Genomic DNA, 62,143 nt, shown 5'->3' with positions numbered 1-62,143 from the left:
TGTAGATAGGGTTATCGGAAAAGATGACATCCAATATGGTGTCAGCTAATGTCTAACATGGCCAAAACAGTGGCCATCTTGAAAATCTTGTTATTGCTAATCCTTCTGCATGGAAAAGTCATTATGACATGGGGTTTCATGAGAAAGGGTTAATATAATGTCTAGTTGGTTCTAAATAAAAATTCTGCCACTTGCACTTCCAGGATGACTGCCACAGTGGCCATCTTGAGAATCTTTTTTATAGGTTTTCCTCAATATAGGATTTTACAAAAAGACTAAAGTCATTACAAGAAGTATTATGATGAAAAGTACATATTGAAATACTTGTAATGACTTGTTGGTCTTAAATAAAAATTGCTGCTGATCTGATGTACAGTATGGTCATCTTTGTGGCCATATTGAAAGTCTAGTTGTTGGTATGCCTCTTAAATGGAAAGTTATTTTGACAGGGTTTTCATAAGAAGAGTTCTTATGGTGTCGAGTTGGTCCTTAAAGAAAATGATGCAAACTTCACCTTCAATATGGCCACCATGGGGGCCATCATGAATTTTTTTAAATCTCAACTCCTCCCAGATGGAGGTATGTATTAACACTGGGTTTTACCCAATAGACTTCTTATGTTACCTTGATGGTCCTGAATGAAAATTGTGCCAGTCATACCTCCAATATAGCTGTCATAATGGCTGTCTTGAAAATCTTGCTGTCACTACTCCCACTGAATGGATGGTCATATTGACATCTTGGGTAGGTCAGTTGGTAGAGCATCTGGCATGTAATCCATGTTGCAGGTCCCATACCTGTCTGGGCCATCCTGGTTCTGCTATCTTATTGTGTCTTTGGAAAAGGCTGTTAGCTCGGATTTTTGTGGTGTGCTATAATAGCCAATAATGTGTTAAAAGTGCCATTACCCCAATCATATTGACATAGGGTTTTCACCAAATGACTTCTCATGTTTACTTGGTCCTAAACAAATATTTGTTGTACAACAGCAACTAATTTGAAAATCTTGTCAGCACTGAAGAATATATATCAGAGATGTTTTTAAAATTCAGCAGCTAAAAGGAAGGAATGGTCTTTTCTTAAATTCCTCAAATTTCTTTTAGCCCAGTAAAATTTCCTTGTCGCCAGGGCACAACTCACCTGGCCCAGTAGAATGTCAGTCCCTTCAAAGGGCTTTTGTTAAAAAATGACAGTGGGTAGTTGAATTCATGGATTGGAGAAAATTCATGGATTGGAGAATTGGTACTATTGTTTCCACAGAAGGTATCAGCTTCAAGAGTTTTTAAATTTGTGGTTTGCAGCAACCATTGATTTACCAAAGTTGGTACTTTGAAAAGTAGTAAAACTGCAGAAATATTGTGACTCAGCTGGTCATTTATTACTGTCTCCATGATTTTATCAAATTTGCAATGGTCTTTTCATGGAATTTATAATTTGAATATATATGGAAAGTTAAATTTTTCTCCTCATTTGGAGTCTAAAAAGTGGTTCCATGGCCTGATCCCAGATGTTGTGTTCCTAAGGTTAGAGGGGGAGGAGGATACAAACAATTCAAACGTGATTAAAGAATTTACTCCATGATTGCTAGATGAGTACAGAAAACTGACTGAGAAAAAAATTGAAGCTATTCCTTGAAAGAGAAAATATGTCATGATTCACAAAAAAAGGAAATTTCTTAATTATAAAAACAATAGGCACATACATGAAAAATGATAACATACCCGCCATAACCCATGTCACTCAAAAAACAGTTTAATTTTTACTTTAACCACTCCCCCAAGATATAATTTTCAGTAATCTTAGCAACAAAATAAAAACAAAACAGAAAAACTTTCTTTACCACTACAGTTAAGTCTTTAATCTATATCCTGTATGAACATGACACATTGTTGCTTTGTCTTCCTTTAAAATTAATTTTGGAACCGTTTTCACATTTGATTGTGATAGAGGAAATTAAAATATGAACAACCACCATTAACACATATTACCTAAATGGATGACAGTTAATAAGGTGACGTCATGTTTAATACTCTGAGCACTGTTGTGGGAGATTCCATTAGGCAAATTTGCATTGGTAAACTAATTGGAATTACCTAATTTATTTGAAGTAATGTTTATCAAAGAGATGCACAAATGTTATTACACATCATTGTCTTGAGAAAGAATGTTTATGCCATCCTTATTAACGATTATTGGCAAGTTTGTGACCACTGACGTGTGTCAATATTTCTTTAAAATTGGATATTACACCATCTATCAACTGCAAAACATGATTATTTTGGTAGTCAGAATAGCATGATTCATATTTCAGGGCAAAATGTTGAAATGCAGCTGTGATTTAGAGAAATACGATCCATATGGTAAGTGTGGAGCGCCCAGCAAGCTAAATTTCAGAACTCCTGGTTGCCAGAGTTTGACTTTGTGAAGAAATACGATCCATCTGTTTTGTGTGGAGAGACCAGCAAGATAAATTTCAAAACTCTTGGTTGACAGAGTTTGACTTCATGAAGAAATATGATCCATCTGTTGTGGAGAGCCCAGCAAGCTAAATTTCATAACTCCTGGTTGACAGAGTCTGACTTTGTGAAGAAATATGATCTATCTGTTGTGGAGAGCCCAGCAGCTAAATTTCAAAACTCTTGGTTGACAGAATGCTTCAAAGAAAATGTTTTTTCATTAAAATTTTGAATTTCTTGTCAATTCCTCTAGTTTTATATGAGTAAATAACTTATTATTCTCAATTGTATGACATTGCCTTTTTTTATAGGTTGGCAGGTATGTGATTTTCATGAAGTTAACCTAATACAGGATTTAATCTACTTATTGGCACACACACACAAAAATTATGGGTGGTCCAATCAAATGTGTAAGAGCATCCACATAGTGTAAATTTCATGCTCCAGCACCCATAATGGGATCAGTGAGTTTAAATGAAAGTTTGAAAATAAAAATACAAAAAAGTATCAAAAACATTTGGAAGCTGCTACGAGTTTCAAACTTGCAACCTCTTGTTTGGCAAGTGTTCCAAACAAAGGAAGCCAAATGTTTATATGTAAGATAGGTAGATACACATGAAGTGCTTTTCATTTGATGATGTTGGCTTTCTATAATGAATTCAGACTGCTAGTCAGACTGCTAGTCAAAATAATAGAGAGTAATGACTGCAGCTTACTGGATGGCTCTAGATTAAAGCACCCGCAATAAACTTTAATTCAGTATAACACTTATGATTTATAGCTATTTTTCCCAGGCAATATATTCAAATCCTTTAATGTTCCAGTAAATTAAATAATAAATAAATTCTTTCAGTGAATTTGCAAATTTGTGAAAATAAAAATTAAGAAAACTTTAATTGCTTGTTCTATTGGCAGATGAATAACTATTAATAACTATCTTTAGTTAAAACAATGTAATATAAGTACTTATCACTTAGAATTAATTACACTGTATACTTTTTTCTGTGCTCATGGAAGTCATATGGCCAAATATACATGTTGTAATGACCAAAGAGGGCACAGAGACCTTTAATTGGGATATCATGGCTGTTTGAAAATAAATAATAGAAGCAAACATAGATGGAGCATTACTGTCTCATTTCATCACCTTTATGCCCAATTAGCAGGTGATTTTTTTAATTATATATTCTTTCTCTTTGACCTCATACATATGTGTGTGTGTGTGTGTGTGTGTGTGTGTGTGTTGACATACACATATACACATGCAAAGAAACCTCCCAAAGCTGCTAATCTGGATACTGTCAATGAGAGAGAGAGAGGGACACTATTATAACTGTTTTTACTGTAATGATTTTATTCAAAGTGACCATCAGCAAAACTCATTACTGTAATTGGATTTCTGTCTAATTATATACCCATCTTACATTGCATGTAATTTTTAGTGTTGTATTACCAATTGTTTGCCTCGCCCATAACTTTTTAAAAGAGACTGTCATGAAATTTTGATGGAGTATATGTCATGAATAGATGGAGAGTTACTTACCCTGTGAAGGTCAAGGTCAAGGGAAATTAAAATTTAATTTTGTGACTTGTGTCCTTGTCTAGATTATGATGTTGAATCACTGAAGATATTTTAATGAAACTTTAGATCATGTGTAGATGGTGTTTTACTTAAAATGGCCTTGCCATTAGGGCATAGGTGAATGTCAAAGCAATGGCAATTATATCCTTATCGCCTGTGTTAACATTTGAACTGTAAAAGCTATTTTAATGAAACTTTTATCAGTTATATATACTGAATAGACAAAATGTAATGTAACATAGTCATGCCCATTGTCTCAAAATTAAGGGAAAATATAAATCCGTGTCTTCAATCTGTACACAATGTCTGAACCACTGAAGATATTTTAATGAAATGCTAGCTTTTAATATATCTTGACTTGACAGTGTTTTACATATTCAGTCATACCCCTGCCTCAAGGCCAAGTTAAATACAAGGATGATGTTGTCATCTTTTAACTACCACATATTTTGATGGAACATTTTCCAGGTCTGCACCTTGTCATTCTATGTTGATGTACCTAGCTCAGAGGCCAAGATCATCAGTACAAGATAGGTCATGAACCATGCATGTCATGTACAGTTTAATTCACTTTCTGCTATTTATGTCCAGTTCTCATGCTTTATGCTGAACTTTGAAACAATTTTACCATATCTGTCCAGTAACATTGCAGCACTCTAGTAAGAGTTGATCACTGTATATAACCTCACCATGGTAGGATGGGAATAAAAAGTCATTATTGCATTTCCTTGTTTTAAAGAAAAGTTGATTTTTGATGTCGTTTTGCTGATTTTCCATTTTTTGTTATGAATTACATGTACATCAAATAATCTTGCAGTATATTTTTCTAATCATATTATAGTGTTACAGTTATTAGAGTTCCAGTTTGATTTGAAAGTTTTTAGCTGTGGTATAACTGGTTGAACATGTCACAAATTTGCCATACTGCTGCATTGTGTTCTGGCTTGATCTGAAGGGATTTGGAGAGAACCTGCAGAGCTACTTTTAGTTCTCCTTCCTGCCTAAGACAATATGCAAGCAGATTCAGACATGTGTCACGAATTGTTTTTGTGACTTGAGTTCCTGACCAGGACAGGTTTTTTAGGGCTGTTAATCTGTTGCTTTCCATCCCTAGTGCAAAGTAAGTGTGATATTGAAGGTAGTAGAGGTAGGGTCTGGCATCCACCACTGCCCAGTCATACCAGTAGTGTTCCTCAGGATCTCTGAGTGCAGGATCAAAACCTATTGACCGGAACATCTCATAACAAAGGGGAGGCAAAGCAATATGAATCTCTGATGGTAGATATGTAACAGATGTAGCTATGCATGTTTTAAATATCTGGCTGGTTGTTAAATTTTCTGACAGAATTTTCTCCATGGTTGTTTCCTTAAGATCGCCAGAAGGCATATTAGGATCAAGAATCATGTAAGCTGAAACCTCAGATACATGGTCCACTAATTCATGCTCTACAGCACTTAGCACCGCCTCGGCTTGAACTGGATATCCAAACTTGAGATAGAACCCAGCAAGCTTGAGTCTCCCTGATGTTACATCAGATTCTGTTCCAAGAAGGAGGAAATTGTGCGCTTCATCCATACGTTGAGGATGAAAGTTCTGTGATGCAAAACATAATGATGCCATTTGGCAACCAATGTGACTGGACAGAAATGCCATCAGTACAGTCAATATATCCTTTAGAGGCCTGCTCTCTGTTTGGAATCCATGCTTTAGTGTGAACATAAGATCCTGTGATACAGTTTGGCCAGACAGTTTCAGGAGCTTTAAGTAACCAAATTTCAAGACAGTGTACACTTCTTGAAGAAGAATACTTTCAGTGTTGAACACAGAAGAGTTATACTCTATCCCTTTCACCATATGTCCAATATCACTTACTTTCTTCTGCAAAGTACACAGTCTACTACATGCTTTGGATAGTGCTTGGCCAAGTTGATCACATTCAATCTGCATCAGATATCTAAATTCCATATCAATTAGAGTGACCAATGTCTGGTATAGCTGTTGCCTCACAGGTCCTGTCATTTTCCCCAGAAACATATTCTCCTCAGGAGTGAAATAGTTTGGGCAAAAGCCTTCCTTAATCCACAAAGAAATTGTTTTCAAAAGTAACCTTAAACAAAACAGCAGATTGTTTGGTGTCCAAATGTTCTTTGCTGTATTATCTATCAAGTAGAACAATGCAGTCTTGCAGTGATAACTACTAAGACATTCCCCAACGGTAGGTGTAATAAAACGTTTGGTGATGATTTTCATCAAAATGCAACAGACCATTTGTGTGTTGTTTAGTCTCCACATCAGCTTTCTTTCAACTTCAGTAAATGAGATTCTCCATTCAAGTTCTCTATCATCGCTAAATGAATGTCCAACAGGAACTAGGAATGCCTCTTTCTTCAGAAAATTCTCCAAATCATCAGGTGAGATCCAGCTACATTTTCTGTGCAGTTTCAACCATGGTATAGCTTCCTGTAGCCAACTGTTTACTTTGATGCCCCAAATTCTGTCACAGTTTGCTGGGCCAAGTGTTAAAGTCACTGCTGGCCCATGCCTGTCACCTTCCTGCGATAGAACCCATTTTGTTGCTTTCAGTACTATGCGCCCTTTACAGTCAATAGCACGTGCTTGACCTAGTTCCATATCTCCTTCACGCAAAGGTTGAAAACCATTCACAGTTGGTTTAAGCCCCTGTAGCTTAAAATACCCAGGAAATGTATGCTCATCATATGTCATAAGGTAATTTCCCATTCCATTGACAGCATTTTGTATATTCTTTACAGCACAAATATATGTATTGAAATAGACGACATCAACATCTGATTGTAGGCCTGGTGTGGTTGACCCTTCAATCTGACTGCCAAACACCTTACAGTAAAATCCTGTAAGCATGTTACCTCTAAAATTTATGTCAATGAATGACTGCAGTCTTTCAAACTGTTTAAATGTGTTCTTCCTTCTATGGCGGATCTTTTCATTGACCCCAAGTTGATGAAATATTTCCATAAGAATCAGGGAGATCTGGGAGAAGGTATCCTCTGTGCATTTGTCTGCCATGGAATCTGAAATGGTAGATCATTTGATAATTACAATAATGCTGATTATAGAGACATGTACACAAAACATCACCAGAATATAAACATATACTGGTACCAATAAGTCATGCTGCCATTGATTACACCTCTACATACATTCAGGAGTGTATAGCTGTGGGGATGTGGGAACGGCATTCCCTTAATTGTTTGGCACACTTGCTTATATTTGTTGCACTTGTCGTTATCCCCCCTCCCTTGCACCTCTCCTTCACTTCTTTATTGCATTCTCTCACTTCTGTATGAGTGGTAATTTTCCAGAAATACTGAAATGTGCAAAGATTACACCTATCTTTAAGAAAGAAGAAAAGGAGGATCCAGGGAATTACAGACCAATATCAATTCTACCTGTATTGTCAAAATATTTTGAAAAGCATGTACCAATTCAGGTCTATAATTTTTTAAAAATATTCTCTCTATTTCATAAAGCGCAATCAGGATTTTGAAAGTACCACTAATGCCAAAGAGAACTTACCAAATTAATTGATCTTTGGCTGAAGGAAATGGATAATGGACAATTGACTGGGATTGTTTTCCTTGACTTCAAGAAAGTCTTTATCTTGTTAATTATGAAATTCTCTGCAAAAGTTGAACTGTTACAGGTTCGACAATCCTTCTTTAAACTGGTTTAGATCATACCTAAACAAAAGGTCTCAACAAGTAAGCATTGGCAATATTAGCTCTCAAACTCACACTATTCATTCAGGAGTCCCTCAAGGCTCAGTTTTGGGCCCTCTCCTCTTCCTTATCTATATCAATGATCTACCATTAAATAATGAATCCACAAATCCAAATTTGTTTGCAGATGATGTAACCTTGTATTATAGTTCTAATACTGAAGTTATCCATACAAGATTAAACTAAGACCTTTTTAGAGTCCAAAACTGGACACAACAAAATAGGATGGTAATTAATGAAGGTAAAACAAAATGTATGATTTAGGGGACATCACAAAAGCTACGCAAGTCAGGAACCCAGAACTATCTCTTGCAATAACTAATCATCCACTAGAAAATGTCAAACTTGAAAAGCTTGTAGGTGTGTCTGTAGATAATAATTTATTATGGAATGACCATATTGATAAGCTTTGTAAAACACTGTCGTCCAAAATTGCCCTTCTCAGCAGAATCAAGAAATATTTACCAAGGGAAACTCGCAATCTATACTACAAGTCATATATTCTTCCAACAATGGATTAATGTTCAAATGTATGGGGAAACTGTGCTAAATCTGAGCATGACAGGATTTATAAACTTCAGAAACGAGCAGCATGCGTAAGTTTAGATGCATCTATTGATCATCCCTCAAAAGCATTGTTTACAGAACTCAAATGGTTTGCAATATATGACAGAATAGATTTTCACAAGGCAGTTCTTTTATATAAATGTCTACATGGAACTGCACCAGAGTATCTTCAGGACTTATTCATTGGCCTTTTTCAACACAATACCAGTTGAGATCAATATCACATGGAAACCTTCTAGCACCAAAACCAAGAACAGAACAATTTAAAAAGAGCTTCCAATACTCTGGTACAGTTCTGTGTTACAAGCTTCCACTACATGTAAAATCTGCTGAAAATATTAGAGTATTTAAGAAGAGATATCATGAGCATGTATGTGTTTCTAATAGATAATGGAATTTAGTATTTTAATACTAAACATGCTAAAATAAACAGTAATTATTGCTATCTTCATATAATGTGCATTGTTATACATTGTTATACTCTCCTTACGAGGGGCCTCAAGGGAGAATAGTCCTTGACTAATGAGTCACCCTTTATAATTAAGCTTTATTATTATTATTATTATTAGCACTTCAACACTGCATATATTAAATGTAACCATATCATGCCTACATCAGGTGTCCATTTTATGGAGGTGTCAGTTAAAATAGGTTGAAATCTACCTTGAGGATGACTTGCTGACTCCAATACATGATGTACACAGACATTCACACTTTGAGGAGGTGTCCTTTATATGTAGATGTCAAATAAGACAGGCTGTAATCTATCTTGAGGGCTCTTGTTAACACCTGAGGTCATTGCATAAATGTACATTGACAACAGTTGTCTTTTTATGGAGGTGTTTACTAAGAAAGTTTGTATTCTACCAAGAGGTTTATCTAGTGCATAGATGTACATTCACATCTACACATGTGTAATAAACATTAATAGCAAATAAATAGATGCTGGCACTGGTATTCATGTCGCCATGGAATTTTGACTGGGTTTCAAAGCATTTTTAACTTATCAACTGATGATTTATGTTAATCTGTCTGTTTGCTTATCCATTTTTGGTGTGAGTACTCACTTTAATCAAAGTGTGTTTATAGGTTATTTCTCTAGAACAATTGGTTATAAAGTCACATAAGTTGGTATGTTGATGTGTCATGTAGGTTCAACAACTTTCATTGAAAATTTGGACACTGTGACCTATTTTTCATGGCCTAGTGATTTGGTTAACCTTTATAATCTTATTAATAATAATAGTAATAATAATAATAATATAATGACTTTATTTAAAGAAGCTCATTTAGTCAACTGACCAACTTTCAATGAGGCTTTCTACAATGACATAAATATATATAATGCACAATTTTTACAAGAAGTGTCTTTAGACAACAAATGTTAAAAACTAGACAACTAATGCTATAATAAAATATGTACAAGGCTTCAAGGATAATTACATACAAGATTCATTCAAATAGTAGCAGTAAACATGTGTAGAACATTATTGGTGAGTACATGATAGGAATGTAACAGGTAGTAGTAGTGAATTAAACAAACTCATACAAATGATCATTTCTGAAGATGATCACTAAGAAGCTTTTTAAAGCTTGGCATGAGTCAGCTGACTTTATATAAGATGGCATGGAATTCCAAAGTTTGTCTAAAGAGAAAGCGAAAACTCTTCTTATAAAACTCTGAATTTGGTTTAGATAAATACATATACCTTGTTAGAGACAGATCTTAGTTCATACATATCTACATTTGTAACAAATATAAAGTTACAGTTAAGAGTCTGGAGTCAAATGATGTAAGGATTGATAGACTAGTAAACCCTTCTAAAACTGAGATCTATGCTGAAATTGAAGCCACTTTATGGTTTTAAAAAGATTTGTTGATGGTGTATCTCAATCAGCATGAAGAATAACTTGAGCTCCTCTTTTTTGAAATTTCAGTAATCTTTCCTGATTTTCTATACCACTATTACCCCAGATAGAACAACAATATTATAGGTGTGGCATGATATATGCATTATAGAAAATCTTTATCTGTTCATGAGTGAGATATGATTTTATTCTGTTCAAGAGATATAGCAGGGAGGTAACTTTTTAATGACCATATCAACTTGTATTTTCCAGTACAAGATATTGTCTATCATGATGCCAAGTAGTTTTTCATTTTCACACTGTTGTATATCCATTCAATTTATCATTACTTTGAAAAAATTTTTCTCAGCTTCTATTCTTGCTTGACTACCTATGATCATGGCTTTTGATTTGGCTGCATTTATCTTCATACCATTGTGTTCACACCAGTTATTTATTTTTACCAAATCTTTATTTAACTTAGTGCTAATCTCATGGCCTGTTGATCCAATGTCATATAATGTCATATCTTCTGCAGACATGTTGATGGTGGATAGCTCAGTGTGATATGATAAATCATTGATGTACAGCAGAAAGAGTAATGGTCCAAGAACTGATCCTTGTAGAACACCTGACTTGATCAGTTTCTGATCTGAAAGTTTTTTTAAAATAGAAACATATTGTTGTCTGCCTTTAGGATAGGATTGAAACCAAGTTAAGCATTCATGGCTAACTTGATATATGCTGAGCTTTTCCGGCAGGATTTTGTGATTTACAAGGTCAAAAGTCTTTGAAAGGTCAAGAAACATAAAAGGTTACATTGATCTGTTACTGTTAACCAATCATCCATCAAAGTGTAGTCTGGCATGAATGTCCTTCACAGAAGCCTGATTGTCATGAATGTACTAGCAAATTAAATGATTCAAGGTAGTTTCTAAATTCATTACAAACACGTCTTTCTAATATCTTTGAAAGTGATGATAAAACTGATATAGGTCTATAGTTATTCATATCAGAAATCCTTTCTTATGTATTGGGGCTACTTTTGCCAGTTTTAGCCTGTTTGGAAAAATACCTGTGAAAATACTTAAATTGAAGATATACATGAGTGAAGGTGCAATCAATTGAGATGAGAATTTTAGGAATTTTGCACTGATATTATCTAGACCTATTAGTGTTGTGACATCAAGTTGGTCTCATTCATTTAAAATGAATTCCAAGCTTATTTTGGGTATTTTGAAGCACTCTTCTTTGTTACATTTTGAAGAAATATGTTCATTTAATTCATCACTGGAGAATATTTTATGAGTTGTGAGATCCACAAGTTTTTAGATTATATTCACAAAGAAATCACTGAGTACATTTGCAATTTCATGAGGTTCTTGTTTAATATCAATATGTTTGTCACTAATAAATGTAAATGTAAATGGTAGGTTATTGACAGATTTGCCTCTCAAGTCTGAATGAAGGGTTTTCAGTTTTCTAGGATTCATTTTTGTAATACTATCTGATACTTTAGTGGAATAATAAGTTTTGTTTGCCTTTTCAATCAATGACTCAGTTTCTCCATAATCTGTACTGGTAATTGTCAGTATCTTTTAATTTATTAAATATATCACTTATTTTAATAGCATTCAGTATATCACCTGTAATCCAATTTGGTTGATTTTGTTGCTTGACTCTCTTGAAATTAATAGGAGCATGATCAATTGAGTGTTCAGGGTATCAGTAAACATATCTATCCAGATCTCAAGAACATCTGATGGGTCATTACAACATTATATTACTGACTTAGGGATATCTTTCAGTTCTTTAAGGAATATTTGTGACTTGAATCTTTTCATTATTTGATACTGGATATATTTGTGATGGTAAGTTTGACTTTTTTGACTTAATTTTCATGTATGGCATATTGGATAATGATCACTTACGGAAATTGGGGAACTGCAACTTCTATAATATTGTCAGCATTGTTAGTGTAAATATGATCAATTAGTGTTTCAGATACCTCTGTTATCCTAGTGGGTACATGAACTAGCTGTTGATAATTCGGGGAATTCATGGTTTTAATCCAGCTTTGATTGGTTTTATAAAGCAAAGTGTAACTGAAGTCACCCACTAAACAGTCTTCTTTGTTTTCTATATATAGAGTTTCAAGCTTATTTTGAAATATAGTATACCAAGTATTGTCAGTGTTCGGTGGTCTATATACACAGCCGAATACAATAGTTTAAGATCATTATGTCTCATTTCTAGCCAGATTATTTCCATACTAGTTTACTCAAAATTATATCAACGTTTGAAAGAAATGCCATCCTTAAAGTAAATGAGAAGTTCACCAAACTTTTGGAAAAGTTGGTCTTTTCTTTGTTGTTGTTGTGGGGTTTAATGCCATTTTTCAGCACATGATAGGCTATAATACATGGCGGCCAGTATTAGTGGTGGAGGAAGAACCCGGGAAAACCCTGGAAAGAACCACCAACCCACAAGAAGCTACTTTTTCATGGATGATGGCTTGCTTTGCATGGCAATTTTCACTTTCTGAACTGAAGAGGTAAATTTAAAAATTAAACAGCAAAGGAAGCTGAAATTTTTTAAAGATTTTATTTCCCCTAGCCAAGTGAACTTGTGGCCTTTTGTCCACCATTTGTCTTGTGTCATCTGTCATTCATAATCCATCTATTGACAATTGCTTGTGAACACTAGATGCCTCATTTCTAATGAAATTTCAATCTGAATTGGCATGTATATCATCAAGACATCATTTATGAGCAATATTCAGCAAATTAATAAAGTGATCTTACAATCTGATTGACTGAGCTTGTGAACACTGTTGAGGCTATATTTCTGTTCAAATTTTGATTATATATGGCATTAAACTTCTAATTCAAGCACATTTAACCAAATTTTCTTGAGGTAAAATGTTGTGTATGTATTGTAGATTATTTCCTTTGACTTGTATTGATATTATCATAAGCTTTTCTACATTGTGTAACTTTTTGGACTAAAAGATTTTTGTTCTGCAGAATCAATTTTTTATAAACACATACACTCAACTCTCCCCTAAATGTTATCTTTTTGTAGTGGTCACCTAGTTACAATGGCTAATCCCATTTCCTCCTCCCCTACATGAAATTTCGTCTATTAAATTCATGTATTTCAACAGACACCCTTTGCTTTCTCCCGTGGTGAAGGACCAGCTATTTCCTAGCCAAGCAGTGGTCACTAAAGCATATTGATGCTGCAAAAGAAGCATTTGTTTTCTCAAGTAAAGTACTTTTTTAAATAAAGACATGTCATCTGAATTGATGAGCAGGCATACCTTATCTTTGAAAAACACAAAAGCCTAACAATTTTATTGATAGGGAAAATACTCAAGGTAAAAACATGAATATTATAACCGCCACTTTTGAGAGTGGGTGGGTGAAATGAACTCATGATAATACCAAATGCATTCATCAGGTAAGGAACAATCAAGAGCAAATTTTACCCTGAGTTTAATTTAGCTGATCTAATTAGACTTTTTCAGTAATTTTTTAGTGTTTTCACTGCATAATAGATTTGGAACAAGATCTGGGTATGAAGCTGTTCCTATGTATTGTTTGCAATGTGTAAAATCAAAACTCACCTTTCAAACACTGCTCATTTCTGGTATATACCCGAGTCATTATCATATAAGTAAAATGAGAAAAACTCAAAACAGACAAAGTATTATAACAGCATGGAAAAACTGCATTCACCCTTATGTACAAAATGGCTTGTGGTTAGAGAAAAGAAACTGATAGTCGCAATGTACATAACAGATCTTTTAAGATGACGCTGTTAACAGTCATTTAATAATAAATTACTCATCTTAAGATAATAATAAATGTTTAACAAAGACTAAAGTTACTTTTGCATATAAGATTTTCTGCTGGTTGAAATTTTCAAAGAATTGCTGTGCTAAATTCTGCAATTACACAGTACTGAGGATGAAATCTCATGCAAAAACAATACTTCAACTTAAAAGGTATATCAAGTCCTTTAACAAAGGTATTCCATCAATCAATGAATTGACACTTTATATATTTGGCTTAGATCTGTTACTTATGAGACCAGGGCCATGGAGAGGATTTGTGGGCCCTAGGAAAAATTATCCAGTAAGCCACTATGAATTGCAAAAAGAATGAAGCTTTCTCTTTGGTGGTGGGCCCCCTGACTGTTGTGGGCCCCTGAAAATTTGTCCTCGTTGTCCTACCCTGTCCACAGCCCTGTATGAGACATCTCATTCCAAATGCTATGTATAGGCAGATGATCTAGCTACATGTGTATGAGACATCTCATTCCAAATGCTATGTATAGGCAGATGATCTAGCTACATGTGTACTTCCCTGTGCATGTAGCAGAAATTAAAATGGGTACAGTCATTGATACATGTTTGCCTTGCCAGCATATTGTTTTCTCTTTCCCCCATTGATAAGCCATCAAAATGCATTGTGATTAATTAATGGCATCCTACTGAGATTAAATCTAAACTTTAAGAAATGACTGGACTGTAACCCAGGCTGAACGAAAATTTACTATATTAAAAAGACTTAATTGCAGCTTGAATAAATCCATGAATAAAACCAATTTCTACCATAATTTATGAAAGATACATTTAGAAATTTTTGAACTGGGAATTATGCCATTTGCTCAAAATACTATTACTTCTGCTAACAACAACAAAAATAACACCAGTAATGACAACACCACCAATAATAATAACAATAACAATAATGGTATTAGTGCAAGGTATTTGCTGCAATCAAGGGTCACCAGTAGACAAAGGCAGATTTGTTCTTTTCCCATCAGTGGCATCTTTGCTAGCCAAGGTTCTGATGTGTTAATCCTATACTACAGAGTAAAGATGTATTGGTGGCTACTTAAGACAAGTTGACTCTATCTTATTTTTGGTGGGGCTTGATGTCCAATATTCTGTATTCAATTAGTCTTTATGCATTATGAATTGGTGCCTTGATGTCCAAGATTTGATATACAATTGGTCTTTATGCATTGTTAAGTGGTGAGAAGGATTTCTTAGCATAGGAAGACTCGATCCTTCCACCTAATTACAGTATGGCCAGAATGGGTTCTCTTATACATAATTACAGTGTGGTCATTTATCCACTTAATTACAGTATCGCCATTATGGTCATCCTTGTACACAATTACAGTATGGTCATTCTTATACATAATTACAGTATGGTCATCCTTATACATAATTACAGTATGGTCAGTATGGTTATTCTTATACATAATTACAGTGTGGTCATTCTTATACATAATTACAGTATGGTCATTCTTATACATAATTACAGCATGGCCAGTATGGTCATCCTTGTAAATAATTACAGTATGGTCATTCTTACACATAATTACAGTATGGTCATTCTTATACATAATTACAGTATGGTCATCCTTATACATAATTACAATATGGTCATCCTTATACATAATTACGGGGCCCCGAGTGGCCGAGTGGTCTAAAGCGCTCACCGTTCCGGATCACTGCCATCTCACCTCTGTCTGCGTATGTTCGAGTCCAAGGCTCGGCTAACGTGGGTACGTGGGAAAGCCTGCCAGTAGCTTCTCGTGGGTCGGTGGTTCTTTCCTGGGTTTTCCAGGGTTCTTCCTCCACCAGTTATACTGGCCGCCATATATGGCCTATCTTGTGCTGAAAAATGGCGTTAAACCCTAGAACAACAACAACAACAATACATAATTACAATATGGTCATCCTTATACATAATTACAATATGGTCATCCTTATACATAATTATAGCATGGCCAGTATGGTCATCCTTGTACATAACTATAGTATGGTCATTCTTATACATAATTACAGTATGGTCATTCTTATACATAATTACAGTATGGTCAGTATGGTCATCCTTATACATAATGACAGCATGGCCAGTATGGTCATCCTTGTACATAATTGCAGTATGGTCATTCTTATACATAATTACAATATGGTCGTCCTTATATATAATTAAAGATGGTCATCTTAATACATAATTACAGTATGGTCAGTATGGTACATTCTTATATGTAATTACAGTATGGCAGCATGGTCATTCTTATACATAATTACAGTATGGCCAGAATGGTTATTCTTATACATAATTACTGTATGACCAGTATGGTCATTCTTATACATAATTACAATATGGCCAGTATAGTCATTCATGCACCTAATTACAGTATGGACAGTATGGTCATCCTTGTATATGATTACAGTGAGGTCATCATTGTTCATAATTACAGCATGGTCATTCTATATACAAATACAGTATGGTCAAATGGGTATTTTCCTACCTAATTACAGTATGGTCATCCTTGTATATGATTAATATAATAAGTTGATGCTACCATCCAAGGTGTAGAGAGGTGCACTTCTGATGTGAAATGATGGATGACATGTAACAAGCTGCAGATGAATGATGATAAAACTGAGGCCATTCTGATCACAACACAAAGACTTTCTCATTCACATCCTTTACCTCAAACAATAAATATCAGCAACGCCAACATTAAATTCACACAATCAGTATGAAACGTAGTTGTTACTCTGGACAGTACTCTCACATTGCACCAACATGTCATGAACATATGCAAGGCTGCATATCTTGAGCTGAGACGCATCAGCTCAGTTCACAAATATCTTTCAGTTGATGCCACTAAAACACTTGTGTGTTCATTAGTACTTTCAAGACTGGACTACTGTAACTCAATTCTGTCTGGTTCAACTCATAATCTACTCCAGAAACTTCAAAAAGTTAAAAACACAGCTGCTCGGATCATACTTAGAGTACCATGATCAGAGCACACCTCCCCGCTGCTCTGTACCCTATACTGGCTATCCATTCAATCCAGAATCAAACACAAAATTTGTTCACTGTGCTACGTTTCACTGTTGGACTCTAGTCCAACATACCTATCTGATCTCGCCCATGTGTACACACCACCAAGATACTTACGCTCCTCTTCTGACAATCATATACTCATTATTCCCACTATGAAAACAAAGTCATATGGACAGCGTTCTTTTGTATACCAGGGCCCAGCAACATGGAATGAATTGCCCACTGAACTTAGACACAAAGACACAGTGATCACATTCAAGAGGGCTCTCAAAACTCAATTATTTCGACTGCAAGAACAAACTTAAAGACATAATGTTTCCTACCTGAAATATTCTCAGCATGTTTTTTATTTTTTTTAATGTTTTTCTAATTTCATGGTTTTTGTTTTTGTAATAATATTATTATATGTTTATTCATCTTATAAGTGTTGTCTAATGTTGTAAAGTGCTTAGAGCTTCTAAAGATTAGGCGCTATACAAAGTCCTCATTATTATTATTATTATTACAGTGAGGTCATCATTGTTCATAATTACAGCATGGTCATTCTATATATAAATACAGTATGGTCAAATGGGTATTTTCCCACCTAATTACAGTATGGTCATCCTTATACTTAATTACAGCATGGCCAGTATGGTCATTCTTATACATAATTACAGTATGGTCATTCTTATACATAATTACAATATGGTCATCCTTCTACATAATTACAATATGGTCATCCTTCTACATAATTACAATATGGTCATCATAATACATAATTACAGTATGGTCAGTATGGCACATTCTTATATGCAATTACAGTATGGCCAGCATGGTCATTCTTATACATAATTACAGTATGGCCAGAATGGTCATTCTTATACATAATTACAGTATGGCCAGTATGGTCATTCTTATACATAATGACAATATGGCCAGTATAGTCATTCATGCACCTAATTACAGTATGGACAGTATGGTCATCCTTGTATATGATTACAGTGAGGTCATCATTGTTCATAATTACAGCATGGTCATTCTATATATAAATACAGTATGGTCAAATGGGTATTTTCCCACCTAATTACAATATGGTCATCCTCATACATAATTACAGTAGGGTCATTCTTAAACATAGTTACAGTTTGGTCATTTTCACACCTAATTACAGTGTGGCCAGTATGGTCATTCTTATACATAATTACAGTATGGTGAGTATGGTCATTCTTATACATAATTACAATATGGTCAGTATGGTCATTCATGCACCTAATTACAGTATGGCCAGTAAGGTCATCATTGTTCATAATTACAGCATGGTCATTCTATATATAAATACAGTATGATCAAATGGGCATTTTCCAACCTAATTATAGTATGTTCATCCTTATACATAATTACAGTAGGGTCATTCTTAAACATAATTACAGTTTGGTCATTTTCCCACCTAATTACAGTGTGGCCAGTATGGTTATTCTTTTACATAATTACAGTATGGTCATTCTTAGACATAATTACAGTAGGGTCATTCTTAAACATAATTACAGTTTGGTCATTTTCCCACCTAATTACAGTGTGGCCAGTATGGTCATTCTTTACATACTTACAGTATGGTCATTCTTAGACATAATTACAGTAGGGTCATTCTTATGCATAATTACAGCTTGGTCATTTTCCCACCTAATTACATTACGTAAATATGGTCATTCTTATACATAATTACAGTATGGCCAGTATGGTCATTCTTATACATAATTACAGTATCGCCAGTATGGTCATTTCTATACATAATTACAGTATGGTCATTCTTATACATAATTACAGTTTGGCCAGTATGGTCATTCATATACATAATTACAGTATGGTCATGATGAAACTACAGTGTGATTGAACATGGTACTCTGTGTATTAAGGAACTGAGAAAAGATCATCTTCCACCAAATATTCTTGTATCCTCAAGTCATAATTACAATATCAAAAACAAAAGGATTAAGATTTAACATCAATATCATGCCCTATAAACCTTATTTTTGATTTGGTTGTCAGCTATTGTAGTGTATTTTTTTCTGTAGATCAAGAAGTTTTGAAGAAGGGATTAATATTCAAAGGTCAGTGTGGTGTTTGCTGAGCAAAAATGCTGTAATAACAAATGCTGTAATAAAATCATCTGGCTGTAAGCATAGATTTCTCACATTGTAATACTGTTTCATAACGTAATACATGTAATAAAATACAGATTCTGATCTGGTACATATATATATATATATATATATATATATATATATATATATATATATATATATATGTTAAAGAATCTATTATAAAACCTGGCATACAAGCATTAGTGTCACATTTCAGATGTTTTTTATATATGGAATTTTTGTAGTATTCAGTAATTAATTAATTAATTATTTAATTAATTGGGATGTTTTCATTTTTGTGCTGTGTTTTTTATTTGTCTTTTTAGTTGCCAATTTAGATACTGAGTTGGTTCTCAATTTAGATAGAAAGATATATCAGCAGATCCATGATTTGAACTGCCTATTTCTTGATTTAGAAATACCATGTTTAAACTGAGATAAATTCAGTTGCTAACACTGTGATTTCAACTATAAATTAATATACAAAGTACATGTACAGTAATGCCTTCAGCCAGGAATGCCATTGGTATTCCATTATTAATTCCTGGCAGCCTTTGATGTAGTACCTGCAGTTCACAATCTTTAATAGTATTAATATTGTTAACATAACAGTATAGATATAATATGATAAAGTTGTTATTAGAATAGTTAATAAAAACAATGGCTTAATTTATTGTTGCATTCAAGTTTGTTATTGTCTCTTATGAAACAGATGTTACATTGCAGTAATGTATATTTTATGTTCTGTTATAAAGACACTTGTAACGATTGTGCTGTATGCATAATTTATTTACTTTCTGCTGGTTTTTGAATGCCAGTGAAACATAGCCAAAGCTGCTGGAACATTTTCTGGTTGTCTGCCATGCATGTTATCTTTTTCTGTTTCCCCTCTAGTCAATGCACACTCAAGACACAACACATCAAAGTACTTGGGTGTATTTTAATAAGCTATACAATTTTAAAAAAATATGATTGGCCCAGGACTGTTGAGGATATATAGAGTAGTTATGAAAATGACAATGTGTGAATTTTAATTCTTCAAATTACTTTATGAATTTTAAAAGTTTTGGGGTGTTAATATACCCCTACTTAAAAGAAATGCAGATTAGAAATTTACAAGGGGACTCAGGGTGTTTTCATATGAAATGGTAATAATAGAAACATATTTTAACTACCGTTATCCTGATACTGTCAGAAAATCATACTACTAAAGTAATTCTGTGACTTTTGTACTTGACCATAATATAACTTGCGAACCACTAAAGATATTTTAATGAAACTTTATCCAATTATATATTATGTAAATACTTTGTATCATATAATATAGCTGTAACTCCTGCCTGATGGTAAATGTCAAAGCATGACAATAACGCAAGGAATGTATCTTTGACTGGAGTATGACTTTTCAAGTACTTTAGATATTTTAATAAAACTTATAGTTATATATCATGATTAGATTGTATGTTGTATATCATAGCCATGCCCCCTGCCTGAAGATGAAGGTCACTAAAAGTTAACATATGCATCTATGACCTTTGTCCATGTACAGGTATAACATTTGAATCAATGAATCCCTTTTAATGAAACATTAGCCTTTTGTATATCTTGGCTGTATTATACATTCACAGCCATATTCCCTGCATTAAGGTGAAGGTCACACCAAGTCAGATCTATGTCCATGTATGGGTATTGTGTTTGAACCAATACTTTATTAATTAATGTCTATATTTATTCAGACAAGAATATCATAACTCTAGCCATAAAATGGTAGTAGAATGAACATACATTACATAGACTAAATAATAAAAACTGTTCCAAGATAAAACATTTTTTTGTTATCTTTCTATCTCTTTGAATTAAGTAAACAAGAAGGCAACTTACATGTATACAAACTTATATCCAGCCTTGATTTCCTTGTCAGACCTATGTATGGTAGTTGAATGCATAGGGGAACATTGCTCATTGTTCTGCCTTTCAAAGATTAAGTTAGTGAATATTATAGTATAGTTCAAGGTCATGCATAAAAACATATGCAATGGTGCAATTTAAGCAACATTAAAAAAATAAATAAATCTGTCTAATCAAGAGTTACCTTGTTTGCTATCACCATTTATCTGTCTTCAATTTAAGACTGGAATATATTATCAGCTTGTTCATATTATGTAATACATGAATAAAAGGTAACCATCTATATGTGCATGTAAAAGTAAATCACAGAAATTACTTACTTTTCCTCCAGAACACATACAATTTAAAACCTAAAGTAAGGTAGGCATAAGCCGATTCAAACACAAAAATATGAAGTTCAAGAACTTTCACTGAATGAAATTGGTGGTACACAAAACCAGGAGAGGTCATCACCGTTAAGCATGGTGAAGCATAATGTTTTAAAATACAACAAGGAAATATTGCATTGCTGACCATAATTATCTTATAAATGGAAAATTGTATAAACTCTCTATATCTGATCACATAAATATTAAGCAATATGCAAAACATTCTACTTAGCATTAAGAAATTAATTACACTTGAACCCAATCTCTTTGTGTGTTAAATATCTCACTAAAAGTCATTCTGAGGTATAATAAAAGGTATTCATTTAGCTTGCTAGCCACAAATAGAATCATAATTGTTCATTGTAAAGTTCATTGAACATGTTTATGTGTAACTACTATATGGTTGTTGTTCTCTATAGGACTCACAGTACTAGTTCAACTCCCATAGTAAGCCTGTGCAAACACCATGATATAAAAAATTCAACAACTTAAAATTTCTGAATGCACTTGATCATATATATATATATATATATATATATATATATATATATATATATATACATATCCTTAATGAGAGCCTCCATGTAGTGAAAGCCATATGATCCATAGCATAGTCTGGATCTACATGTGTTTGAAACAGAAGTGTTTTCAATTCTGCACCAAATAGACAGGTACAAAATTCAGCAATAAGTTTTCCAGCCTCAAGTCTGCAAAGGACTGAAATTCCCTCAGTAAAATATTATCTCTATTTTTCCAGTTACAACTAGAGTAAGTTCTCAAAAGATTCATTAAATAACAATTTTGCTTTCAAGGAGCCTGGAAATAAAACTTCTTTTATGTATGTTATTCTGTACAAATTCTAGTTTTGACTGTAATGTTTATAAAAAGAATATCGTGGGTGTATAGTAATTATACTGTGAAGAGTTTTACCGATTTTGATGAAACAGATCACATGGTCTCGTGACGCAATACTAGCCAGTCCTAGGAATACAAACAAAAACATGGTGAGCGAGACAGACACCAAGCCATACCAATTGGATGACTTCCAGTGTTAACATTGATGATGATGAGAGTCTCAGTCGTAAGGTGTGATCAAGATAATACTGACAGAGTTGGACAAAGAATGGCAAACACCCATTACAGGTGTATTTGAGTGAAAGGTATTTGTGCAAATACGGACCGGCAGTTGCAAACTGCTTAATTAGCAGTCCATTCAAGTTATGCGCTCTCCTTGTCTTGATCATGTTGGGGCAGTGTTCAAATTTTAATAACTTAATTGCCGTTGCATCCAATGAAATTGACAGACCCGAAGCACAGATATATCTGCTCGATATGCCAAGTATAATGGTTATCACATTTAAACCTGGGCTAGCGCACAGGGGCTCGTATCATTCCTTAAAATTGACCTATCATCATGTACTATATAATAACTACATACATGTAGTACACATATGACAGGTTAATTTTAAACAATGATACGAGCCCCTGTGGGCTAACGAAGATTCTCTCGGTAGTCGGGATGCTGGAGTTGTCACAGGCTGATAAGTCAGCCCATCACCCATGATGATATAGATTTTCGTTCATGAACAGGTCACATCAGACCTACACGTTGTCCATCAGTATCAACACAGATTTGTGGGGTTGATTTATCGGACTAGAGTTGCCACTGTGAAAGTCACATTATAAAAGTGACTGAATGGGCACGGAAATTATGCATTCAACTCCCAGAAAGTGTGTCAATAATTAAATTTTGGTGTTGCGACCGGAGAGGATGCTTCAGAAAAAGATTTTTTAAAATACCTACAGTGCTCTAATTATTATTGTATATTTCCATTGATTTCTAGTCTCACTTCATTATCGACCAATCCTTGCCCGTGAAATCCACAGGTGCTCAACGCAAGCTTGATGTTAAAAAAAATCATCGAAAGGAAAAAATCATACAGAGTGACCAAAATACCTTAGATTACCCCCATGACCCGTTTAGGACCCTCTCTATCATAAGATATAAGAGAGTATATTATGATACTGTTTTTTTTTTTTTAACATCATGCTCCCGTCGAACACCTGTGGTAAAATCCATATATACTTTACACCCATTTCTAGACTGGTTCATATTCCTCTATATCATTAGTGTATGCAATTAACTGCTGCAGACACTCTTTGGAAACTGAAGAATTTTAGTGTATCATGTGACTGCTATAATCCTTGAAAGTATTTTTCAAACAAAACCAGATGTATGTTTCAATTCATGTAGTAAATGTTTGTTTCAATTGCTTTGTATTTGTCTGCTTACCTGAAAGCTAAAGATTATTAATTTACGTCCCCTAAAATTGAATATCATATTATGCTGTCCCCCAATCCCTTAAAATGTAAGAAATCCTCATGTTTTACATATTTATTTATTCAATACAGGAAGTTCTATTTACATCTTTAACTGCCCAGTTTTATCTATCTATCTATCTATCTATCTATCTATCTATCTATCTATCTATCTATCTATCCAAGGAGAGACATGAATGACATAGCAGGTGTCACGCAATTGTGGTCCTTTTCATTTCTAATCCAACACATGTATATTTCTGTGGGGAAAATGGCATCATTAATGCTTTGTTTGGTATGCAGAGCATGTGCATTTTTTATATTTTTGTCTGGAGTGGAAAACATGAACAACTGTGAAATGTTAAGTACTTCAGCTGCTGAGTCCTTAAATAGACTGATTTATTATCATGTGTCATCTTCATCCATTCAGCAGGATAGACCGATAAGGCTGATTTTAAATTATTTTATTGTGTCTGATCGATGTGTGATGAACATTTATTACAATGAGAGAACAATAAAAACATCATCTTCTTTCCATATGGGAATTTAAAATAAAATTTTCCTGCAATGGATTTATGCAGTTAACATAACTGACTTTTATATTTTTCAATGTATTATTCCATACTGTAATGATGCATGCTGTATTGAAGTCAATTATCATGATACATATTCTAAGACAACATGGCTGAAATACCTAACTGTAGTCACAAAGACAGGCATACCATGTGCTGTTTGCAGTGATCATGTTAACCATATTGAATGATGCAATTTATCCTTGCTATAATGTTAATTAAATATAAGTATTTATTGACATTATATTGTTAGAAAGGATATTATATTGTCTAGAAAGGATAAAGAAGCATTGGAGGAAGATGATCAGTTACTTCCCTTTACATGATAGGTAGTGCCAACAAAATAATCTCTTCTAACAAGATAAAGATAAAAAATTCTTTTCTTTTTAGTTTAGTTCAATGATTTTATTGCCGATGTTACATCTGTGGTTGGACCGCAGGTTCAAATCAAGAGCAAGAGTAATTTTCATTATAGTAAGAGGGTATTTGATTGCTTTGAAAATTCACTTTTGTATTTAATTCTTTAGGTAATTGCCACAATTCTCCTCAGCATCCAACCTCTCACCTCATCCCACCCCATACTCATCCACGCCCGATTTACTTTGCAACATTGACAACTGTTGTATATGTAATCATCGAAAGGGAATCACTGAGAAATATTTTTTATCGGCGTCGTCATATTTACTGATCTGATAAGCGTAATATTTATGGATATAAATTATAGTGAGATCGTTTATTTTAAATGATTTATCTTGCTCCACTTTTTTAATTCTAAGATCTTAATTTATAATCCAAACAATATAGCTAGCAACCGTCAAGATATATCCACATTCTAAGATTCGTTATATCCAGAATTACTATTCCTTGAAAATTTTTTAACTCTCATCATACAGATATAATCCTTGAACTTGATTTGATAATAATCCCATCCTACTATAATCAGACCTAGCGTCGAGACCTTTGACCATGAAATCAATGTCATCGTGCAATTAAATCATTTACTGAAAAAGAACGATTTACAAAACTCTTTTGTTGAAATTCATTTGCATATATCAAGGTCACTGTATTCATAAACTCAATAAAGTACTAAAAATATAAGCAAAAACTTTTGCGTTGATCCAAAGGCCAGGTAGATCCACATAATTACCATCACAGACACAATTTTAATAAAACATGTCCTAGGAAACATCGAAACTGGCCCTGCCGGTCTAGAGTAGTAAAAAATATTTTTTACAACTGTGGATCAAAAAGACATACCATTTCTAAGGGTGCTGCCCCGGACATAATTTGTTACATCTCGTAGAAAACATTCCTATTCAGTGTATTATTATTGACTCAGCTGTATGGAGAAGCTGAAAAAATCATTTTTATATACTCCTGCCCTCATCATTCGACACATATGAGTTCATTAAATGTGTGATCATTCTTGTTATACAACAGTTCAGTACATACCATGATTGACAGCTGTATCACATGGTAGGCACATCGTACCCCAACTACTGCCTTGCAATGAGTTAAAGCTGTATTCATTATTTAATATTACACAATTTAGATCACTGCGTGGGACGTGTTACCTTTTAAACCATGATGAATATATTTACTGAAATATAGGGAATATATATATTAGCTCAGAACTAACATAAACTGTTATTTTAATTTTTATCATGTTATATATTTTAATTTAAAGCTATATGTCCTTATAATTTCGAGAATTTTGACACAATTGAAAATATTTTACTATGCAAATGAATATGTGTGGAGCTTAGAGCAATTTTTCAAACTATCACTTGCTTCATACTTTAATTAATTAATTAATTAATTAATTAATTAATTAATAAACCTATACTTTTTATATCCCGGATGACATAAGTAGCAACATGCAGAGTGTACCTAATATATTTAATAATATTTATTGGTTTATTGCATCATTTCCTTTTATATATGTTTCAGGATTATTTTTGTTTGTTATGTAACATAACTTAGCACATAAGTTATTAATGTAACGATAGCTTTGTCATTGGAGAGGCAGTGGTGGTTTTGAAAAACATTGATAGTAGTTAATGGGGATCTTATAGGGTCTATGGGATTTATCATTACAGACCCCCTTGGGAACATATAGGGTCTATGTAAATTTAACATGGAGAAAAATCGTGGGAACATATAGGGTCTATGGGAATTAACATGGCCAAAAACCCTGGGACAATATAGGGTCTATGTAAATTTAACATGGAGAAAAATCGTGGGAACATATAGGGTCTATGGGAATTAACATGGCCAAAAACCCTGGGACAATATAGGGTCTATGTAAATTTAACATGGACATAAACCCTTGGGACTGTATAGGGTCTATGTAAAATTGAAACAGGGAGGGTCTCTATTTTTTTTAAAAAAAAATAAAAAAATAAAATAAAAAATAAAATAAAAAAAAGGGGTAGGCAATTCAAAGACTATCTCTTTTCGAGAAATATGGCTGGCCCTGAAAAGGGCCTTTGGGTTTTCTTCTTCTTCTTCTTCTTCTTCTAATTTCTTCTTTTCCTCCACCAAGTTCTTATTTTATCTCCTACACTCTTCTTCTCTTTCTTTTTTTTCTTCTCCTCCTCTTCTTTCTTCTTCTCTTCCTCCTCTTCTTTCTTCCTCTTTTCATTTTCTTCTTCTTTTTCAATCTTTTCGTTCCATTTACTTATTCTTATTCTTTCCTCTTCATCCTCCTTCTCCTCCTTGATCTCTTTCATGACACCACTAATCTTGTCCTTTGCTTTCCTTAAGTTATTAATTTCCATCTTCACACGATGGGGACTATAGGAATAATGGTCTTCAACCAGTCTTAATAGCATCTGTTCCATTATTCCTAAGTTGTCTAAAACGTCTTGCAAGGTTTGAATTTTGTCGATTTGGTTTGACGCCATCTTCTTTTTATTCTTTGCAGAATGGTTTGAACAACGAACACTGTGGGCTATTATAGTGAAAGCGCGGACGTGATGGAAAACATCCCCCTAAAAAACATAAAATGGATCTTACCTAGATCATGACCCAACAACGCGCGGACGTGAAGTAAAACATCCCCTTACTTTCTCATTTCATATAATATAAACCTCAACTATACTCTCTACATACACTAAGAATCAATAAATAAACCAATAATCTACTATTCACACAAACTTACTTCAACATTTACAAACACAAACACACAAACACATACACTTCCACTATTAATAAAGAGTTAGTGTTTATATTCACACTACTCTACCTACACACAATGGCAAATCGATCGTTATTTCTTTTCTAGAGTATTGGGTAGCCCTGAAAAGGGCTGTTTTGTTTGGAACTTCATGGACACCTGGTTAATGGTGGCACCTTCCAGGCCTGGCGCCACATACACATCTTATCCCCCAGTTACTTTTTACCTTTTGGGGGGAGAGAGCAGAGGCAGGATATGTCGCTTCAGAATCCCAATTTTCGCTCTCTGGGATTTTGAAATTTTTTCTTCTCTCCTTTTCCTCCTCCTCTTCTTTATATCTTCTCTCCTCCTCTTTGTATCTTCTTTCCTCTTCTTCTTTATATCTTCTCTCCTCCTCTTCTTTGTTTCTTCTTTCCTCCTCTCTTATCTTTCCCTCCTCGACAATGGCTTCCGCGGCCAGTTCATTTAATATGCGCCTGGCATATTCCAGATGCACATGAAGCTCCAACAGTTTCTCAAGTCTCGTGTTCATTTTTTGGTGTTGATCAATCAACAAGGGTAGCTGGACTGCCGAACGAGTTTCAATTTATACTGAAAGCGCGGACGTGAAGGAAAACATCCCCCTAATAACATAAAATTCATCTTACCTAGATCATGACCAAAAAAAAACAACAACGCGCTGACCTAAAAGAAACACTCACTCACTTTTTATGCTACCCATCACTATTTTAAAATTTTTTTATAAATCACTTCAATAGACTATCCACATACTCAAAGCAATCCAATCTAACTCCAAATATACACCTCTAACAGCCAAACAAACATCATTTTAATCTACTATCCACACCAACTTACTTTAGCTCTTACAAACACAAACACACCAACACATACCCTCACATTTTTAAAAAGAGTTAGTGTTTATTTTCACACTACTCTACCTACACACACATTGGCAAATCGATCGTTATTTCTTTTCTAGAGTATTGGGTAGCCCTGAAAAGGGCTGTTTTTTTGTTTTGCTATGGCATTCTTTTTTAGTTTCTAAGAATGCGATGTCCTCTGAGGATAGACTTTCTGGCGATAGGTCTGCTTCTTCGGAAAGAGAAGAAGAACTCTTTGGTGTCGATACGACAATCGACAAAGCCTCTGTCAGGTTCAGGTTGCTGCTGCTGTTGTTGCTGTTGTTGCTGCTGTTGCTGCTGTCTCTGAAGTCTGTACTTCTCCGTCCATTCTTCTTTTTCCCTGTTCACTTCTTCTCTGAAGAGCTCTTCTATCAGGTCTTCAGTGATTTTTAACATTCTCACATTCTCTATTTCTTCTGGCTTCGGTATCAGACTGTGTCTGACCCTATGCAAATTCACGTAGGCTTCGTTGAGCTTAGCTAGTTTGGAGCACATCTTCGTAGGAGGATGAGTCGACAATGGATGGTTAGACTGGAAACAACCCCGGTTCTTAAAGTGAAAGCGCGGACGTGAAGGAAAACATCCCCCACACGGTTTTCGATTCGCAACGTTCAGTGAGTGTCATGAGAGGGATAGTAAGAAATGAAAGAGCATCAATTCAACATTCTTATAGCTAAACAAAAGACAAAAGCATTTTTTCAAAACACAACATTTTTTATTCAAAAATCACTTAACACTAAACAACAACTCTAACATTTTTAACAATAATCCAACACTATAACATCAAACCATATTTTTTCAAATCACTAACATTTTTTTCTCAATCTACTTTAAACAGGGCTGACAACGTTGTGAATGAAATTGTGATTTCCACTGTTGGAAATCATTAGGCCATTGATGGACACTACGTTTCCTAGCTTGAGACAAAAGATAAGCATAATGGTCACAAAACCATCGATCTACTTTCACATCGTTTCTAGCAGAAGAACGAGGATCGAAATGAGTCACTAAATGTTCTAAGGAATAGCCCAGGCTGCGATGATGCAGAAAATACACGCAGTACTGTCCACACACCAAGGAATCTGTGCCTTGTAATTTCACATTATTGAATCGGGTGGTTTGAGCATTTCTTCTCATAAAGTCGATGATATCGTCTTCCAAAGGGGGCAATCCGTACGAATCGAAATATTCCACACATCCTTCTTGAGGAAAGTAGACGGCTACCCAGTGGGTTCCTGGGAGATGACTGTCGTCCGTGTTGATCACGTAAGCTTGATGGTCTTTAGGTTTGCGATGAGGGAGTTCATCTTTAGCACAGACGACAGGATTCCAAGAAGACGTATACGAACTGTGGTTCAAAAGGTAATAAAGTTCCCAGGTATCCATTGATTTGTGTTTTTTTTCTTCTTCACAGGTAATAATAAGTCATCAATTCGATCCTGACTTTTTGCTTGAAAATGTCTGACGAATAAACGGTGATTCGTTCTGTTTCCTCACTCTGATTTAGGAGAGCTTCGATACGATGGATCTCTTGAGTGGTTAATGGTGGACAAGAATGTTCACGCAAGTCTTTATACCACTGGTGCAACACGTCTTTGTTTGAGATGAGACTCCAAGCTTCGTCCAGATACTCGTCCAATTTTTCTTCTTGACTCAACATCAGGCATTTATCGTGTTGAATTTGACTGGGATGATCGTTTTGACATCCATAGCAATTTTTCTTGATCAATTCCGTCATTTTGTCGACCAAGTGTTTGGCAAAACAGGAGACTAAATGGGCTTCTTGTTCTGGCCATCTCGACTTCATCATGATCACTTCTTCTTTTTCCACACATTCCATCTCCAAAGTTTCTCCACTAGGTAAAGAGGGAGAACAGTCTTCCATGGCTTTCTAGTAATCTAGAATGACTTCTCTCAAACTATTGATTTCTATGGTATTATCAAATTCGGCATACAGGATGACGTTCACCGTTACATCAGGGTCTCGGTTTGCAAACTGAAGTTCCACACGAATTTGACCAGATTTTATAGGGTGGAAATGTCCCTCGTCGCTGCCTTGGTCTGGAGTGAAATCGAAAGCCCACAAAGCATAACCTCCTGCGTAATCCTCGTACGTAATGCCGTGACTGGTGTTGGTTCCTAACTGGCCGGTGGCTTCGTACAGGGACAAGTACGATCTCAAGTAATTCTTCTTCTCAAAGTCAGGTTCGAAAGGTCGGGTACACAAGGTCTTGCCGTCGCGACTGACTTCGATCTTGGACACGCCAAAGTGTTGAAAGTAGAAAGGATTTTTTTCGACAGCTCCGTTGAAGGCTGTATTCTCGACGATACCAACGATCAAACGTTTGGGTAGCTGTCCTTGAAACAGATGATCTTCGATCATGGATCGCTGTCCCTTGGGAATGGTGAACGTTTTCACTTCCACGCGTCGTATGGGATACTTGGCGGTCGTTCTGCTCAACGTCTGACTGATGTCGTTACCCACTTTAGGTAACACTTCCACACGGCGTACGTAGAGTCTGGCTTCCTCGATGACAGTTTTGCAAACAGTAGTACCTATCAAATGGAAAGCGGCACTGCTACGATTCAGTCTCAGGCGAACATTCACCCCGTTTAGCAAATATTTCTCTTGCAACCACATGTCCAGATGTAAACGATCCATCAGTTCTAAACTTTGTCCGTTTTTGATTTTGTCTCTTCGTTCTACAAATCCGTCATTGTTTGGTGTTTTGCTTGCATCAGTTTCGAATCTTTCAAACTGGCCTGCTTCGTCAGCTTCCCATATCACACAGGCATTGAGATGAGTGTTCTTGGCATCTATTCCGTACGTCAAGAGATTTTCCAGGTACGCTCGATAAGGGTAAGTATCCATGCTGCTGCTGACCAGTTTGTTGTTCAAGTACAAGTCCACTCCGCTAAACAAGGAATGCATGAAATTGTTGACGGGAGCTATTACCTCATCGCCATCTAGGGTCGAATTGTCCTCATCGACAACTTTGACTTTCAAGTACAAGTAACTGCTATTCAGATCGATGTAATCTTCGGGCTGTCCTTTGATTTCAAACTCGATGGGAGCTGAGGCTGTCAATGAGGAGACGGGGTGAAATTCCACCCACTGGGATTCTTGCATGGTCATCATGGTGGGGGGCATGGCAAACAGATCCAGTTCCGTCTAGGAACAGGCGCAAGACTCTCGGTGCATCATTTTTTCTATGTTTCAATAATCGAAAACGTCTAAGTCTCGAACGGTTCTTTTTTTCTTGGCCTTTCTCGCTTGAAGTCTGGTGAAAGGGTGTTTTCTGCGTCGTCTCTTTCTGCCTTGTCCTTGCTGAATGCCTGACTCGGTAGCGTGCAGGGCATTTATAGGTGTGTCTCGTCGGCCCAAAATGTCTTTACCCGTTTGCAGCAAGACATTTTTGCCTGCCCTCATGAAGGCTTCTTTAGGGTTTTGTTTGTCGATGATGACATTTTGGAGAAATTCTTTGCCTTGCGTCAGTGCCGCATCTTTCAAAGCGTGCAATCCGCGTGTCACCATCGGTTTCAACACTGGGGCCACCGAACGAAAGGCCGATTTTAACATGTCTCCTAAACCGTGTCCTCGCTGTCGAGCAACCCCTCGGTACACTGGATACATGACTTACTTACGAGTCGTGAGAAAACCGTTTTCGAAAATGGAGTTTCACCGTGACTTTTCCTTTGGTGAATGGAATATTTTGTCCCAAATCTCCTTTTATAGTAATGTTGACTGTGTCCAAATACGACTTGCTGACAGGCAAATAGTGAGGATGGACAAATTCGCGGTGGACGTGGTAAGTGTTTCCACCTTCCTCGTCAGCGTTTGCGGCAGAATCCACTTTGAAAGGAATGACACGCAGTAACGGTACGGAGGTGTGTCCCACCACGTTGTACTCCACCACATCGGAGTACACGAAGATCAAATTCAGTCCTTGGTTCAGTTCTACCGGGGTACGAAAATACTTGGCAAAAGAATCGTTGTCAGAAATGACTGGTAATTCACCTTTTTCTTTTTCTACTTTCTTCCTTAGCTCCATGTCACCGCCCAACATGTCAAACAATTCATGACAAAATAAGAAAGACATGATTTTGGGCCCCTCAGGAAATTTCATCAGGAAGCGACGAGCTGTTTTGTGGTACTCCAGGGTGACACTTTTTTTGACACTTTCCAAAGCTTTCAGAAACACACTATTAAACCTGGTGGCTATGGTGTTGACCAAATGTTGACCACTAAAATAATAGCCTGGGGGAATGAACAAGTGATAGGTGGTCCACTTTGAATTTGGTGTACGGGTTTTCTTGTCATATTTGCTATGGGTATCCATCCACTGTTGCATTTGCTCGTCATGAACTTCCACATCAAATTTATTTTCATTGGGAAGGACATTGAGGACTTGGGTCGGGTGAATCATTTCTACTAAAGCCACTTCCCAATGGGCTTCGTGATCTAAGGGGATGGCCTGAGGTAATTTGGCCGTGTAACAGCACAACGTGTTGTTGGGAAACACCTCCATGGAACTGTCACTGGGTAAGGTCAAGTAAAATTGGTTTTGGTGACTCATAATTCCAGAGTTCTGTGGCTGTCCGAGGGAATATTAGTGGACGTCAGAGGCGTGTCTCCGCCCAAAATGGGGTTCTGGTTGTGGTTGCTGGAGTGGTGACTGGCACTGACACTGGACACAACGTTCCCGTTCGAGGAGAATTTCAGGGAGGGATTGGGAAGCAGGTAACCGATGCAACTGCTCAATAAAATGGTCCACAATTGTTTGTCTCCTTGTTGCAAACTCAAATTGGCGATGGCTGCCCCGATGACACAATACACCACGAAGATTTGGCAGAAAAAGACGATTTGCGTTTTAGGCACACGTTCTCCACACCACACCCACAAGGGTTGTTTTTGTAAATCTTGCACAGAAGAACTAGGGGAAGGAGGAGTGGTCGACGTAGCTGCGTCTGATGTGTGAAAGGGCATGATGGTCACTTCTTTTTATAGTCGATGACTTGCGAAGCGTCGATCCAAGAATCGAAACTGGGTGGATATCCTTTCCAACGTACTTTGACTTCTTTGACACGTCGTTTGCCCACTTTACGGGTTCTGCGTTCGAGAATGCTTTCGATGTCGTACACGTCGTCTTCTTTTTTGGTGACACGTTGTAACTCGGGCAAATAAAACGTTCCTTTGAGTACTTCTCCGTTCATGTCTTCCAATTTATAGACGGCAGGATGACGGCCATGTACTCGTCCAGTGACGCGAAACAATTCGGTTGTCCAGTTAGGTAAGTAACCTTTGTCGAAAGTGCGTTTGGTTTTGCCAATGCGCACCCAATCTCCTACGGTCAACTCTCCACTTTTCTTGGGGACAGCCCTCGTCGGGGACGTACCGAACAGACGCTCAAACACCAACACTTCATTGTCGGGAGTCACGTCTTGCGGGGCACGTCCGATGCTTCGATGGTAAGATTGGTTGTACGCTTGCACCAGGTGCGGTAAGATGTCGATGTACTTCAGAGTGTGGTGATGCGTAAAATATTTCCACATGCGTTCTTTCAAAGTGCGTTGAAAACGCTCCACGATGCTGGCTTTGGTTTCGGGATTCTCGGTGGTAAAAAAATGAATGTCACGTTTCTTTAATTCTTTTTGGAAAGCTTGGTTCAGAAATTCGGTGCCTTTGTCCGTTTGCCATCGAAGAGGGTGACGGCCACTTTGTTTCAACACTCGTTGCAGGGCTCGCACTAACTCGCTGCTGGATTTGGAAGTCAAGGGCACGACCCAGGCAAATTTGGAAAAGACGTCGATGACACAAAACAGATATTTGTAGCCACGATTGTAGCTGGCCAAATGAGAGACATCGGCTAAATCGGCTTGCCATTGATGATCGATGCCTTCCACTCGGGTGCGACTTCTGGCAAACTTGCGTCGAATGGGTTTGTGCAAAGTGTAGGTAGCTTGTTCTTGTAACCATCGTTGCACTTGAGGTAAACGGAGACTTTTCATTCGCGTTTTGGCAGCACGATACAATTTTTGAACTCCTGCGTAACCTGCAGGATGCGAGGGATCGTAGTAAATGCTAGCTAAGACTTTTTCCATTTTTTTGTGTTGATTGGTGTCTTAATAAGGCACCCACTCTTGGAAGAGGCTACTCTTTTTCTCTTGGGGTATTTTCTTGGATTGCAAGGCTTTGCGTGTGCGACCGGCAATAGGTGTCGAAGAGGAGGATGTCTGAGCAGGGGATATCGGTTCTTGTTTCACTTCTGTCTTCACTTTCTTTTTCTCTTGTGAGGAAGAAGGGGTGGCCATCATCTTTTTAATCCATCCAATTCTGGAGGTAGGTGGTGTTGTTAACTTGCGTACTTTTTCTGGTGGAGTTTGAAACCCTTCTTCTTCTTCTTCTTTTCCTTTTTCTGTCTTGACCACTGGTACCGGTACTGGTACTGGTACTGGTGATGGTGCTGGACTTTTCATCAAGGTCTTAAAATCTTTCAAAGTGGGTAGAGCTGTTTCGTCTAAAGCTTTCTGGTGAAAGAGTTGCAGTCGTTGCAAGAGTTGACCGTACTTTTGCGATTTTTCTGTTTCGGACAAATCTTGGCGATCCATCAAGGATTGCAATTCGTGTTGTAACTGGGACATCTCGCTCAAATGGGGATTGGGAGGTAAATGCGGGGTGCGTTGTTCTTGCCACCGATGGTATTCCATCCATCGTTTGTAAGGCACTAAAGCTAGTTTTCGTCCTTCCATGGGGTTGTCAGGGGTCGATTCTGAGATCTTGGGACTTTCGAAGGCCTTTTTATCTTGCTCCCATCAGTCCTCCCAACATGGTTCCCAAGACTCCTTTCAGTATGGGGCCTAACAAGAGAGGCAAAATACCTCCACGTTGAACCAACATCTTCTTTTTTTGACGAATGGGAATTTTCTTTTGAACCATTTGGCGAAGAACGTGACGATGTTTGCCTAAGCATTGTTTCTGGTGTTTGGACAAAGGGATCGTGCCTTTCAAAACGTTCAAACAACATTCGCACACGGTATCGATGACCTCTTTGGAGGCCGTTTGAATGAGTTTTTTTCGTAGGGGTGAAGAAGCTTTGGACAGGACAGATAACAGGTCCCCATGTTTAGCTAAACGTGGTGGCAGTCCTTTCCTTTTCTTTCCTTGGGGTTTTCTGGAGGGTGACATTTTTTGCTTGTGGTTCCGGGACATTCACCGAACAGACACTAACGTCGATGACTTAACGTACACCCTTTTATCTTTTTTTTGGGACTATCGCTTTGTCATAAAGGTGACAATGTTTTTCCCAAAATCGCCAAGGAATCCTCCCCTTTGTTGACGCCTCTTTTTCTTGGAACGACTGTGTCTTTTCTTAGGGTAATGTCGATGCTTGGCTAAGCGCTTTGTCGGATGACGCGTCTGCCTTTGTCTCTTTCTTTTGTGGCTTCTTGGAGGTGACATCTTTTTTACAAGTTCACTGATACCCCGACTTGGTCACAGGCTCTTTTTATACTGGAACGCGTCGCCACTGATTGTCTTTACGTTTTATCAGTTTGAGGACAGGCATGACACGTCGTGCAGGGGTACGCAACGGACTAAATCGAGCCAGTTCTTGCTTGGACAAATCCAGTAAACTTTGTAACATGCCCGATCTTTCTTGGACTTTGATTTTGGGAGAAGGTACTTTGTGAGCAGCAGCCACTGCCACTAAATTGGAGGGTCCTGCCACTGGGGAAGTTCTTTTGGGGGTCATCAACGGAGATGTTCTTGGTGTGATCAACGTCTCCAAGTACTCTTCAGTTCTGGGTGTCATCAACGGAGAAGTGGATGAACGTGAGGATGCCGGAGACGCAGTCACTGCCGTGGCAGGTCGTGGTTTGCGAGTGTAAGGTTGCGTCCTGGCCGAAGTGCCTCTCTTGCGACTAGTTTTCTTCTGTGGACTTTTCTTTTTCTGGGGACTTTTTCTCTGTTTCTTTTTCTGGGGGCTTCTTTTCTTTTTCCGGGGTGGTGGTGTCTGGTAAGAGGAGGGTCCTGCCACTGGAGAAGTTATTCTTCTTGGGGACCTGGTCTTTTTCTTTTTCTTCTTGGGGCTTCGTTGGACTTTTGTCTTGGGGATAACTTTGGGGGCATTAGGATCCCATCTTAAGAGTGAGCGAATGATGACCCCTCCTAGAGTACCGCTCCCTCCAGGTTTCAAAATGATTTGTTTTTTGGTTTGAGTGTCGATGCGGGGATCGGCCAGTTGGACCAAAGCGACTTTGTTTCGATCGAAAAAGCGTTGGGTTTGATGAGGAATCTGAATGATTCCTTGGAGTAATTGACGTGCCGTCACCGTGAACCATCGTAAGACTTCTTTGAGACTAGCTTCTAAGACACGGGCTCGTGTTTGTGGATTTTTTTCTCGACTGATGCCATACAAGGCACGAATCAATTTGACGGGAAGATGCGACTGAAGGGACGTCATGTTCACACTGTGTGAGACAGACGAAAAAGGGTCTGAGGTTTTTATAGATTTTTTGATGGGGAGTGAAATGAAGTCGAGGACGGAGACGTGTACAGGACAGGCCCTCCGTCTTGGCACCAGTGGTGAAACAAGTGGGTACGAAATCGCAAATCCTCGGGAGTCGTAGGTTTCAAATCGACGAGTAAATAGGCGTGTGGCGTTTGAGTGGCATCGTCGTACGCCTGAGTCAGCCAAGGCGTTCCTAACTGTTTGGCTAAGACTTGCACTTGCGATTTATCTCGAGGGCTTTTAAACAAGACCACGTAATGCGCATTGAGACTGATGGTGCGATGGGCTTTACTTTGTTGAAACAAATTTTGGGTGATGTAAATGACACTGGCATTACGGTGATGCCCTTTGCGCGTGAACCACAATTTAATTTCTTCTTCGTCTTCTCCTAACATGTCGTCGAAAATGACCAAATGGGTTTGACGGGAGTCAGAGACGATGCCGTCGTCTTCTTTAGGAATGCCTTCCACAAACACGATGGAATCGCCTTGACTTTCTCGCAAGAGGCTGTACGCCGATTGCCACTCTTTGTAACACCACACGATCCGTTGAGGGGGCCGATCGATCAAATGATGTTTATGTTCGATCAAACGTTTGACGAATTCGGTTTTGCCTGAACCGCTAGGTCCAGCAATGAGCATGTTAAAGGGATGGCGAAGATACAAAGCCTCCCAACTGGCACGATCTAAGTGTTCGTCGATGACTTTGACAGTAGAGGAAGAGGGAGCAGAGACAGCAGAGGTAGCCATGGTGTGAGAAATGTCACTTGTGACACGAAAACGAACAAGACAAGAGTTTATATACTTTTTCAGAACACGTTTATTGAATGTTTTTTTATCAAACATGAATACGAAAGACAAAAATACATAAAAGCCAAAGGCTTAAGTACAAGGATAAAAGGCACATGATAACGATGAACGTGGAATAAACACAAGTGTCTGTACAACAATCACATCTTTTGGGTAATGTTCTAACCAGTTCAACAGGGGGTAAGGTCACACAAGTGTCCTCCCGAAAGGGTCTTTCAGGTCTGTCCACGACAGTCCTGTCCTGGGTGACGGGTTCTTCTGGCACCGTCACTAACACGGGTTGAAAAGTAACTTTTTTCCTTGAACAACTCTCGTGCATACTGGGCCACTTCTTGGGTCCAAGCCTCAAAATCCCATTCTTTCCAGGCACGGACATCTGTCCAATGGGGATGTAAGTCACAAGCTACACACACATCGTCATACACGTCTTGGGTAGCTAAAAGTTGACGAATCTTTTTTTCCCGTAGAGGTCGAGAAGTATCCAGATGAAACCGCAAGGCTTTGAGCAAAAGGAGTTTTTCGTGACCATTTAAGGCCATGGAGGTGGTAAGTACTGATCGTAAAGAGTCCACAAAGAATCGGCTGGTAAACGAAATCCCAGAAAACAAGTCACTAAGACACACACCACTTGTCGTCCCAAATTGAATGGATACAGTTCTTGTAATAATCGATGGTAATGATCCACGGTTTGAATATGGTCATTGAGTTCCTTCCACGGAATCTGTTGGATGACATGTGACATAAGTCGTGGCATGGCAGCCTGTTTTTATAGTCTCTTTGTTTCGGAAACAATACACGTACTTTCTAGCCAGAGATCTTCGTTCTCCAGTAGGGAATCTAAATCTTGCATACTGTAACCGAAACTTCAGAGTTCGTTTAGAAGTTTCCTCTTCCTCTAAGTAGATTCCACGTAAAATATGTTGATAATCCTTTAACTTGTCTTCCTCAATGTATTGCTGTAGGTGAATCTCGAAGTAACCAAAATAATGAACATTTCGATCATTCACTAACTCAAAGTGTTGAACAAGGTCTGACCACTGAAACAATTTCTGACGAATCAGTTCTCTTATACCATTCAGGTACCAGTGGTTAAAGATCTGGTGACGTAACGGATGCAATTGTTCTTTACGTTTGACTTGTATTTTCACCAGCTCTCGGTAAATGCGTTCTCTCAACTCCACAGGCAAAGCACGAATGTTCTCTAGCAAAGTATCCATGAATAGGTCATACTAAATCCTCTTTGGTCTGACACAAGAAATGTACTCTTTGCACAAACATGGTTTCACTTCAGTGTCAAATTTAAATCGTTGAGTCACTAATCTACACATGACAATTCGTTCAGAAGTTTCCTCTTTCACTAAGTTGACATTGTGTTCAAGATGTTGGTAATTCGTTAACTCTTCCTCTGGAATTCGATGCAGTACGTTTACAATGATGTAGGTAGAATCGTCCATACCAAACCAATCCTTTTTAAAACTAGAGGATCGTTGATCAATGTCTGTCCGATGGAACACTTTCAATTGAATCAATCCTTGTATAGCCCTCAGGTACCAGTGGTTCAAACACCGGTGACGTAACGGATGCAATTGTTCTTTACGTTTCACTTGTATTTTGACCAGCTCTCGGTAAATGCGTTCTCTCAACTCCACAGGCAAAGCACGAATGTTCTCTTGTAAAGTATCCATGAACAGATTATTATGGTAAGAAGTTACTTCAATGTCTCGGTCCCACTAAGGGTAAGTAATGACAATTCGGTGACCATCGAGCATGTTCTACGTAGGCCGAATCTTGCGGTTCCCAGTGGTGAAGTGTCACATCGCAACTGAAGCACCTGACTTTATCTCCTTCGCCCAAGTAGAAAAATCCGGCTCTGGCTAATTCTTCGGGGGTCGGTCCTCCCAGATACTTTGGCCATTTTCCTTTGAACGATTGAAGACGATTTTCAAAGTCGCAGTATTCCGACAAACGCACAGGAAACGAATATTCGTTTTTCACAGGTTCGTTTCGATGAGGGTTGAGTGACATGGGTAGGAGTTTGCTCAAGGCTGGATGACATCCGTAGGGGGGTAGACGTGAAGGTGAACATTCCCCTTTAAAACGAAACCCAGTAAAATGTCCAAGAGGACGAGCGGCATCACTTTCGCATCCGACAGGTTTGACACGCACAGCATCACTTTCCATGATAGGGGTAGGGGCACTAAAGTTCCCATGATGCTTTACGGCATCGCTCAGGTCACAACGTACAGCATCGTATCCATCGCAAGGCTCACAATCGCACTCGTCTGCAAACTCCGTGACGCAATTACAATGGTAACCACATGGACAATCGCAGTTTCCTTCCGGACATTTTCCGTCGCAATGCCTGGGTCTTATCCATCCAATATTAGTCACACTAGAGGAAGATACAACTTTTTTACAATCCCCAAACTGGAACGATGTCTCTTTCAAAGTATTCATCTTGTTTGCTCGGTCTTGGTAGTCACAATGAACTATCGATCTTGCCTAGGGTTCCTTTTTATATACAGACCAATACCGACGTGACCGTACGGTAAGGTGAAATGATTGGGAAGTCGAACTCGCTTCTGGTACACGATTTGATAAACTTTTTCCAAAGGTCGACTGACGATGTGGTGAGTGGGTAAACGTACAATCTTGTTCGGTTGGTAAGTGGTCACTTTAAAGTTTCCATCCTCTTTCGATTGCAAGGCTTCTTTCAATACCCCAAAGTTGACCACACGACTGGTACGATGATTCAGAGTCAGTCCTTTCACTTTGCACGTCGTGTGCACTTCTCCTTGTTTGTCCCGGTATTCGTAGCCGTAATTTTTGGGACCGCCACTGACGAAACTTAGAATCTTGTCGTCGGGATGCTCGTCTGTCCAGGCTCCTAAACGGTCTCCTTCGATGTCAGGGTGATGTTGAATCGGGTGATGGATGTAAATGCAACTGTCCGTGTCAAAGTACAGGACGCGTTCTTCTAACAGTTCTAAAGCTTCGTACAATTTTAAGCGAGCATGGGCTGTCACGTAAGCCGCAATGATGACATTTCCAAAGGGGTCGTCTTGTACAAAGTCCAGATCTTCTTCGTAATTGACTAAGATCAAATCCTCGCGAACGACGTCCACGTGTTTCATGAATTTGGTTTTGTCGTGAATCATCTGAAAGTAGCGGGAAGGTTCTGTCAAATATTCCGTCTTGGGTAAACACGGGCGTTGTGCCATTTTACCCCACAAGCAATTTAACATCACTTTGGCAAACGATCGCCTGCCTTCGTTTTTCTCGATGTGGTCTAAAGTGATGCCTTCTTGTTCGTAGTATTTCTCTTTGAATTGTATTTGGTCTTCGGGAGTGTGACACCAGGAAGGATAGCCGCTGGCTTCTTGCTTCAGTTTCAAAAAGGCATCCACGTAGTCTGCAAAAATGCTTTTCGGAGTAGGGTCACCCTTGTGGTATTGTTGTGTCTTGGGAAAGTGGCAAATTTCGTACACTTCTAACAGTTGGTATCCCATGTCCAGAGCTTTGAACAATTCTACGCTGACCCAGGTTCCCGTCAAGGCCCGTTCTTCCTGGCTGTGATGACAAGGCTGGTCTTGGTTGCACGTTTCGGCACAAGTACGGCACAAAGGAAACATCAGTTTGCCTTGACAATGGTGAGGTAAGACGGGATGGTATAGGTTCGTGGGAGGCAAAACTTTACACTTGATCAAGCCTTCGTATTGTCGAATGTTGACCAGGTCGATGTGTTCCGTGAACAATTGCGGGTGCCCTACGGGAAAGCGACAATATTTGCACACGTAGGGATACAGCGAACACACGTCCAAGTATTTGATTTCTTCTCCGTTCTCTTCGTCGGCTTGGTACAGCAAACAGGTGGCATTGGTCCTTCCTCCGTACAAACTATCCCTCGGGTTCAGCGGGTCCATGAACTGGTAACTTTCCACGAGGCGTTTAAACTCGGGATCGGTTTTCATACGGTGATCGTACTCGTGTTCCCACATTTCCACCACTTGGTATCCTTCCTGTTCCAACTTTAGGCGCCGCTGACAAGTGTCCTGGTACAAGTCTTCCATGGTTCGTTGTAAAAACTGATTGTTAGTGCCACGGTCAGGATAACAAACGGGACATCCGTGAAATAAGCAACCGTTAAACTCGTACACGATCTTGGGGTTTTCTAAGTCCCAGCCATCGACCGAATACGTTCCGATGGTCTTTTCGCCCCCTCCGTTGCGGGCATGCTGAATCCACTTGTCTTCCTTGTCGCACAAGTAATGTAACCAACGTAGGGCTTTGACCGAGTATTGACGCTTGACATAGTGGGTCGTTTGAGGGCTGATGACAGCCACGGTGTTTTCAGGCATGAATCGTTGTCGATACACTAAGGAACACGCTTTGGCAATGGTGCAAGCTTCTTTCAAAGGATCGACCCCTCCGTGTTCCATGAACAGTTCTCGAAATTTTCCACAGCAACGCCGTAAAATGTCCACGTCGGAACGACAATACTTTAGCATTTCTTCCTGAAAGTCGAAGGGGTCAGAGGCATGAGCCTGGTACCAAGCGTAGAAAGCTTCTCGTTGTTCGGTACGCATGTTGTCGGGGTCGTAATAGTGAGCCTCAGGTAAATGGGGTAGAACGGCGTGTTGATTGGCTTCCGTATTGAAAAAGTGTGGAAAGTACCCTTTAGCCATTTCTGTCATTCCAAACGTTTTAGGCATTCGACTCAAAGGCATGGCCAAATAGCTCATCGAATCTTTAAACTGTACTTGTCCCACTTGCATGAAAATGATTTTGGCTCCGTTCAAAGTCACTTTAGGACGTTCGGTGCCATGTTCCGTATAGTATCTGAGAAGAAACTGTCCATCGTATCCGGAGAAATTGTGAGCCATCACCGTGGCATGACGATGACAATCTCCGTAAAGTCCGATGTCCTCTTGGCTCCACGTCTTGTCGATGGGGTCTAAGACCCATTGGGCAAAATCGGCTAACGTGTTTGGCCCCCGAAAGATTTTTTCACGCCCTCCAGGAATCTTGCTGCAGTGAGGGCAATGACTGAAGATAGGTTCTTGAATGCACTTCTCGCACGCTCGATGAGCCACGCAGAAATTAGGAATGTGAATGCCAGTCTCTTGCATGCATTCGAAATCGAAAAAGATGAAATTGCCTTTCTTCTTGTGACCGTCCTCTTTCTCTGGTGGGGGTTGGTATTTTTGCACGTAACATTGGTGTTCCAAGTCCATGATGTGGTGACAAATGTGACATTTCTTTTTTCCTGAACATACGTGTGCCTTGGTACTATTGGTACGTATGCCTTGTCCACACGTAGGGCACAATCTCAGGAGTTGACAAGCACATTTCTGCTGTGAACCTTGCGTTTTCAGATGTTGTTGGTAACAGGTAGGGCTGACAAACGTGCGCAGACAAGTTGAACAAGGCACTGGTTCTTCGCTCAGACAGGGTGAAGAGGCCAAACATCCTGAGCATTTCGATCCACAATGCTTGTGTTGCTCTCGATTATTATAACCATGGTCACATTTCTCACAGTAATAACCGTATCCCAGGAATCCGGTGATACTGGTAATGGTATCGAAATGGTCATCGTGATGATAAACATGAATGTATTTTCCGTCCTTAAAATCTTGCCCTCGAAACAACAGAGACCCGCGCACTTCTTGAGGGTGCACTTTCAAAGTGTATCGTGGAGCTAGGGCATCTTGCAATTTTTGCATCTCAGGAATGCCACAGGGTGTGTCTTTGGACATGCCAGCTTTTCGTAACAGGAGTTCTGCTTCACTTCGTTGTTTGGCTCGGTCCGATTGTCGAATGTTCTCCCAGTCTCTTTTCCATTCTACCGTGTCGTTCTTGTTGGCATAGGTTCGTCCCACCACGATGGCACGGGCTAAACACATCTGGTCATGAGGATTGTGAATTTGGACAAGGCTACGCTTAATGCTGCGAAGGTCGTTCACCAATAACATCTTTTTGCGTCCGGTCCCTTGAGGAGGAGAGACGTGGGTCATGTCCAATGTGGCTTTTCCATCGGTGATGTCAAACTGGTCATTAGATTGTTGCACGTGTTGAATCTTGTCCATGACTTTGGAAGCGGTCAATTCTGCAGGGGTGCTAAACTCGATCCAAACAGGGGATTTCAAACCGTCGTGTTGTATGGAAAGTCTCAAGCGATCGTCTTCTTTGGGTTGACATTGTCGCTTGAGTGCAGTGAGCAGAGAATCCCACACTCCGGTGATGAACCCTTCTGCTTTCTCTAACGGTACTTCGGACTTGAAATCTTTAAACTTCACCGTGTATTTGTAAGCCGTGGTTCTAAATTTTCTAGAGGAGCGCTTTTCCGTCTCTCGAATGGAATAGTACTTTTCAGGGTTGACAAAGGGTGGTGGACTTGGTTTAGAGGGTTCGGATTCTGGTTCACTCATGTCCTCTTCAAAATCACTGGCATGAATTTGTGTCAATATTTCAGCCCTGGTACGAGGCGATAGATCACGTTTCTGCCTCTTACTTTCTTCTTCTTTCTTCTCGAATGAATGGGATCGTTTCATCTTGAAAGCAAAAAGTCAAATGACTCAAGTTCAAACACCATGAACTACTTTATAGTCATAGCAGACCAGCGTATATAAAAGGGTGTGTGTCTTGTCCTTTCACTATTCATTTCACTCTCAAGCCGAGCACAACGATGGAAGAGACTAACCAGATGGAACGTTTCGTCAGAGCTTTGCGAGGGGTCATTAGAAAATTCTCTTCAGACCATCCTACGGACTACTCTCCTTCCTTTCGAGATAAAAGTCAAGATACTTGCTATATCTGTCAGAAGAAAGGGCATTGGTCTTCAGAGTGTCCAGACCGTCAAAAAACAGGAGCTAAAAAAGACAAAAGTAAAGATACCTGTTATTATTGTAAAGAAAAAGGACATTGGTCTCCAGATTGCCCAAAAAAGAAACAAGAGGAGTCAGAAGAAAAGAAGGATTCTTCAGAAGAAGAGAGGGATTCTTCAGAGGAAGAAAGCAGACAGGTGAAGAAAAAGAAACAGGAGACGAAAAAAAGAAGGGAAGAAAGCGAGGAGGAAGAAGAGGAAAAGAGTGTGACGGTGAAGAAATTCAAAAAACAGAGAGACTAAACAAGGAGAAAAGAAGAAATCAATGAACTTTTTATTAAAGTGTTGTGTTGTGAATTGTGAATTGGATTGTAAAAAATGGAGAAAAGAATAAATGAATGATATAAGGTAAGAGTCTTTGAGTTTTGATTTTAAAATAAGAAGCTACACTCACGCACTCATACACAGGCACGTACTATAAGGGTAAAAATGGGTGGGGTTTATTTTTTGTTTTGAGTTATTGGCAAATTGAAATTGTATTTCTTTTCGAGATATGTGGGTGGCCCTGAAAAGGGCCTTTTTTCTTTACGATGTAGGGGTGAGTTTAAGCAATCAACTTTAACTGCCTTATGCCTTTGCCACGGCCAAGGCCTACTTCTGGACTGCGTAATGTTGATGATGATGATAATGATTGGGTTGAAATCACTAAGGGTGGTACGGTAGGCTTAGTCACAGGGTTGACGTGTTTAGCTCGGGAAGGTCGTATTCTCTTCGGTCGTGATAAAGAAGTCTGATACATTTGTTTCAGACTTCTTAACTCCGCTAAAATATCCAACAGTACCGTGACCGTTTGATTCTCACCCTCTTGTTTCTTTGCTGCTACTTCTTCTTGCTGTTGTTTTTTTCTTACCTCTTCTTCTTGTTGCTGTTGCTGTAGGAGAAAAGCCTGTTCCGCTTCTTTTTGTCGTTGCATAAATTTCTCCAATTCTTCTTTCTGTCTCTGTCTAAAATTCTCCACTTGCGGTAATGAAGAAGGTAACGAAGGTTCCGGAACAAATTCTTGCGAGGAGAGAAAATCCACAAAATCCCAATTCACCTCTTCTGAAAGTAAGTCCGGGTTCCCTTGGGCGGTCTCCGCTGCTGGTGCACCCCATTGGATCGTTTTCTGAGTTTCCGTCATGTTGAATGACTGTCGCATAGACTGACTTCACACAAGCGCTAGCAGATCTATATTGACTACGTGACGTCACAGACTGCTCTCTTCGGATTGGATGCAGCTGGCTGAATTTTGTAACGCGTGTTCGGATTGGTGAATGAACTCAATCCGTTTCAATCCTACCTGTCCCTATAAATAAGCGCAGTTCAGTGCATTGATTCACCTATTCTCGGAGCCTCAACATGTGGACCGACGTTGAATCTTCAACCCTTGTGTCAACAATGATGTTCAGGACGGACATGCTCATGTATGTCCGATCCAAGTGGACCGTTGTCCACAGGACCAGCAGCAGCCTGTGGATAAGAAGAGTCTATATAGAGAGACAAGGTTGCCTCAAGAGGACTCTGATGTATGGCCCTGCTGTAAGACGAAGTTTGAGGACAAGAAGATGTCGCAAATGCCCTTTATGTTAAGGGCATATTAACATAAACCAAAGGCCCTTTTCAGGGCCAGCCATATTTCTCGAAAAGAGATAGTCTTTGAATTGCCTACCCCTTTTTTTTATTTTATTTTTTATTTTATTTTTTTATTTTTTTAAAAAAAAAATAGAGACCCTCCCTGTTTCAATTTTACATAGACCCTATACAGTCCCAAGGGTTTATGTCCATGTTAAATTTACATAGACCCTATATTGTCCCAGGGTTTTTGGCCATGTTAATTCCCATAGACCCTATATGTTCCCACGATTTTTCTCCATGTTAAATTTACATAGACCCTATATGTTCCCAAGGGGGTCTGTAATGATAAATCCCATAGACCCTATAAGATCCCCATTAACTACTATTGATAACTCATCTATTATTGCATATAGTTACATATATGTGGATGAGTTTGGATGATAATAATATTCACCATATCCTTTATTAAGAATTGGTGCTGTTTTGAAACATCTGTACATGTGCGACTAATTTAATTTCTAGAAGTTCCGAGGTGCCAACAGTTTAATTAAACGTGTGGAGGTTGGAAAGTGGGGTTGAATTTTCTTAGAACAAAACCGATCAATTTGTCCGTATTGAGGATATATATTTTTTTAGCCACTAAGATCAGGGGAAATGGCAGATGAAATCGCTTTTATTGCAGAAGAGTGGCCTTTTGTTGTTAAAAGAGAAGTAGACGGCTCTCAATGGACAAAGTATAAGACATTTCATTATCAAGTTTGCTTTGTGTGATGAAGTGTGCTATTGTATTGCATGATATGTTATCTTTTCATATGGTGTTAGTTGTAATAGTTGTATAAAATTCCAAACTAATTTCTTAAAATCAGTAAGTTACATTAAGCAAAGTTGTTAATATTGAAACATTATTCAAGTTCAAGTGTTAAACTTTTGTTAAAAAAGCATTTTCCTGTTTACATGTAAAAAATATCAGATGTATTGGCATGGTTCTTTCTGCATATGCCCATTCAAGTATTTACCTCGTAATGTGTGAAACCCTCCAGATCAGAAGGTAGAACCATAAATGACCATGGAACTAAAATTGTTTCTGCATTATTGGAAAAATCAGTAAACACATAATAAATATGATATAAATTATACAGGATCCTTCATAAATACACCTTAGCAATGAAATGTTTTCATTTAGTTCAATAATACTAAATATTTGCAAGCTATGGGAAGCAAAAGTTTGAAAGTCTACATGATACACATACATTTAATTTGAAATAGCAACACTTATGATTTAGTTTATCACATGATGAAGCAATAATTGCATTCCGTAAGCCTGCAGTATTTTTTTTATTTTTTTTTTATAGGAATTCATCCCATATGATATTAAATAAGGTAGCCATTTTTATTTTTTCGTGTATGTTGTATACAATGATTCCTGTATTGTTTATGCATTTTTTATGTTATATGCTTCTTGGCTGATAGCTAGTCTTCAGTTTTAGAAAAGTTGAAGTCTGTTTGAGTACGATAATGTAGGCCCAAAGAAGTCTTTTCGTATCACACACAAGCCCAGTGTACATTTTGGCATGTTTGAGTACCATAATGTATGCCCGAAAAAGTCTTGTCGTATCACACGCAAGTCCAGTGTACATTTTGGCATGCTTGACTGAGTACCATAATGTAGGCCCGAAAAAGTCTTGTCGTATCACACACAAGTCCAGTGTACATTTTGGCATGTTTGACTGAGTACCATAATGTAGACCTGGACAAGTCCATGAATAAAATGTAATGCACATTCACCAACATGTGATGTGATGTGATTTGGATTTTTAATGTAGCTTTAACAATTTTTCAGTCATATCGGTACGATGTCTGCAATGTGGCAGTTTATAGTGATGTCTAGCACTGGGGCATCATGCTGCAGACATGTAGCATTATGTCCCACCCAGTCACATTATCCTGACACCGGGCCGACCAGTCCTAACACTAACCTCTTAATGCTGAGCGCCAAGCGAGGCAGCTATTAGTACCGTTTTTGTAAGTCTTTGGTATGACTCGGCCGGGGATCGAACCCACGACCTCCCGCATCAAGGCGAACGCTCTAACCACTTGGCCACCGGAGCGGTTTCACCAACATAGAGGAGGCGCAAATTATTTGTTACAGTTGTTCAATTTGGCTGCTGTATTTACATTTGAAGGCATTTCTTCCATTGCAAGACTCTTAGAATAAACATAAATGACATATCCAAACTATTCTTTATTTTAATTACATGACAGTTACTACCCACGCATATATTTTCTCATGTATAAATATATAAAGGGTAAAATTTCAAACAAGACAGTATCTGTAGATTACGAAGTTTCCTTATATGGTATTGCCATTTAAAGAAATGGGCTGAAAACCATATATAGGTCCCTCTTGTGTGGAAACTGGCTAATAGTAGATTGGTTTAAGTGTGTTGATTAATGCCACGTCATTGCAAGTAGATTATTAAGCGCCAAAGCATTTTGTTTGAAGAACCGTTCCCAACGACAAGCCAATGTAGCTGGTCCAATTTTGGATTCGAATTATTACCTGTTTGGTCCAGCTCACGAATCCTTCAGCCACTCCTCGGCTAAATATACTATTAACACTGGCTACTCTTTTCCATCTTTTGCTACGCTTTCTTACCCAGTCCTCATAGTCACACATATTACAAAATGCTTAAGTGAAGAAATCAATCTGACCAAGTTTATTAGAACGTGTGGCATTTTAGCTATTGTATCAACCTGAATGACTGCGATAAATTAGACCCACTAGTATCTTCTGTTTTACATTTACAATGTAAAATACTTACCTGTAGTCTTTGGAAGATCTGAATCCAGTCATACTCCAACAGTACACCCTCTCAGATGCTTAAATTTCAATAAAAGCATTATGTAACTTTAAATATGCCACCATATTTGAATTTTCCAGAATCGAAACAAGATCACAGGGAATTCCTTTTCACTCTACCTGTCTATTATTTTTACACACCTGGGATTTAGAACATAATGGCTCATAGCATTAACGTACTTAAAAGGTAATTCTATTTTTAGACACACTGGCAGGCTTTCAGGGTACCGTATATACTTGCGTTTAAGCCGAATAATTTAGTAAAAAAATAATAAAAGCCTGGAAGGGGGGGGGGGGGCGTCTTATCCGCGGGCTAATGTCTAAACTTTAAGTTTTTAAGTCTTTTTGTTGACTACTGTAGTGGCTGTAAATCTTGGGACACGAAAAACTATTTTTGCTTGTAAATATGCATGTAAAAATAAATCATTTTCGGTGACCCGACACTTATTAAACTGTTATAAAGTAATATGTGTGATTTTGTTATTATTTTGCATATGCATATTTTCTGATTTCTCAAGTAATATGTGTGATTTTGTTATTATTTTGCATATGCATATTTTCTGATTTCTCCAGCACGAAATTAAATAAAGGTAAATGCAGACTTCATAATTCGCAGGCCGGATGAGTTTACCCGGGAGACCAGGCTGAACTATAATATACAGTACTTACACAGTGCAATGCGTCACGAAAATCCTTATTTATTCCCAATTACATTAGATGCAGATTTCGCTTTATTCATTGTTTCGACTAAATTGCATTCTTCCGTATAACATTTCAGCTAATCTTTAATAGCTGTTTCATTTACGCTGAATCGTGTGTTCACGAGTTACTCATTTTCAATGATTTAAGCGATCCTACAAACTGAGGTACTATTTTTGAAAATGTACGCAAGTTTAATTGTTCAAGGCACATAACCAGCATACATTACATGTTCACAAAGAGTTGTACTAATAAAGGCTAAAATTCTCATTATAGATCAACTAAGATTATCATACATCTATTTTTGTTTTGTGTTCTGGCTGAACAATTTCATAACTTTCCACACAGTAGAAAGATTGATGTTTCGGCATCTCCTTTGTTGATAGTTGGCGGATTTGTCTTTCATTTTCCGACAGCAATACAGGCAAGATAATCAATTAAACCCTGAAACTGGCTTGTGTTAAGAGGGAATTTTGACCGGCAACTATATATGGGGTCCTGAGTGGCCGAGTGGTCTAAAGCGCTCACCGTTACGGATCACTGCGTTGGGTGGGTTCGAGTCTCGGGCTCGGCCAATGTGGGTATGTGAGAAAGCTGGCCGTATGCTTCTTGTAGGTCGGTGGTTTTTTCCGGGGTTTTCCCGGGTTCTTCCTCCACCATTGATACTGGCCGCCATGTATAGCCTATCTTGTGCTGAAAAATGGAGTTAAACCCATTAACAACAAGAACCGGCAAATATACCAGTACATTGATATGTAATTACCTTTCATTCCATAATATTAGCACGATTACCGTAGTTTTGTACAACGGGGTGTAAGGCATACCTATCAACTTTTCAAAAGCCAAATTTGGGAGACTGAAAAAAAATAGAGAGATTGGGACCTAAAATCGAGAGGTTTATCGTGGCATTCTTAAAGCCTTGTTTTCACTAGATATTGATCGATCTTCCGGATCCAATATGCATGAAATTTGCAAAGGACGCGCCGTTTCTTCCTGTGACGCGCCTTATTTTCTCCAAGGACATGCCCTATTTTCATATTCTGGTCAGCTGGGGCCAAACTGCACAACAGCTAAAGGTTAGTCTTAAATAAACAAGTAAGAAAACCAGCGTGACTAATTAAAAGTTAATCATTATCGATACAACTATTTGTGAAAACGACTGGCCCTCCGTCGTAATTCAAAGAAACCATGTTCTACACTAATGTGTGTTATGCAAGCACAAACAATTGATTGGCAAATAAAGGATTCCTAATTTTGTTGATCTAAAGGTACCTAAATAGGCAGCCTCATATTTTCCCCTCGTTGTACATCCGACCTTATTTCCTTTTTGTCAACTCTTAAGGCATTTAGTATTGTTTACTATAAAACACATGTATTCTAAATTAGTTTTTTGAGGACACATATTCCGCGTGGTATGTATTTTCATTCCTTCTTTTAATTTAACGATGGTAATTAACATTCGAACATGCGGTATAAAAATGCCAGGTGTTCACTGACGTAAGTTACTTTAGTGGGAATTGCGCTATAGTATATGGAGTTAGAGCATTTATAGTGATCATTCGTGGGATTGAAATTAATTGTCGACAATTTTAACGTTCTGGTTTATTTTTTTCTAGTTCATTTTTTGATTTTTGCATTGTTGTAGAGGTAAAAAAAATCATAAATTTACGTGAATAATGTTTAAACTTCAAATTCTATTTAGTGAAGGAGCGAATTCTTTCTAGTTAAGTAATTATTTCGTCACAACAATATTCACAGGTGATACACCAGAAACGGCTTACATTGGATGGCATACGATATATCTATTTATGTAGGACTTTTCTCGTTTTAGGAGAAATGAAAATCAAAGACATAATGTAGTAATTGGGAGTTCTCTGCAAAAGTCGGGTCATATGAAATAGGGAGGTAGGCGTGGAGTGACCCCAAAAATCAGGATTGTTTTTTCCCTCCCGGCGTGGGAGTTGACTTGTATGGTGTAGGGCCTCTTACATCAATGCAAAGTACAACTCGGCTTTTACGGTATTAGCATAATATTCGAAGCATTGTTTTTGAAACTTCATTATTGTATTTTGAAGATATCATTAAAGTTTAATGCAATGGTGCCCATAGTTCGACTCCAAGAGATGTACTTCATTCAGCGCGTGTTTAAACCTACATTGTGCATGCGGTGGCGCCATTATGTAAATGCGTTCAGTAGTCTAATTACGAGCGTTGAATCAAACCGTATTGTTATTCACTGTGCTGTCATACTGGGATCATATTTTAATGAGCTAGGTATTTACAATTTCAAGGCAAAGTAAAAACGTAACTACTGGTGCAGATATACAATGCCCAGTGCAACAATGCATAAACAAACAATACTCGAGTCCAAAGGGAGAGGTAGTGTTACAGCAACTCGCGATTGCTCAATTCTTACCATCGTTCGATCAAATTATACACAAATCTAAATTAGGCAGAAACAATAAAAAACAGAAAATTAAATAAATTACTTTTCAAACAAGTTTTTACCATTTCTTTTTTAAATCATACATGCCAACCCCGATATAAGCATACGTGTATTTTTTGTTAATATACATTTGCCTAAAAATGCATTTAGAACTTATTGCGTGCATCTTGTGATGTATCGAGTTGTGGGTCGGCTTATACGCGGGTCACACACTTTTTAGTGTTTATACCTGTTCAGTTGGGGGAGGTGGGTCGGCTTATACCATGAACGGGCTTATACGCGTATATATAAGGTAAGGTGGAGTAATCCATCTGCTCTGCACTGAATACTGATTACCTATCGTGTCATTCAAACATTATGTTGTGTGCCCATCTCCTTATTTACATGGAACTTTTTGCCACTGACTTTTCTGTTATAAAATTCCATTATGCAGGTAATCTCGTTTTTTGAACGTTTTGCATTTATGCTTTTAATAAAGTTTTATATAGTTTCATGCAAAATAATGTTATTGGTCATTTTATATATGTTCTTCTTTAATTATCTTTTTTGTTTTTGTTTAAATCTACCTCATGCATACATGATACATTTCATTTTAAAGGCTGACATTTCTTCCTACACTACCGTTACTGAAAAACAATTGTTAACAAATCAGTATTAAAAGACTTCAAATGTTACGATAAAAGATTATGATATAACGTAAATGGAATAGCTCAACAAGCCTGGTTTGATGTGATCAAAATTTCCCATTGCACGACTGAAACACTCCAGATCTGGTGAATGTACAATCTGTATAGAAAGGGGGTTCCACTGAAACATTGTCATTAAAAATGGCGAACTTTCTGATTTCTTTAGTAGCATGGAATTGTCTAAAATTTGAGAAATAGTCTGAACTTAAAAGTTTATTGTTTAATGAGATCTATATGAGCATCAATATTTCCAAAGAGGCTGCGTACCTATTTGTAAATTAGAAGTAGACCATCTCTGACTAGACTATCGAGCACTGGGCACACACTTGAGTAGTGTGAATAATCATCATTAATATCTTTGTCTCCTAACTTGGGAATACATTATTGAAAAGTAATATTGCTCTCAATTAAATTTTAAAGAATTTTTTTAAGATTTGTAAAAAAATTCAAACTATTTCTAGTATTTCGTTCAAAAAAGAGTTATTTTCGCAATTTATGTTCTGTTGCCTTTTTCACAAAAACTTGTTGTCAAACACCATTTGCTCACGTAGACAAACAAATATATGTCTAAACGTTTAACAACGTTGAGTCTTCTGTACCTTAACTGCTTTCTTTAACATCACAATAAACTAATGTAACTACAAATATAGCGACAAAAGTTTATGTATACAAAATTACTGTAATTCAAAAAAGTGAGTTTGTTAGTTATAATTTATGTCTACATTTATGGATTAAGTGATGTTGCCACATACACACACGTGTGGCCCCCAGTGGCCGAGTGGTCTAAGCGCTCGCCTTTTACGGATTTCTACTATCTCACCTCTGTCTTCTTGGGTTTGGAGTCTCGGGCTGTGCCAATGTGGGTATGTAGCCAGTAGCTTCCTAATTTAACGTTTCTCTTTCTTATTTTGTTTTATTTAGTATTAAAACAAATTATAGTTTTCACCAGAAGTCTTGATATATTGTATTTGTACCTCAGTAATTACCATATAACTTAGACTTTCGAATTTAGGATTCTTCCAATTTTCTTTCATTCTTTGCCCCATACTTCACTGAAAACTAGTTAATACCTGTGTGTACAATCAGTTATATATTGTAATGAATGAATACAAGTATTATTTCTATATGAACTAGCTGATGATCTTAACTTAATGCGGGATTCAATCGAGGGCAATGACGCCAATTCTGATCCACTAAATATGAATGACACATCCACATTACACAAACTTTTACTAGATTCTTCAGCCAAAACATTCCTGTTTGTTTATTAAGCTCTTAAGTGTAATGATTGATTTAACTAGACAGGACACACTGCCCGATGTCTATAACTTCTCTTGCTGTGCTGTAACAAACAAGAAATGGTGACACAACATGTAAACAACTATCATCACAAGAGATAATTTTTGACCATGTTTACAAATTCTTCATAAATATCGCCCATATTAGGAAATCGATTTGATATCATCCAACTGTGTAGTATCCTGTGGGCCATTAGAATCGAATAAAATGTACTTATGAAAATGAGCGTGGTAATAACATCTGCAGTACATAATTATACCTTTTAAGGGTCAAAATTTGTGTCACCAGTTCTTTCTAATGGTCTTTAGACAGTACTACAAGAAAGGAAGTGTTTTAATTATACCACAATAGGTATATACACGAGCAATGCTTCCATACTTGCCATTACACGTGATTCGAAAAACACGTTTACCCTCTCTCTCAAGATATGACTTTCAGTAAATTTAGCAACAAAAAAAAAAAAACAAAAAAAAAAAAAAAACAAGAGAAAAATCTTTCTTTACTATTACAATTATGTCTTTAACTTGTATAATCAGTATACAGTCTTGCTTAGCCCTTCTATAAAACTATCATAATTTTAAACAGATGATGCTATAGAGGAAATTAAAATGACCACCATTATCACAGATTTCCTAAATGGGTGACAATAGATAGGGTGATACCATTTTAAATACTCCGAACACTGTTTTGGGAGATTCCATTCGGCTAATTTGCATTGGTAAACTAATTGGACTCACCTAATTTATTTGAAGCAATGTTTATCAAAGAGATGCTTGTCGAGGCACAAATGTTATTACACATCATTGTCTTGAGAAAGAATGTTTATGCCATCTTTATTAAAGATTATTGGCACTATTTCTTTGAAGTTGGATATTCATTTATAAAATGTAAAACATGATTATTCTGGTGTTCAGAATAGTGTACATTAGCGTAATTCGTACTTTAAGGCAAGATGTTGAAATGTACATTTCAACACTACTTTAAAACGGTCTTACTAAACTATTGAGAGCAGTAAAAAGACTGCATCATATTAAAACTGTATTCCACTGTCCAATGAATTTTAAAGAAAGAAAATTGATGCATGTTTTATTTCATGTCTGTCGTTATGATTATGTGAACTTATGCACAAACGTGTATGTGTGTGGTGATGATATTTCACAATCAGGCCTGGCCCTAGGGCAAGGCGAACGAGGCAACCGCCTTGGGCACCGCGCTTTCAGGCAATGCAGTTTGTTTGCTTGTGGTCCCCCGCTCATCGCTTGCTGCCTTGGGCCCCGCACATCCTAGGTCCGGGCTTGTTCACAATGCTAAGTCCACTAAGTATTATTTGTTTGTAATTATATTAAATACTTCAAAGAGAATTGTTTTCTTTTATTAAGATTCAATGCGGCCTTTTGTATTTGAATTGAGCATAACGATGCTTAAAACAAGTATAATTAATCACTAGCATATTTTACAGCCCTGGATGTATATACTACGATGACGTTTTATTCCTTTGTAAACTTACTGTCATTGATGCATAGACGGGTACAGTAAAGCTTCTCGTCCACTCGTCAAAGGCATCACATGATCGGGATGTAACCATTTATTAGTATATATTTCTCCCACGATGCATTCAGGCATCATCATTCCAGTTTTGACCTACTATAAAAATGTCCAAAGCGGAATTTTATTTTTTTCTATGCAAAAATTGGGTTATTTACACGAAATTAGAGAAAGGTCACTAATCCTTTTGATAATTAAAAACTTCCCTGTCTGTGACATACTGTGACATACTCTCATGCATGCATTAGCCTTTTCGATAGACATTCTTGAATTGATTGGTATCTTATAAAATCATCTGCCCGGTGGGTTTCTTAAATATATTTAATTCCAAATAGAATGAGGGATTTGGTATAGCGTTTTATGCCAGAGCAACATTTTTAATCTTGTTCTGGCAAGTAATATAAATGCTTACTGAAGGACACGTGACAGAATCTGGTTTGGCTGATCTTACTGCGTGAATCGAACTGGACCATTTGCACACGAGTTCAATACTCCATGCAAAAGCAGCTACATGATCTTGCCGAGTCCATTGACAAGATACACCATTATGTTAAACTGATTTCCATAAGCGCATTGCTGAACTGGCCAAATGCCGTTCATTTGTTTTACTTGTGCAAAATTATGTTGATGATAAAAGTGGATTAGTACGGTAAAATCAAGTTAATGTAGTTAAAACATGCAAACTGAATGATGGAGCGAAACCTTATTGTCACGATTAAGAATCAGTACTGCTGTAAAAATGTTCAAAGCGGAATTTTAATTTTGAGACCTTCTGTTTGATTGTATCTTTATGACAGAGATTGTTCTATCAGGTATGACCTTAGAAAGGCATTTAGCGTTACCCTAGTATATGTGTCTATACGACCTTCAATTACACTTTGGTTAAGTTTGGGATTTAGGTTATTTCCTGTGTTGTGTTGTGTTGGAACATCTGTGTTTCATGAACACATTTCTTTTGTCTCTGGCCAATTTGTGTCGATATTTCATACAAAATTTAAAAAGGGATAGCTTGAAAATTCAACTTGTCATTGCTTCTACTTCTTCAAAGATTTTATTTGCTGTAGACATGTCTTAGGCTTGTATGGATGCCCTGTCACCTTTCCTCTATTTTAATCTGTTTCTTTGGTGTATAAATGTCTGGAAAAATTATCAAAAAGGGTATTTTTAGAAGTGAAGTTTTTGTAACAAGTTTGCAATCAGTTCTCCACCTAGATGCCTGAAAGATTAAATTGAAACCGTGTTGGCTTAATAAATAAGGTGATTTACATGTGCTATAAGGTTTAAAATTTTTTCTTTGCATATTTTTCATTTAATATTGTGAGTTTATGTTCAAAACAATGGGCATTACGCACTTGTAAGAACTGTATGATTTACAGAATTTTGTTAGAAGCTAAATTGGCTCTTATGATGATAGACAATAAGGTTTTACTATTGTTTCAGTTGCTCTTTCTTGTAAATGTTTAAAAAATATCAGAATATGTAAGATTGTATTCACGGTGAAAGATTACTTCTACTGGAAAGAGTTAACTTAAACTTTGTCAATTACACAAGTGGTTGTTCAATTATGGACAATTCCCATGCCAGAAATGCGGAAATATGCATGTTTATGACTGCATCTACAGTTAAGTGCATGAGACAAATATGTATTATGTTAGTTTAGTTACATCGGAATGCCTTAGCATATACAAACAGACATGCTCTAAATTTGCCTAGGTATTTTACCTTATGAAAAAAACACCTGCTTTGAAGACACAATTTATAACCCATGCACCCATCTTCCTGTCCATCTGTCTGCTACCAATAACAGTTATCGAACCTTATAAATAGGTGGCACGCAGTGAGAAATACTAACACATTTCCGAATGGTGGGTACACTTACAGACAAGTGTGTGAAATGTGGTACAAAAAATAAAAATTTATCTCCCTGCTTCATTAGGAAAATCACCAGGAGTTCCATTGGCTAAATATCCAGGAGAAAAACATCTTCCTCGATGTAATTATTGTGGTCATGGAACCCGACTTGACATCCGACTTGACGAGCGAGATCAACCAAGACCTGGAGAGTATCCAATAAATGCTATTGATGAAGCATGTCACGTTCATGATGTAGCGTATACAAATTTACAACAGCGACATATTGCAGATGTCAAGTTGATTCACTCGTTAAATTCCATAGAAAATAAATCACTCAGAGAAAAACTTGCTAGCTTCCTAGCAAATTCTGCGATGAAAGGTAAACTAGTACTAGGGACCGGTAATTAATCAACCGGTTATTATAATGGAATCAATTTATTATAGCCCAAGATGATATTGGAGGGGTAGAGCAGCCATTAGTAAACTTGCTGATGCAGCAAATGTCACACGTTCTGTTGCTGCAAATTGGTTAGCACGACAGGCAATATGGCAAAAATTATTTCCACCACCTTAAAAAAAATCAATATGCACATTTTGATGTCAGCGCTCCTAATGAAGTTCATCAAGCAGATATTTTGTTGGACCACACTATACCGTTAAAACTGGTAGACGTCAATCACGAACATATAAATACACGTTGACTGTCGTTGGCGTTGCAAGTATATATAAAGAGGCAGAACCGCTATCAACTAAAACAGCAGCTGAAGTTGTATCTGCTTTTGAATGAATTTATCAACGAGGACCCTTACGATGGCCACAGTTTTACCGGTTGATCCTGGCAAATAATTTCTTGATGCAGTATCATCTCTGATGAAAAAACATAATGTCAAAATCAGACGAGGACATACAGCAAATCATCGTCATATGGCGATTGTTGAACGATTTAATCAAACACTGCTGAGTGATTGTTTGGATATTAGTATGCGAATGAAATAATTCAGAAATAATTCAGAAAGACAAGAGATCTCATGAATGGGTTGCAAGACTACCATGTGTAATAGCTGCGTTCAATAATGAAATTACTCGTGCAATTTCTATGAAACCCATCAACGCAATTACACAAAAGAACATATACCAATATTTCGACAAGACTCCTTCTCAAAGGAACCAGTACTAGGTAATGTGACTGTGAGATATTTTTATGAACCTGGTGAACTCGAAGGTGGTAAAAAAGAGCAACTGATCCTATTTGAGTGTGACGACACATAGCATTTCCAGTGTGGTTAGATCCACGGGTAGACCTGCAATCTACAGATTAGATTCGACTGCTCCTCAGCGTGGATAAGTACGTGAACAATTACAAGTAATTCCTGAAGACTCACAATTACCACCGTCTTCACTTTTGTGAACTTGTGCCTTGACGTCGATTACACTCAAGACAGGTCAGCATCACATTTTCGCGTGTGTCACCAAGACTACTGTTAATTCTATCTACGGTAAACTGTCTTGGATTATTATTTGAATACTGCCACAACATTACTGTGTTACAGCTCGCACAATAATTATTCTGTTGCTGTTTCAATGTCATGATAAATTCAGCGTCGAGATCAAAGTCGCATTTATTTTTTTGTCACACTGTTTATAACTAATTGTTTTCTTACTACATCATCGCTATTGCCAGCAATGGTTTCCTGAGTTTGATTATTATTTTCTGTGAAGTTTATGATAACCCTCCGCAACTAAGATATTCTTCTGACTCGAGACACTGCGAGATAAGCTAAGTTTGACCGTTCGATGCTATCATCAAAAATCCAAATATTAGTATCAGAATAGTTAATCCTTGTGACGAATGAATCCTAGCGTCCATGAAGTTTTGTCCATCGTTAACGCGCTCTCAACAACTCTGACGGGAACTAAAACAAAAACATTTAACACAAGATTTTGTTTGCTACCGCAACCTGGAATTTCAACGTCGATATTTTGCCGTCCAGTATCTACTGGTCGATAACACAATGTTACAGGTAGATTTAAAAACTTTATGTAACAGAAATAATTGTTGCTGAAGTGTATCACGAACTATCTTTCTACTTGCAACTATCAAACCATCTGGTCTCCACATGTTCCAAAAATCATTCATAGGAGTTTCTGAAATTATCTCACGTATTATTTCACAATGACTTTTATATGGTTGGAGTCTGATTAATTTCTTAAGCTAGCTTAATTCTGGATCAAGCGCTCTATAATCATTAGTTATTCCCTCATAATAATCTACGAACGTTTTTAATCATTAACGCAGAGACCATCCAACACAAGGTGGCGGTTGACCATGATCACCACACATTATCTCAGCAATGTTCTTGACAACAATCAATCAAAAAATATTTTTAATGTCTCCAACGACACTGTACATATTTCATCCCAGATAATAATCTTTGGAATATATTTTTCACCCATTCGTTCAAGAGTCTATGTATCCCCCTTCCACCGAAAGAAGCTGTGATAAGTATGAGATTTAACTCCTCGTTCGTTCATTTCTCTGGCGAGTCTATTTGTAGGGGTTAACACAATTGTATCAACATAGCTTGAAGAACTCCGACGAAATAATTCGATCACACGTGTTGGTTTACCGAACCTCACGGTCCAATGAGATACACAGTCTTATGTCTGGTCACTGAGAAGTTAAGTCTGTTTTATTATCGGCAGTGGCAACTATAAAGCAAACAGCAAGAAAATACGCCGGACGATGAAAAACTGCATGAAAAACGTTACCTTCAAGAGAGATATGAATCAATAGAACATTATACGCAAGTATAAAACTGTAAAACTATACAAATTTTAAATTGCATTGAATTATTCCAAACAGAACCAAACTCAGCGCACGAGCAGCACGAGAAATCCAAAAAGATGGGGAGGCATAGAGAAATATACGAACTTGACAAATATTTCGACACAGATAGAATTGAAACAGCAGAGGGAGCTTTTTTGGAGTGTTCCTATAAAAGGGGGACCCAGGAAATTGACACGACAAAAATAGCAGCAGACAAAAAAACAAAACATCAGTGGGAACAACGATTGCATCTTTAAGTATGTGAAAAAAGACTTCACAAACCTAACGGATAGTCTGAACATGAATGGGCAGAATGGTTTCATCTTAAGACCCAAAAGGGACAGTTCCAATCATGCCATATGGAGATATGGAAATTGCTGGTGGGAGAATAAAAATAAAAGAGCCAAAAACATTTCTGAGAAAATTAAAAATGAGAACAGGAAAGCTACATATTAAACACATACCACTGAAATCCAACTCAAAGCAACGGTGAAAAATTTTCAGCAAAAGTTACAATTTGACGTTGAAACGGCGAGAACGGATACAATTCTGGGATACGAAATAAAAATGGCATTAGAATACTAGAAGTGGAAAAAGAGAAGTTATGCACAATCAAAAAGTTCCTCTTTTTGCATGGATTCCTTATAAAAACTTGGTACAAAGGATGTATTTTCTACAGAAAGTGTCACAAATGTGGAAAAGCTGGACACACGCCAAAGAGATGCAGGTAACAAATAAGAAAAAACAAAACAACAGCTACGAGTAGAACAGTTACACCACAGAAGTGAGACGATCTTCCCTAAACAGACAAAAACACAACCAGCATTAGAAATAGAAAATCAAAAGAGAAACAGGATAAACAACAAAGACAACAATCCCCAGAAAAAGTAAACGAATTACAAGAAGGCAGACAATATTTTCAACAACAAAAGTCTAAACAACAGCAACAACAGCAACAACAACAGATGCAACAACCAGTCCATAAACAGAAACATCCAAAAAAATTAAAAAGAACCGAATGAGAAACAAAAACAAATACAGAGTAAACAGCAGAACCAACAACAAAAGCAATTGGAAGTGAGAGAACAACAAAAACAACAACAGCAAGAACAACAAAAGAAGCAGAAAGGAGAACCCCAAGATGAAATAGGACAACAGAAGCAAAAATAAAACCCAAATAAAACACTAACGAATTAGCAGAAAAAAGAACAGAGGAAAAGAACCGAGAAATCGAAACCATCTACAAGCAAAGAATCATAAAAAGTACAATTGAAAACTACCCCGAACGAGAGAGAAAGGAAAAGGAAAAAGATCTACAAGCTACCATACGATGAGGAACTGGACCTTGAAAAACATATGATATTATTGAGACGTCAAGTCTACCTATATAATATAAGAAAGAATACAGCACAAACAACCCATACAAGTGTTAAGAAAACAAACATACAAGCAAAGTATACATAAGATAGAGCGCACTGGCACAAAAAAAGACAAGCTAGGAAGAAATACTTAAGTAAAGAAAACAAACATTTAAAAGAAAAAATGTAACGAATAGCATTCACCTTGAGTAAATGCACTACGCCAACGGGTACACTTACAGTTAGGAAGGTGGGCCAAACGACAGGGTCTGAAATGTTCATAAGAGGGACGCCCCCAAAAGAACTTCAACAGAAAAAAGTACACCCTACCACCATGTCACCAC

General features: G+C 37.5%; 1 protein-coding gene across 1 annotated transcript; it reads right to left on the bottom strand.

The window, feature by feature from the left end:
- Positions 1–1,556: 1,556 nt before the first annotated feature.
- Positions 1,557–49,171, bottom strand: LOC149777413 (uncharacterized). Its single transcript, XM_089942031.1, has 2 exons — positions 49,048–49,171; positions 1,557–7,089 (listed from the first exon to the last, which is right to left on the bottom strand). Exon 2 carries the CDS (start codon positions 7,082–7,084, stop codon positions 4,919–4,921), a length of 2,166 nt encoding a protein of 721 aa, XP_089798157.1. The 5' UTR covers positions 7,085–7,089; positions 49,048–49,171; the 3' UTR covers positions 1,557–4,918.
- Positions 49,172–62,143: the final 12,972 nt, after the last annotated feature.

This window comes from Sinohyriopsis cumingii, chromosome 18 (assembly GCF_028554795.1).
Source record: "Sinohyriopsis cumingii isolate HCF-2022 chromosome 18, ASM2855479v2, whole genome shotgun sequence".
Lineage (NCBI taxonomy): Eukaryota > Metazoa > Mollusca > Bivalvia > Unionida > Unionidae > Sinohyriopsis > Sinohyriopsis cumingii.
The sequence above is the reverse complement of the archived record's forward strand: the minus strand, read 5'-3'. Positions and strand labels throughout refer to the sequence as shown.

Bases quoted from the DNA above. Each gene is read 5' to 3' on its own strand.
- LOC149777413 (XM_089942031.1), bottom strand. From the start codon at position 7,084: ATGGCAGACAAATGCACAGAGGATACCTTCTCCCAGATCTCCCTGATT.